Source organism: Microcaecilia unicolor, unplaced genomic scaffold (genome assembly GCF_901765095.1).
Source record: "Microcaecilia unicolor unplaced genomic scaffold, aMicUni1.1, whole genome shotgun sequence".
Taxonomy (NCBI): Eukaryota; Metazoa; Chordata; class Amphibia; order Gymnophiona; family Siphonopidae; genus Microcaecilia; species Microcaecilia unicolor.
The window spans coordinates 1-59,288 of NW_021963720.1; the positions used below are offsets into that span (position 1 = coordinate 1).

At 45.1% G+C, this 59,288-nt stretch overlaps 1 protein-coding gene across 1 annotated transcript; it reads right to left on the reverse strand.

The window, feature by feature from the left end:
* Positions 1-6,910: 6,910 nt before the first annotated feature.
* On the reverse strand, positions 6,911-53,372 carry LOC115459588 (E3 ubiquitin-protein ligase TRIM39-like; the record flags this gene model as incomplete). Its single annotated transcript, XM_030189396.1, has 7 exons — positions 53,042-53,372; positions 45,936-45,972; positions 27,578-27,995; positions 21,494-21,589; positions 14,320-14,550; positions 13,528-13,550; positions 6,911-7,020 (listed from the first exon to the last, which is right to left on the reverse strand). Coding segments are annotated over exons 1-7 (1,246 nt in total), but the record flags the coding sequence as incomplete, so codon positions are not given.
* Positions 53,373-59,288: the final 5,916 nt, after the last annotated feature.

Below are 59,288 nucleotides of genomic sequence, written 5' to 3' on the forward strand. Positions count from 1 at the left end.
GGATCGCCAGGGGCACCGACAGGGATGTCCCCTCTCGCCCCTTCTTTTTGTGTTGGTGCTTGACCCTCTTATAAGAGAAATCCAGAATATGAGGGAGGTGAGAGGGGTACATATACAGCAAACTTCCTTTAAGATCTCGGCCTTCGCGGATGACCTCTTGACTATAATACAGGACCCCCAGGGTCCTTACCGTCACTACTGGACATTTTTGCTGAATTGGGGATTACTCTGGTTTTCGTCTCAATCTAGACAAATCTGAGGTTATGACACTTCACATGAGAGAGGAGCAGTGGGAAAGTCTATGTTGTCCACTTAAAAGAGTGGGGGATGCGTTTAAATATCTAGGGATCCAGCTCACCAAGGACCCCAAGCTGCTATATAGTGCTAATGTAGAATACTTGCAGAAGACACCAAGAGAACACTGGGAAGATGGGCAGGGCTACCGATATCGTTGATGGGCCGCATCTCCTTGTTTAATATGGTGCTTTTCCCTAAATGGCTTTACTTTTACAGACAATCCCATTATATCTCACAGCACCAGGAAGTGAGAGCTTTACAAAAAACTGCTTTCAAAATTTTTGTGGGCTGGGAAACGACCCCATATACGATTTTCACAACTGGTGAGGCCTTGGAGGAACGGGGGATGGGAATGCCAGACATTAAACGCTATAATGTAGCATGTTTATTGCGTCACCTGGGAGACTGTATCTGCAAGAGGGAGGATTATACCCCATTGGAGATAGAGAAGCAAGGTGTAGCCCCTTAAACCTGATGTATGTCTGACATGGGGCATTGAAGGACCTACCTACAAGGTTGAGGACTAGTGTTGGTGTGCCCTTAAAAGGCCATATGGAAGGACTTGGCCAGGCTATGGTCCTTTGATCCTAGATGTAGTAGATTACTACCCCTCCTATGGAATGAGGCGTTCCGCCAGGGATGAAAATCCATAGTGAGATCCTGGGGAAAGGGGATAAAGTACTTATACATTATTGGTTGGAGCCCAGTGGTAATATTAAAACATGGCCGAATTAAACCTAGACGAAGCGGATTGGGGGGTATGTTTTGCATACGAACAGCTTAGACATTATATAGCTTCACTCCCCCGAGATGCACTTGGTGTTGATCTGACCACTAAGATGGGGGAATTATTTGAGATGATATCAGAGGATCCTATTTCGATATCCATATTACATAAAAGGCTGTTACTGGCAAGACCACAGGGAGACCTCACACGAGTGGCAGCAAAATGGGCAGCAGACACACAAAGAGGGATCACCCCGGGAGATTTGTTAAAGGGTTGGAGGGAGTTCTGAAATGGACGCAAAACGCAAACCTTCGAGAATGCCAGGTCAGAGTGATATACAGGGCATATACCTCTCAGTCTCGACTGAATCAGATGGGATACATAGAATCTGCCCAATGTAGACGCTGTGGGGCGCCGGACAATAACTTCTACCATGCTTTTGGAAGTGCTCAGCTATACCAGCCTTCGGACCAGGATAGTTAAATATTTAGAAAGAATAGGAGGAAAACGGTTAATCAGCAGCCTACGAGTATTCTCTTGGGTTGCCATGCTCCAGTGGAGGGGGGTACGAGATACCAGAATATAATGGCCCATAAGGCTTTTTTGGTTTGCATGAAGTGCATACTTGTTAACTGGACACAAGAACTGAACCCCTCCTTTTGGCAATGGAGGAATCGCTTACATGACTTACTTACGATGGAGCTCCAGGACTCTCTGCTTAACCCTCGGACACAAAGCAATTTTTTCCTTACTTGGGAAGGATATATTAACAACTTGTCCCATAGGGCGAGGGAGTCATATTATTAATAAACTTGGAGCTTTGTCCAAGCTTCCCTCGGCAACTAATGGAAATTAAATGGGAATAGAGTCCTTTTTCTACCACCTTTTAGGAATTGGGAAGACAGTAGAGCAGACCGAGGCGGGGGGGGGGGGGGGGGGGGGGGGGGGGGGGGGGGAGGGTTTAGGAGGGGGGGTAGTAGGGGGGGGAAATCTATTGGAGTTATATTAGCCCTTCCCCAGCATGATATGGACATCTTCCGGGGAGGGGTAGGAGGGCCATCAGACCACAGGCCCCCTGGCTCTCTTGCGGAGGGGAGTAAATTCACACATTATGGTTTGATCTTAATTCAAGGCTTTGTGAATGCACAGCTGACACTGAAGGTGGTTATATTTTTGGGGGTCAAGCATTTGAACATATGGTGTCAATTGGGTGAAGGGAAAGATGGGGGGGAAGGGTTGTTGGGAAATTGTTGTTAATAGATCTTGCTGATTATATGTTAGTTAATAGTACAAAGGGGGGGGGGATAAAGTTAAAAGATTAATGGAGACGAGTAATATCGTACAATTTCAGTACTTGTGTGTGTTGATTGATTGTAGAGACATTTACATTATGTAAACACCATTTTGTGCTTCATTAATAAAACTGTTGAAACCTAAAAAAAAATCAGGCAGCATTGAAAATATGGTATGTGTTAAAATAGTAATGCATTAATATTTTTGTTACATTTGTATCCCGCGCTTTCCCACTCATGGCAGGCTCAATGCGGCTTACATGGGGCAATGGAGGGTTAAGTGACTTGCCCAGAGTCACAAGGAGCTGCCTGTGCCGGGAATCAAACTCAGTTCCTCAGGACCAAAGTCCACCACCCTAACCACTAGGCCACTCCTCCACTGTTGCTACTATTTGAGATTCTACATGGAATGTTGCTATTCCACTAGCAACATTCCATGTAGAAGTCGGCCCTTGCAGATCACCAATGTGGCCGCGCAGGCTTCTGCTTCTGTGAGTCTGACGTCCTGCGTCAGACTCACAGAAACAGAAGCCTGCGCAGCCTTCTACATGAAATGTTGCTAGTGGAATAGCAACATTCCATGTAGAATCTCCAATAGTAGCAACATTCCATGTAGAAGTCAGCCCTTGCAGATCACCAATGTGGCCTCGCAAGCTTCTCCTTCTGTGAGTCTGACGTCCTGCACGTACGTGCAGGACGTCAGACTCACAGAAACAGAAGCCTGCGCAGCCTTCTACATGGAATGTTGCTAGTGGAATAGCAACATTCCATGTAGAATCTCCAATAGTATCTATTTTATTTTTGTTACATTTGTACCCTGCGCTTTCCCACTCATGGCAGGCTCAATGCGGCTTACATGGGGCAATGGAGGGTTAAGTGACTTACCCAGAGTTACAAGGAGCTGCCTGTGCCTGAAGTGGGAATTGAACTCAGTTCCTCAGAACCAAAGTCCACCACCTTAACCACTAGGCCACTCCTCGTTATTAACCTGTTAATTGCACACCCCTATGTTGCTAACTGACTAAAACTTACCAAATCCTGCAGGATGAGATTTTATTTTGTAAAAAAAAAAAAAAGCAATAAAGAGAGAGAGAAATGTTAGAGATTTTGAATTATAAAAATGTCCTTCAATGATCTTATAATTACGTTCATACATAAGCATTGTCATACAGGGAAAGACTGAAGGTCCATCAAGCCCAGTATCCTCTTTCCAACAGTGGTGAATCCAGGTCACAAATACCTGGCAAAATCCCAAAAGAGTAAAATAGATTTTCTGCCACTTATTCCAGTAATAAGCTTACGACATAGCAAAAACATGACTTCCAGGGTGCAATGCAACAAAATAAAACAAGCTTTGCCTTATCACCAGTGGTGTGCTGGAGCCGGCTCGCAAGAGCCGCTTGTTAAATTTTGAGAGCTCTTGCGAGCCAGTTGTTCTTCGGGGTGAGAAAAACGATCAGATCTCAGACAAGAGAAATAAGTACAATGATATAAAAATTATATTAGGGGTGGACAACGATTTTTTTAATTGTGATTAATCGTGTGATGAAAATTTTAATCATGCAATTAAGCGTCCTTAATCACAGCATTTTGGGCATTAAAGAATAAAGAATAAAGTTTCACCCAGTTTCTCTCATGCCCCAATGCCTAGCCTTCACCAAGTTTCTCTTCCCCACCACCCGCATTTACCTGTACAGCTCGTGCTCAGCATTGCCCCAAACTCCTTGTCTTCCCCTGCACAGGGGTCAGGCTCTGAAGATACTTGAGTCATACAGTGCAGGAATTTGGGGAAGTATTGCGGTTTCAAGTCTCACAAGACCTTCCCCACCTTCCTGAACCATGCAGCTCAAGTGTCTGCAGAGCCTGTCCATGCAGGGGGAGAGAAGGAGTTTGAGGCAGCTCCGAGGAGGAGAAAAAATCCTGAGCCCTGCTGTAGAGGTAAGCGTGGGGGAGGGGTGGATCAGAGTTAAAAAAAAAAAAAAACAGGCAGAATTAAAAAACATGGTATGCATTAAGGAACCCTTTTACCAAGCTGCGACCCAAGGGGGCCTGTGCTGCCTTCGCTGTATGTTTTTTTGCCACACGGCCATCTGGGGAGCAGCCCTTACCGCCACCCACTGAGATGCGACACTGCCCGATTACCGCCTGATACACCCTTAGTAAAAGGGGCCCAAATAGTGTTATTAACACATTAATTGCCCACCTCTAAAATACATATTTTACTAAATGAACAAACTTACCAAATACTGCATGATGTGATATGTAAAAAAACAAGAGAGAGAGAGAGAAATGTTAGAGATTTTAAATTATCAAAATGTCCCTCAATGATCTTATAAATACATTCATACATAAGAGTATAACACATTTTCTGCTGCGTATCCCTGTACAAGTCGTTGGTGAGGCCCCACCTGGAGTATTGTGTTCAGTTTTGGAGGCTGTATCTTGCTAAGGATGTAAAAAGAATTGAAGCGGTGCAAAGAAAAGCTACGAGGATGGTATGGGATTTGCGTTACAAGACGTATGAGGAGAGACTTGTGGACCTGAACACGTATACCCTGGAGGAAAGGAGAAACAGGGGTGATATGATACAGACGTTCAAATATTTGAAAGGTATTAATCTGCAAACGAACCTTTTCCGGAGACGGGAAGGCGGTAGAACGAGAGGACATGAAATGAGATTGAAGGGGGGCAGAATAAGGAAAAATGACAGGAAGCATTTTTTCACGGAGAGAGTGGTGGATGCTTGGAATGCCCTCCTGCGGGAGGTGGTGGAGATGAAAACGGTAACAGAATTCAAAAATGCGTGGGATAAACATAAAAGAATCCTGTTCAGAAGGAATGGATCCTCAGAAGCTTAGCCGAGATTGGGTGGCAGAGCCGGTGGGGGGAGGCGGGGCTGGTGGTTGGGAGGTGGGTCTTGTTCTGGCCAGACTTCTACGGTCTGTGCCCTGAAAATGGCAAACAAATCAAGATCAGGTAGTTCACATGAAGTAGCACATATGAGTTTAAATTGTGGGGCAGACTAGATGGACCATGCAGGTCTTTTTCTGCCGTCATCTACTATGTTACTATCCGGCTTATAATTGAAAAAGAAAGACGCCTATATTGTGACCCAAATCGGGAGATAGACGTTTATCTCACAAAAACGAATAAAGCGGTATAATCGAAAGCCGAATTTGGACGTTTTCAACTGCACTCCGTCGCGGATGCGGACAAAGTTGATGGGGGCGTGTCGAAGGCGTGGTGAAGCCGGAACTGGGGCGTGGTTATCGGGCGATCAGAGATGGGCGGCTTTCGCCGATAATGGAAGAAAAATATGCGTTTTTAGCGAGAATTTAGGGCAATTTTCCTGGACCCTGTTTTTCCACGAATAAGGCCACAAAATGTGCCCTAAATGACCAGATGGCCACTGGAGGGAATCGGGGATGACCTCCCCTGACTCCCCCAGTGGTCACAAACCCCCTCCCACCACAAAATATGCCGTTTCACAAATTTTTATGTTCACCCTCAAATGTCATACCCACCTCCCTGGCAGCAGTATGCAGGTCACTGGAGCAGTTATTAGGGGGTGCAGTGGACTTCAGGCAGGTGGACCCAGGCCCATCCCCCCCCACCTGTTACACTTGTGCTGGTAAATGGGAGCCCTCCAAACCGACCCCCAAACCCACTGTACCCACATGTAGGTGCCCCCCTTCACCCCTTAGGGCTATAGTAATGGTGTAGACTTGTGGGCAGTGGGTTTTGAGGGGGATTTGGGGGGCTCAACACCCAAGAGAAGGGTGCTATGCACCTGGGAGCTCTTTTACCTTTTTTTTTGTTTTTGTAAAAGTGCCCCCTAGGGTGCCCGGTTGGTGTCCTGGCATGTGAGGGGGACCAGTGCACTACGAATCCTGGCCCCTCCCACGAACAAATGCCTTGGATTTATTCGTTTTTGAGCTGGGCGCTTTCATTTTCCATTATCACTGAAAAACAAAAACGCCCAGCTCACAAATTGTCGAATAAAACATGGACGTCCATTTTTTTCGAAAATACGGTTCGGTCCGCCCCTTCACGAACCCGTTCTCGGAGATAAACGCCCATGGAGATAGACGTTTTTGTTCTATTACGCCCCTCCACAAAAACAACAATCATATTCCCACCCCAAACCATTCCCTTTTTCACTCCCCCCCCCCCCCTTAAGCAACCATAATAATGAGAAACAAAATGCATAATTAGTGTGATATTAACTGGATAGTATGCTAGCTGTGTTTTTTATATGGCCGGCCACCTCTAGATTACAAGACGGGTGCTCTAACCACTTGGCCACAGCTCCACTTACTTGGATGCCCCTCCCTTTTGATTATGCCCCTTCAGGTCTCTCTCAGCCAATCACAGCGCAGAAAATCGGCTTTCGATTATACCGATTTCGCGGGATTTAGGAGATGGGCGACCATCTCCCGATTTGTGTCGGAAGATAGCCGCTCTTCTCGTTCGAAAATAAGGTGTACTGTGTCCTACTGTGGGGTGAACAGTTATTTCTGCACATTTTTACTGGAATCATCTAGAGCATTTTTTAAAGAGGAAAAAACAAATTAAAAATAGACCAATTCCTCACCTCCAAATTTTGTAATCCATTTCTTCAGCTGTTGAGGGTAGCTCAGTTGGAAACCCATTTTCAGATCAGTAGAAACAACCTCCGGTTCCAGAAACTTCATTTTCTCACACCTGTGGGTTAGAGAGTCACTGGGATTATTCTGGGAGATGGTCACACCCAGGAATGAAATATACCACCAACAGTCAGTTTTTGTGATTATGGGACTCATTTTTTAAAAAGGAAAGCATTTAAAAAGTGGCACAAAATGCCCAAATCGCTAGTTTTGAAACCCATTTTTAAAAATTTTTGCTATGCAAGGGAGTGTGTAAGGGGTGGGATTTTGGGCATTCCTAACACTCGGATGTTTTTCTGCCACAATGGAACGGAACAAAAATATCCAGGGCTACAATTTAGATGTTTTGTTTTTATCACAACTAAGTCACAACAAGGTGCCTTAAATGACCAATCGACTACAAGAGGGATTAAGGCGTGACCCCCCCCCCCTTACTCCCCTAGTGGTCACTGACCCCTCCCACCCTCCAAAGATGTGAAAGAAATATTACATACCAGTTTCTATGAGAGCCTCAGATGTTATGGTCCAGGGCTATTGTAGTTGTGTACAGTAGTATTTTGGTGGGTTTTGGAGGACTCACCATACAAGATAACGGGGCAGCGGTGAGACGCGTACCTGGGACCTTTTAGGTGAAGTCCACTGCAGTGCCCCCCTAGGGTGCCCCACTGCTCTGCTGGGATGTCTGTGTGGCCAGTCTACTAAGAATACTGGCCCACATACGTCCTAATGGCTTGATTTTGTGCGTTTTTCACTTAGATGTTTTAGGTTTATAGAATCTAGATCTAAATGTCATCTGCCAGTTGGTGGATTCTGTCTCCCAGTCATGTAAAGTCCTCTTGCAATTTTTCACAATCCTCTTGTATTTTTTTTTCCCGTTCATTTTTATTAAAACAGAATTAGAACGTGCCCACCCACCCACCCCCCCCCAACTCAACCTATCACCCCCTACCCTCCCCCCTCATAAGTTCAGGATACGGCTTCGAGCAGTAGGGGTAAGCGTGTCCCAAAAGGGTGCCCAAGTGGCACAAAAAATGTCCCCTTTGTTGGACGCCAAGTCTTTTATTTTCCGTTTCTCCAATGAGCACATTTGAATCATTGCTATACGCCACTGTGCCAGGGAGGGGCTTTCTGCATTTCTCCACAGTTGTAGTATTGCTCTCTTACCCATCAGCACAGTGCGCTTTAAAAAAGCTTTCATTTTCGCTGGCATACACCCTGCACTGGCAAAAGACTCAAATAATTGTCCTGGAGCTATCTTCCATCTTGTGCGCCAACAGTTAGATACCTGCAGTCCCACGTCCCTCCAGAATTGTTGCACCCCGGGACACGTCCAAAACATGTGCCCCAGGTGTGCTCCGGAAGCCCCACACTTTGGACAGGAATCCACGTCTGCTATGGTTGCTCTCCAGGCCCTATACGGTGAGATATACAGCCTCAGTAAAATTTTAGCTGCAATTCTTGCCAGGCTACGTTCTCTGTAAACTTAGTCACCGATACCAACTGTCTGTGTAAGTGCTCCTCCTGGAGATTAAGTCCCAGTTCAGCATTCCATTGTTCAATTATTTTGGAAAAGTCAAAGTTCTGTAACGAGTCTCTTATAAAAGAGTGAAAGTATCTCAATGGTACTCTTTGTTGGGCCTCCAGACCCAACAGTTCAGTAAGTTGATCGTAAGAGAAAGAAACATGTGATGTGTCTTAGTGACAAAATAGGTGTGTTGGATATGCTCCATTCCGGCATGTCTGTTTCTGCCGTTGGCCACACATTAAAATTTAATGAGTCAGCTGATCCATCCAGCAAAAAAAGGAAGAGATTCAGTGGTCTGTTTGAGAAGCAGAACCAGAAAGTTCCAAAACTACATCTGTGCTTCGTGTGCTTCGTGGTGGATACTTGGAATGCCCTCCCGCGGGAGGTGGTGGAGATGAAAACGGTAACAGAATTCAAACATGCGTGGGATAAACATAAAGGAATCCTGTTCAGAAGGAATGGATCCTCAGGAGCTTAATTGAGATTGGGTGGCAGAGCCGATGGTGGGAGGTGGGGCTGGTGGTTGGGAGGCGGGGATAGTGCTGGGCAGAATTATACGGTCTGTGTAGTGCTGGTGGTGGGAGGCGGGGATAGAGCTGGGCAGACTTATACGGTCTGTGCCAGAGCTGGTGGTGGGAGGTGGGACTGGTGGTTGGGAGACGGGGATAGTGCTGGGCAGACTTATACGGTCTGTGCCAGAGCTGGTGGTGGGAGGCGGGGCTAGTGGTTGGGAGGCGGGGATAGTGCTGGCCAGACTTATATGGTCTGTGCCCTGAAGAGGACAGGTACAAATAAAAAGTAGCACATATGAATTTATCTTATTGGGCAGACTGGATGGACCGTGCAGGTCTTTTTCTGCCATCATCTACTATGTTACTATGTTATCCCCTATCTCCGCGGTCAAAGATTGTTTGGGCAGAGAGGCCACGTAATGTCTCAGCTGGTAATATGCGAAATCATCCAATTGGTCAATATGAAATTCTGTAAATCCTCTTGTATTTTAAGAACTTTGAATAACTTTGTCCTCAGCAAATTTAATCACCCCACTCATTATTCCCATTTCTAAATCATTTGTGATTAGGTTAAAAAGTAGAGGTCACAGCACAGACCCTGAGGAACCCCATTATTTATTCCATTGAGAATATTGACCATTTAACCCTACTCTGTTTTTTTTATCTTTTAACCAGTGTAGATTAGGAATTGGTTATTGGACAGAAAACAGAGGGTAGGGATAAATGGTCTTTTCTCTCAATAGAGGAGGGTGAACAGTGGAGTGTCGCTGGGGATCTGTACTGGGACCGGTACTATTTAACATATTTATAAATGATATGGAAATCGGAATGACAAGTGAGGTGATCAAATTTGCAGATGATACAAAACTATTCAAGGTTGTTAAAACACGTGTGGACTGTGAAATATTTTAGAAAGATCTTAGGAAATTGGAAGACTGGGCGTCCAAATAGCAGATAAAATTTAATTTGAATGAATGCACATTAGAAAGAATAATCCGAATTATAGTCACCTGAGGCTAGGATCCACCTTGGGAGTCAGCGCTCCAGAAAAAGTTCTGGGTGTCATTGTAGATAATACGCTGAAATCTTCTGCTCAGTGTGCGGTGGCAGCCAAAAAAAGCAAACAGGATGCTAAGAATTATTAGGAAAGGGATGGTGAATAAGAAGGAAAATACTATAATGCTTTTCTATCACTCCATGGTGAGAATTTCATTCAGTTCTGGTCACTGTATTTATTTTATTACATTGGTACCCTGCACTTTCCCACTCATGGCAGGCTCAATGCGGCTTACATGGGGCAATGGAGGGTTAAGTGACTTGCCCAGAGTCACAAGGAGCTGCCTGTGCCTGAAGTGGGAATCAAACTCAGTTCCACAGTTCCCCAGGACCAAAGTCCACCACCCTAACCACTAGGCCACTCCTCCACTGTATCTCAAAAAAGGTATAGAAGGGCATTTTCTAAATGATGTCAAAGTCTGAATAGGAAAAAAGGCCATTTTCAAAAAAGAAAAATGTCTATCTTTTTTTTTTTTTTTTAAATACCGTTTTGAACAAGGTTTTGTGATTTGAACATTTTGTTTTTTGGTCCATTCTCGAAAAAAAAAAAAAAGAAACGTCCAAGAGCAAAACACACAAAATCAAGGCATTGGGATGTAGGAGGAGCCGATACTTTTAATAGACTGGTCCCCATGACATCCCAGGAAAGCAGTAGGTCACACTAGGGGGCACTGCAGTGGACTTCATAAAATGCTTCCTTACCTTGTCTGCTGAGCCCTCCAAAACCCACTACCCCCAACTGTACACCACTACCACAGCCCTTACGGGTGAAGGGGGCACCTATATGTGGGTTTCTGGTGAGATTTGGAGGGCTTACAGTTTCCTCCACAAGTGTAACAGGTAGGGGGAGGTAGGAGCCTGGGTCCACCTGTCGGCAGTGCACTGCACCCACCACTAGACTACTCCAGGGACCTGCATGCTGTTCTAATGGACCTGAGTATAACATCTGAGGCTGGACTAGAGGCTGGCAAATAGTGCATTCAAGTGTGGAGGAGATATAAAGATAACATCATCGGCTTAATTTTCTGACAGAAAATGATACATTCAATTAATTTAAGGAGATGTTGCCTCAAGAAGCCCCCGGCTCGATTATATTACGAGCTCATGAGGGCTGGACCGCTTCATCATTGGCAACACTCCCACATTCTTAGAGCAGCCTGTCCCAAACATATGTGCTAATACTCTTTTTTTCTTTTTGTATACATTTTTTCTTTTTTCTCCGTGTTGAAAGAATGTAAGGTGAGGATACAAGCTGATTGGTTGAGCCAATCATTTTCGTCTGACGTAAGAGAACCTTTAAATTCGAGGAGCCATCTTTATTCTAAGCTGGTCCGTTTGAAATGTTTGATCCTTCAGCTGAGGTGTTTTTGTAAAGTATATCTTAAGAGAAACAAGTTATGTAGAGTTGTATGAAGGTTTCAATATCATAATATATACATTTTTCTGTTTTAGTTAGACGCAGACCACTTGACCCTGAAGCAGGCGACGAAACGGTGGCCATTGTTGGTCTTGGTCGCGTTCAGCATGTTACTAACTAAAGAAGGATTGGACCTTGCAAAAGCTAAGTAGCTGTTACGTTTAACTTTACGATTGCCCATCATATGTTAGAAAAAAGAAAAAATGTATACAAAAAGAAAAAAAGAGTATTAGCACATATGTTTGGGACAGGCTGCTCTAAGAATGTGGGGGTGTTGCCAATGATGAAGCGGTCCAGCCCTCATGAGCTCGTAATATAATCGAGCCGGGGGCTTCTTGAGGCAACATCTCCTTAAATTAATTGAATGTATCATTTTCTGTCAGAAAATTAAGCCGATGATGTTATCTTTATACCTCCTCCACACTTGAATGCACTATTTGTTAATAGAACCAGAAGGAGATTACCTTTATATTTATTTATTATAATTTGTCGATTATATCTAGAGGCTGGCAAGTCATGTTTTTCATCACATTTTGTGGGGGTGGGAGGGGGTTAGTGAGCACTAGGGGAATAAGGGGAGGTCATCCCTGATTCCCTCCAGTGGTCATCTGGGTATTTAGGGCACCTTTTTGTGCCTTATTCGTTATGAAAACAGGTCTAGCTCAAAAACGTCTAAATTTTAGTCCAGGAAGATTTTGTTTTGTTCCGTTATGGCTGAAAAACATCTAAGTCTTAGGAACACACAAGTCCCAGCCTGAACACGCCCCTGACACATCCCTTGAGATTTGGACACACTTCTGACGGACTTCATAGAAAAACGTCTAAAAATAGGTTTTGAAAATACTGATTTGGGTGTTTTTGTGAGAAAAAGAGCCAAATGCTACTTTATGCCACTTTTTAGATGTTTTTCTGTTTTGAAAATGAGCCCAATAGCGGAATTAGAAAAGGTTCAAAGAAGAGCGACCAAAATGATAAAGGGGATGGAACTCCTCTCGTATGAGGAAAGGCTAAAGAGGTTGGGGCTCTTCAGCTTGGAAAAGAGACGGCTGAGGGGAGATATGATTCAGGTGGTGTAGAATGAGTAGAAGTAAATCAGTTTTTTACTCATTCCAAAATTACAAAGACTAAGGGACACTTGAGGAAGTTACATGGAAATACTTTTAAGACAAATAGCAAGAAATATTATTTTACTCAACAAATAGTTATGCTCTGAAACTCTTTACCAGAGGATGTCATAACAGTGGTTAGCGTATCTGTGTTTAAAAAAGGTTTGGACAAATTCCTGGAGGAAAAGTCTATAGACTGCTATTGAAAGAGACAAGGGAAGCAACTGCTTGCCCTGGGATTTGTAGCATGGAGTGTTGCCACGATTTGGGTTTCTGCCAGGTACGTGTGACCTGGATTGGCCACTGTTGGAAGCAGGATACTGGGCTAGATGGACCATTGGTCTGACCCAGTATGGTTACTCTTATGTTCTTATAATCCACAATACGACACTGTATCCCATCCTATGACTTTTGAGTTTCCTCAGGAGAAATTCATGGGGAACTTTATCAAATGTCTTCTGAAAATCCAGATAAACAGTATCAACTGGCTCACCATTATCCACATGTTTATTCACCCTTCAAAGAAATATAAACATATTTTTATAGAATTACTTTGTTATGGACAGCGTCAGAGCAGAGACCATCCCCAGCAACTCCTTCTGCACTCAATCCCACCTCCTTCTCTCCCATTCTTAATTCCACATGCACTACTAATCATTTCTATAGCACTACTAGACATATGCAGCACTGTACACATTATATACAGGTACTTTCTCTGTCCCTAGGGGGCTCACAATCAGTTTTTTTGTTCCTAGGGCAATGGAGGGTTAAGTGATTTGCCCAAGGTCACAAAGAGCTGCTGTGGGACTTGAACCCAGGTTGCCAGGATCAAAGCCCACTGCACTAACCATTAGGCTACTCCTCTCCCTTTCTCCAATCAATTAATTCCCTTCTTTCTTACTCAAAATCCATCCAGCCGCATAGAAAATGACAGAAAACTAACTTGTACCTGCTCAGAGCATCCTTCACGTCCTAAAGGGAAATGAAACAGAGAATATTTCTAGTTAGATTTCACAGTTTACGAGAACACATTATACATTAGGATACTCTACTCAAAGCTCTGCTCAATCAAAAAACAGCTACAAAATTTTGATGCCATTTCTATGATCAGCATCCAAAAATCTATAAGAAACACCCAAACTCATTATGGAAACAAGTGTATCAGCCTATTTCAAAACTACCATTTATCTCCTAAGTTGTAGAGAAACTGATACTTGGGCAACTTTTCAAGTCCTTCATGCCCATCAATCAGACTTTTGGATGGGGCACAGTACTGAAACCTCCTTAGTGGCTCTGATCCGTGATCTGCATGTAGAGGCTCTCAAGTGCCTGGTTTGGGCAGAGGTGGAGTTGTGATGTCTGGGTGAAAAGGTATCAAAAGTGGGGTAAGTGACTTATTTCTAGCAGAGGGATATCAACTGTATAATCTTGCAAAATTTCAGCCTCAGGTATGGACTAACTACATCTTTAAAAAATATGAAATGTTTACCCACAGTTTTTAGGCTGTAGAACATGAAAAACATCAACGTTGTGAAAAAGTTGTATAGTCCCTCTCTACTGACCCTACAGTATACAAAACTTCCAAAAATGAAAGTTGCCCAATTTACCCCTCTGATTTGGTAAGTGCAGCTGCTGGCTGAAAAATCAGCCATTATGTAAGATATTTCGATCTGCTACTTGAATTCCCTGATTCCTCCTGGAAGATCTGTAACTTCCTTAGAAATATATTTGCTAATCTCACCTTCAGTAACTCGTTGGTCGGCTGTTGACTCTTCTCCTCTATCTCGGTGATCAGCTGCATGAGGGAGGAACTTTGCTCTTCTAGCTGGGTCTCATTTTCCATGATTCTCTGGAGAATCTTCTTCTCTTCCTTTTCCAGTCTCGAGAGAAGGATCTGCTTCTCCTTATTCAGAAACTGTTGTAACTCTTCAAACTCAGACTCCACTTTCTGTCGTTTGATCTGTGTCTCACTCTGGATTAAACACGGAAAGATAATTCTCAGTAACAGTACAGTGATTCTGGATTGAGGTCTTTCCATGAACAAGAAATTTCTGTTGTTGTCAGCAGGACAAGTACAAGTGTACTGAGCACCCTAGATTAATCAAGACGTACCTTCTCACACCCAAACCCATATTCCACACTTGCAGTGGCTCCATTACCTCCTCTCAGTGGTGGCTCTGGTACAGCACTTCCTCCTTTAACAGTCGTGACTCCAGCACAGCCTTCCTCCTCTCACCACCCACTCTTTTCCCAACCTTCCTCTCCTACCATACTCAGAAGCTTATCCCCCTTTCACAATCTCCTCCATCCCCTGCTCAGCAACTCCCTCTGCCTCTCTGCACTGTACCCATTCCAGTACCCATAGGAGCCAACTCTGTTAGTGCTGTGGGTGCTTGAGCACCCCCAATTTTGAGAAAATTCCTTGTATGTGTCCAGGGAGGGGTTATTTCCACTGGGTTTAGCACCCCCAATAATTTTGTAAAGTTGGGTCCTGTACCACTGTTGTCCCCATATTGTCTCTAAGTGAGCAGAAGAGGGGTCTCCCTCCTCTCCTGCTCTTACCCCTTACCACAAGCAGCCTCCACTTCATTCTTCCCAAGCATCTACCCCCTGCATCTCCCCATTCTCTCCCTTCCTCAGTATTCATTAGCATCTTGTTCTCCTCTCTCTTCTTCTGGTATCTAGCCCAAGCTTTTGTACATTTTGTTGAGTAGTGGTTCTCCACGGTTGTGGATAAGGGGGAGGAGGGAGGGGATGAAGGGGTGTTGATTCTTTAAGAATTAGTTTTCTGGCTACTGCTGTTAAATTTGGCTATATTTTCAATAAAGCTTTGAAAAATTCAAGAAAACAAACAAGCAAAAAAACCCAAAAACAACAACAACAAAGTAAGTGGTCACAGACCAGCAGATCCTGTGATTTAAATGTAGTTATAGTGCTGTCTCTAAAAAGAAGGTGGAATGGTAGGAAGCTAGGGTTAGGGTACCCTCACTTCACCCACTGGCTGTGCAGAACCTCCAGCTGAAAGAGCTTGAAAATCTCGTTTTCCTGAGGACCACTGAGTTCACCTAACACCAGCTCTGCTGAGCTTTGTGACACCAGAGGATCCAGAATCCGCAACTATATCCTGGAGCTCTCAAAACCAATCAACAGTTACAGGTTATAAATGGTTAAATTAGATGAAAATGAGCTTCCACATCACAGGAGTTATTTCAGATTGAAATCTGTATCCTGGAACTCAGTTAAAAGGCATCAGGACAGACCCATCCCTGAATGAGCAGAAATGTACATGTAACAGTCAGTGAATGTCACCAGATCAGTCCTTACTATAATGTCACAGTTCACCGAGCGGATGACCTCAGCAACGATGTGATGAAAGCACTGAGGGGCAATTCTATGAACTGGCACCAAGAGAGAGGTACAACTATGGGGTGCACTTAATGTCATTTATTTAACGATTTCAGGACATGCCTAAGCCTTATAGAATAAGAGCAGAAAACTAATAAGATGTTATCAGCCAAATCTGTTACGTCTGTGGCCGTGACAACCCTCAGACTTACCCTGTTTCTGGGAGTCGGTGGCTGTGCTGGCTTCTGCTTGTCTCTGTGTCTGTCTCTGTCTTAGTTTCTCTCTGGCTCTGTGTGCTGATTGCCCTACTGAACCTCACCTGTGTGGGCTATGCCTTTTCCAAGATGGCTGCCGCCGACTCCTGTATGCCAGGATCCAAGATGGCTCCCGCTGGGCTGACTTCTCTGTGTGTCAAGCCTCTGTTTGGATGCAAGGTGATTGCTGCAGCTGTGCCTCTGGTGTGGAAGGGCTTTATTAATCACTTAGAGACTACAGCCCTGGCCTTTGCATTGTTCATCTAGGGCCCTGGTGTATAGAGTGCTCTGTACACTGTTTCAGTGTTTGCTCTGTGTGAGTTTCTATGTTTAGACTTACCAGCTTAGGCACCGTGTGGCTTGTTAGCCTGTGTATAGCTTTGCTAGTGCTCTGTGTTTGTTTAGACTAGCCAGCTTAGGCTCCGTGTGGCTTGTTAGCCTGTGTATAGCTTTGCTAGTGCTCTGTGTTTGTTTAGACTAGCCAGCTTAGGCACCGTGTGGCTTGTTAGCCTGTGTATAGCTTTGCTAGTGCTCTGTGTTTGTTTCCAGTGCATGACTTGTTAGCTTGGGCACAGCTTTGTTGTTAGCTGGTGTATAGCTTTGCTAGTGCTCTGTGTTTGTTTCCAGTGCATGACTTGTTAGCTTGGGCACAGCTTTGTTGTTAGCTGGTGTATAGCTTTCAAGTCTCCTGAGTGTGCTCTGTGTATGTTTCTTGTGTATGACTGGTTTGCCTGGGTATAGCGTTTCTATTAGCCTAGGTACAGTTTACTAGTCATTGTGTTTAAACCTGCCGACTGCCAGAACCCGGACAGTCCCTGCCTGTCGGCCTTGCCTGCGCCTAGGTGCCAGGGGGCACTCCTGGATCTTCATTCCTGCTGTTCCTGCTTGCAAGTTCCAGTTCCGGGTTTTCCTGTAAGTCCTACCGGCTGCCAGAACCTGAGGGCTCAACCCTCGGGGAAAGGTGGTCAAGCGTAGGTGAAGCCTAGGTCCAGTGTGTTCCAGTCCAGCGGGTTTCACTCCTGTATGTTCCAGTCCTGTGGGGCCCTCCAGTGTGTTCCAGTCCAGCAGGCTCCACTCCAGTGCGCACCCGTCCGGTGCGTTCCAGTTCCGTGTATTCCGGTGTAGAACTCCAGTCCGGGGTTCCGGTCCAGTTTTGTCTCATCTCTACCTTGGAGGTGATCTTGCCTTCCACTGCCGCTCCACGGTAGTGGCCCATGGGCTCACGAACCCAGTGCTCCCGGGGAAGAAGCCTGACAGTATGCCAAGGTCCTCGAGCACGCGACAAAATCCCTCTAATTTTATCATATTCCTATGGGTGTCTTAGTTTTTTCATTATTCTTTGCTTGAACTTTCACTTAAATTGTTTTGAAATCAGTCTGGTATAAACAAGATACTTTACAAGTTTTTTTCTTTTACATTTTCTTCCACCAACAGATCTCATTACACTCAGGGTGTTTCCCAATTAAATATTAATGTATGTTAGGTTCTCAGATTTAAGTAAATTCTCTTTATGTCAAACTCTAGTGTCTGTATATTTTTCTCAATCATTTATCTCTTTTTATCTTTCAGTGTCTTCAAGGAAAATCCTTCTTGCATGGGTCAGTATTGAAAGATACCCCTCCTCTTCTTCAGGTAAGTATGAAAGGGTCTTCTTCTGTTATTCTCCCCCTACTAGCCTATCTACAACAAATAAAAAATCCAATCTTTCTATTATTTGTATGTTCTATTGTGCATCTTTTTTCTTCAATAATCTGTTATCTAACTCCTTTTATTTAAAAATATAAACAATAATTCCTAACTTTCCCACCGAAGAAATGAATCTTAATATTTTCAAGTTATCACTCAACCTTTTTAATCTCTCTGTTCAGTCTTTTTTTTTTTAAATTCTTGTCTCAGAAGATGCGATGATTAAATTGTTCAGGAATTAATTAAGATGCTGAATATTAACTATATAATTCCTTCTTGTCCTGCCTTATTTTTTCTTTGATATCTCAGCTGGTAAATTGCTGTCTAACAGGCATTTTCCAGCTTTTCATGCCTTCACAGAGATCTGAATGTATTTCCAGTGAAACATACTTCATTATGACTCAGGGTCCTGTTTACTAAAGTGCGTTTGTGTTTTTAGCGCGCCTACACTTAAAGCATGTGCTAACCATGTAGGCGCCTATAGGGATATTGCAGGCACGTACATGGTTAATGCACCTACATGGTTAATGCACGTACATGGTTAACTTGCATTAAAAATATTAACGCGCCTATAACACTGCTTAGTAAACAGGGCTCCCAGTGTTTATTTTGGTACATTTGTATTCCACATTTTTTCACATATTTGTAGACTCAATGTGGCTTACATAGTTCCGGAGGTGCGATTGCAAACTCCGGTGTAAACAAATACAAAGTGATGTAATGGTAAAGTTCATGTGGTACAGCCACATTAGGGAATAGTGCGACTGAAGAGTTGAGTTGTGTACATACTGTTATTAGTTGTGTTGTGTTGCAGTGAGGTGGCATTTATGTTGGATTTTATTTATTTATTTATTGCATTTGTATCCCACATTATCCCAACTTTTTTGCGGGCTCAATGTGGCTTACAATTCATCGTGGATATGGGAAGTAGAAGGGAACATACATTTGTTATTACAGAGAGTTTTGGGTTAAGTGATTAAAGTATTAAAGCAAAAGATAGTATAAAACTTTTCTGGATAAGTCAAAGATTATACAGTTACATGTGTTGATCTTTGTTGTATATCTTGTCGAAGAGAGAGGTTTTCAATAGCTTGCGGAAATTTGTCAGTTCATAGATCATTGGGGTATGTCTTTTTGAAGAGGTTTGTTTTCAGTTTTTTCCTGAAGTTTAGGAGGTCATTCGTCTCTTTCAAGGCTTTTGGTAGTGCATTCCACAGTTGGGTGCTTATATAAGAAAAGCTGGACGCATAGGTAGATTTGTATTTCAGTCCTTTGAAGCTAGGGTGGTGGAGACTTAGGTATGATCGTGTTGATTTGGATGTATTTCTAGTTGGCAGGTCGATCAGGTCAGCCATGTATCCCGGGGCTGCGCCGTGGATAATTTTGTGGACCATAGTGCAGATTTTGAAGGTGATACGTTCTTTGATTGGGAGCCAGTGTAGTTTGTTGCGAAGGGGTTTTGCATTGTCGTATCGCGTTTTCCCAAAGATAAGTCTCGCTGCCGTGTTTTGAGCAGTCTGGAGTTTCTTTAGGATTTGTTCTTTGCATCCTGCGTAAATTCCGTTGCAGTAGTCTGCATGGCTTAGTACCATTGATTGTATCAGGTTGGAAGACTATTTACATTTTGAGTGTTTATTTGAGTTGATATTCTTGAGACCCTAGCAGGCTTATTTTCGAAAGAGAAGGACGTCCATCTTTCGACACAAATTGCAAGATGGGCATCCTTCTCACAGGGTCGCCCAAATCGGGTGTATTGATGTTCTAATGCTCACTGCAATGTTTAAGATGCTGCCTTTTCCCAGGTACACCCTTGTTGTGTGACTCGTGGATTATTATTAAAAATAATTCTTTCATATAGAGGAGGGGGGGTGTTAAAAAATGATAGGCCCCGGGTGTCAAATACGCTACGTACGCCACTGGTCCCACCCGCCCTCTGTGGTCGACCGTCCGCCACCGGGCCGGGCCCCCTGCATTGAAATCACAGTGCCTCTCACCTCCGTGTGAAAGCGCTGCAGGCAGCAGATCATCTCCCTTCGGGCCTCCTTCCCTCCCTGTGTCCCGCCCTCGTCTGACGTAACTTCCGTGTAGGGGGTCGGGTTGAGGAGGAGTGGCAATGACTTCGGGGGAGGGGGGGAGCTTGTCCCGGGCCCGGCCCAGTCTCTCGGCGGCCCTGACTCCCACTTCTGACCTCCCCACTGAGTCCTGGTTCTGTTCCACACCAAGCTCCACTTTCTTTATGGGCCCTGCGTGGACCTGTGATCCTGAACATCATGCACACATTTCTGGGTTTGTCAGAGCTCCTGTTTTATTTATTTATTTATTGCATTTGTATCCCACATTTTCCCACCTCTTTGCGGGTTCAGTGTGGCTTACAATAAGATATGAAGAGTGGAAATACAATTGTACAGCTTGGTTATGGGTTACATTGTACAGGTTATGCGAGACCATCGAAGTATCGTTAGGAATATTACAATGGGACATCAACATTGAAACATTGGAAGGAGACAATGGGAAGCTTAAAGGGCAGTATTAAGACACACAGACATATGGTGTACATATTTCTGTGAGTACATGTATGGGTGATGTGGAATTAAGGGGGGTGAGGGTCAGAAGTGGTTGTGTGATGCATTGATGAATAGTGAGTGTGGACTCTATGTGTTTTGGCTCTTTCCGTAGATTGTTTCAAACAGGTGGGTCTTCAATGATTTGCGGAAGGAAGCTTGTTTGTGAGTCATTCTTAGGTTGCGCGGCAGTGTATTCCAAAGCTGTGTGCTCATGTGAGAAAAGGTTGACGCGTGTAGCGTCTTGTATTTCACGCCCTTGCAATTAGGGAATTTGGGCCCACTGGTGCTCAAGTTGGTTTCCCAGACTCACTCCAACATGGCCAGTCAGCTGCCACACTTTTGAGCCCAGCACGGCCCCAGATCGAGCCAATGTTTTCCCCAGTGGGCCTAGAACTTACTTCTTACTCTGCTTCCCCACACCAGAGACCCTTTCAAGCATGCACAGATTCCCAGGACCATGCTACTTCTCCAATTCCTGCCCCCTAACAGGCCCTGGTGCACTCAGCCCTGCAGCCATCCTTCCTGGCACCACAACAGCCCCAAAGACCCCCACTCTACACTGCTGGACTGGATCAAGCTTGAGCCCGATGCTCCTTTCCCATTTTGCAGCCCACACCACACTAACTCTCTGCAAGAAATACAATGTTAACCTTTTCCTTTGTTCCACTTACAGATTCAGAATCCGCCTGTTCTCAGCCAATAAGGAACCAAGAAATAGTTTCCATGCAGTAACAAGGCAGATTGAATTCCATTATCCAATTTAGTATTATTTATTATTATTCAATTGCCCTCCCCTTGTCCCTTCCTTCCTTCTCACCCATCACTTCCCTCACCCGTAACTGTCTTGTCTGTCTGTATTATTTAGATTGTAAGCTCTTTTGGGCAGGGACTGTCTCTTTGTGTCAGGTGTTCAGCGCTGCGTGCGTCTAGTAGCGCTATACAAATGCTAATAATAATAATAATGATGATGATATTATTCTCTTATTCAGGTGATTCAGGGGATTGATATAGTGAGAGGAACAAAAACCCTGCAGAAACTGGCTCAGAAGGAGACACAGACACCCACCTTCAGCTCTTCAGCTTTCTTCTCTTCAGTAGATTTAAACTTCAGAAGATCTTCCAGATTCTTTCTCAGAGGCTCCAGGTGCATTTTAAGTTTTTCCTGTGAACATTAAACATCATTGATTAGCATGTGATTATTTTTATAGCCACAATTTCAGATTTGACTGTAAATGTGAGATGTTCCTTCCAATTTAGATCGTTTCTTTGAAATAACAGAATTCTGATGGATCAATATTCAAAGTGATATAACCAGGATAGGCTCCTGCCTGGTTAAATCATACTGAACTGGCCATGAGCCAATATTAAACAGCACTTAACCCAACAGTGCCACTGAATATTGGCAAAAGTTCTGTCCAGGCAGAGGAGGGGTGAAACGGGGGCAGAGTCAGGGTGGAGCTGAGAGATAAGCGGGCACCAGTGATATTCAGTTCCAGTGCCCCATATCTAACCACATAAACTGAACCATGACCAAGGTGTCCTAATCAGGGATTGAGAGGCAGATGCATCAAGCAAATGTTAAAAAATCTAAATCGTTAAAGTCCCTAACGATTTTTAAAAAACAAAGAATGCACCCAAAAAACAAGTCACACATGCTCGGATCAGTATTGAAAAGTACAATGTATCAAAGAATCGTAATCCACGTCGGTAATCGGCCCCTAAAGCATGTGCAGAGCAGCCAAGCGTTATGTTAGCTGCTCTGCGCATGCCACAAACAGTCAAAACACAAGCACGTGGCTCCCAAATCAAAACAAAAATAAAAAGGGTCGGGAGGGGGCAAAGGCGCTCGTCAGGAGTGTCCTGTATGGCCGTCCTTGCCCCCCCCCCCGAGGTCGCCATTCCCCCCCCCCCCCCGCTTCCCTCTGCATTATAAATTAAAAAGCAAAACATACCTTTAGCAGCCCCAGCCCCCCTCCCTTCCTCACTACTCTGTCTCCCCTCAGCTCCGCCTCCTGACATCCTCCGCCCTGTGCCCCGCCCCCTCTTGGGGTCGTCGTCGCCGCCATTCCCCCCCATCCACTGGGCCCCTTCCCTCTTACCGGGCCCGTGCAGCCCCTCTCTCCTCTGTCCGAAGGCGCTGCACGGGCAAGTACAAAAACTGATGCCTGTCTTCGCCCAGCTTCGGTCGCGCGTCTGTCTCCTCCTGGGCCTGCCCCCGTCTTTAAGATAACTGAATTCTGATGGGTCAATATTCAAAGTGATATAACCAGGCAGGATAGGCTTCTGCCTGGTTAAATCGTGCTAAACTGGCCATGAGCCAATATTAAACAGCACTTAACCCAACAGTGCCACTGAATATTGGCAAAAGTTCTGTCCAAGCAGTGGAGGGGTGAAACGGAGGCAGAGTCAGGGTGGAACTGAGCGATATGCAGGCACCAGTAATATTCAGTTCCAGTGCCCCATATCTAACCAGGTAAACTGAACCATGAACAAGGTGTCCTAACCAGGGCTTTAGACTATCTCAGGAGTGGATAGGTGAGAGCATAATTAGGCAGGACTAGGTGGGAAACGAGATTAAGAAAAGAGTTCTTTGTATTCAGAAAGGCCAAACTGAAGAAATGTGTTTTTAGAAGACTTGTAAAAGTTAGGTAATCAGCTGTAAACTTGATTGATTTAGGAAGAGAATTTTGGTGCCTTGATAGGAGAAATTAGCAGAGTGAATTGTTTTATATATCACATTCCTACAGATAGGGAAATGTAAGACAAGATGAAACAGCATTACGAGGGGGTAATTCAATAAGATTATTCATTATTATCATCTGTTTAGGTTCTTGGGTACAGCATGGAGTATTGGCAATACCTGTATTCCTTCGGGGAGCCACAACTCACAGGCTGAATATTGACCCCTGAATGTATATGGAAGATGCCTGAATAGACAGCAGCCAGGGTTCAAGTTTTGATGATTGATCTTACTACTCATATGCTTCAAAATGCTGCTAATTCAACTCCATAAAAAACACACACCTTCATCTCTCAGCTTCCCAGGACACACTGTGATACTAAAGATACTGACACACTCCTTGGATTCCTGCACAGCCTCCACTATGGAGGAAAGGGAAATGGGACTTGATAGACCACTTTTCTATGGTTTTTGCAACTACATTCAAAGCAGTTCACATAGTATATTCACTCAGGTACTTATTTGTAGGTTAAGTGACTTGCCTAGAGTCACAAGGAGCTGAGACCCATTTAATCCCTACCCCTTTCAGTGTGAACAGAGGCACCAGTTGACTCAGGTAAAGCATTAACGTCCCTTCGGAGGGATTATAATACCAAACACTGTAAAAAAAAGCAAGTGATGTGTTAAAAATGTAGCGAGAGTGTTAACCCTCTATCAGAGAAAACATAATATCCATAGGGTTGTCAACCAGCCAATGCTAGTGTTGATTTTCTGCCAAATTCCGTCATCCACCTTCTTCAGCCACTGCTGATGCTGCCAAAGGTCTGCAGTCATAGAAGCATTTACTTCCACCATGACTTGTTGCATCTTCCATTCCCTACACCTATGGGAGGGTGGGAAGAGAGGATGAGGGGCTGGAGCACAGAAGAAGTGGTAACATAGTAAATGACGGCAGATAAAGACCTGTACTGTCCAACATCGATCAATAATTGTAACTGGAGTGGAGGAGTGGCCTAGTGGTTAGGGTGGTGGACTTTGGTCCTGAGGAACTGAGTTCGGTTCCTGGCACAGGCAGCTCCTTGTGACTCTGGGCAAGTCACTTAACCCTCCATTGCCCCATGTAAGCTGCATTGAGCCTGCCATGAGTGGGAAAGTGCAGGGTACAAATGTAACAAAAATAAATAAATAAACTGCAACACATCACCACTCTATTTTATATTCTAACTGGTTTCCTTCTATGCCTATTATCCTATTCTCCATGTAACTCCAACTATAACTTTTTACTCTGGAATGGTGAATGCCATAACGGAACATTGTAAGCCACACTGAGCCTGCAAAAAGGTAGGAAAATGTGGGATACAAATGCAACAAATAATAATAATAATCCAGTCTGCCCAACAAGATAAACTCATTTTACATGGTATGTGATACTGAGTTTGATTTCTCCTTGCCTTTCTCAGGGCACAGACCGTAAAAGTCTACCCAGCATTTGTCTTGTACTAAGTTCTGAAGCTAACCTCAAAGCCCCTTAAAATTTACACTCCAGCTCATCCCTATCTATTCAGTCACCATCAGGGCCTAGACCGTAGAAGTCTGCCCAGCTCCCGTTTTGTTTCCCAATTACCGGCGTCGCCACCCAAACTCCGCTAAGATTCCAGGAAACCATTCCTTCTAAACAGGATTCCTTTGTGTTTACCCCACGCAGGTTTGAATTCCATTACCGAAGCGGCAGCGGCGGCAAGGGGAGCAGGAGCAACGCGATGGCGCCCCGGTGTAAGGCGCCAAAGGATACAGAACAGGTCAGCAGCCGAAGACTGAGCCTGCAGCCCTCCTCCGATTCCTACCTCCATCCACTGGCACAGCCCCCAGGGTTGCGGAGTCTCTGCACCCCGGGCAAATGCTTCGGAGCACCAGACTGTCCTGATAACACCGCAAATAGAGCGATCAGGGCGGCTGTGGCGGTGTAAGGTGCTGGAACAACACACCGAAAGCAACCCGGAGACAGGCTCCGAGGACCTCAGAGCAGACCCACACCAGTAATCGAGACTACTACCTCTCCTCTAACTCCTACTTCCAATCACAAACACAGCCCCGGGCAGCGCTTTAAACATCAGGTTACTTACGTCAGACGAGGGTGGGCCCAGGAGGGACGTCCGAAGACTCGGTGAAGAGGCGATCAGCTGTTCTTCTTGCCCGTGCAGCACCTTCACACAGAGGTGAGAGGCGCTGCGCGGGCCCAGTAAGACGGAGGGGGGGCCTGGTGGATGGGGGGAGCGCCAGCAACGACCTCAGGGGGGGCGGCGGGGGTCGGGCACGGGGGCAGAAGATGGTAGGAGGCGGAGCTGGGGAGGAAGAGAGGAAGAGAAGGGGGCCGGGGCAGCTTAAAGTTGGATTTTTTATTAGTGCAGGATTTTTTATTAATGCAGGAGGAAGCGGGGAGCAGTGGCGACCTAAGAGGGGGGCAAGGCCATCCATAAAGGACGCTCCTGACGAGCGCCTTTGCTCCCTCCCGATCGTTAGCTTTCCCGTAGTTTTCCATCGTTAGGGCAAGCGGAAAACTTTAGTGTATCTCATTTCAATAGGGTTTCTACACAATTTGCTCATCTGCATTCCGTTTTCGTTTGCTGCTACCGTCGTTGTCGTCGGAAATTGGGCTTTAATGCATGCCAGGGTAGGTTAGTGCATCTTGCCCTGAATGATTACTGTGGGGCAGAGGACCCTTTCAGGGTGCCTGAAGGAGCCTTCTGCACTGCATATGATTAGGCCGGGGATGTTGGGTTTGTGAGGAGAGAGGACTTGTGTGGATTGGCCAAACTGAAAAGATAAATTGATCTTATGGCTTTGAGTGAATCAGTCTGACATTGAGTGGTCTGCACACAAGTGAGCATTTAGCTAGAGAAGCAATACTGCTGACCTGATTGCACATGACTCTGTGAAAACTCCAGTGAAGTCTAAAACCAATATTCAAGCACCAGAATCCCTGCCTAACACATTCCAAAGAGCAATTAAGCTAAATACCCTAGCATTGTCTCCCAACCTCTCCCTGTGCGCCAACTGGCCAGCAAGCAAAGACAGTCAGCCACACATGTGACATCCCCCTCCCCCCCCCAACAATTACCTGAAAGCGCCTTGCAGTCCCCCCCCCCCCTGCCTCCAGACAAACCCTAGAAGCGGGATTCTCTGGGCTAAGAAGGTGTGAAGCATTAACTGCTGGCCTGGGAGATAGATCAAAGAAAGACCCTGACTCAGAGCTACTGTCCTGCTCTTTAACTTATCACTGAAAGCAGACCCAATGCCATAACAGGGCTCTGTAAGCCACATTCAGCCTGCAAATAGGTGGGAAAATGTGGGATACAAATTCATTAAATAAGATTAGACCTGGGGCAATGGAGGGTTAAGTGACTTGCTCAGAGTCACAGAGCTGCAGTGGGAATCAAACCCAGAAGCAAAGTCTGCTGCACTAACCACTCGGCAACTCCTCCACTATGGGGATATCTGTGACTGTGACCCCAGGACATACTGTGATAATGCTTTGATGTACTTCCTACCCACCCCCCTCCTCCCACCCTGTCAGACTGTCATAGTAATGCTTGAATGTTTTCACTTATATACACTGTCAGCTAGCACATTTGCTTATTTCCGATCTGAGGAAGAAGGGCAACCTTCGAAAGCTAATCAAGAAATGTATTAAGTTATGTCCAATAAAAAAGGTATCATCTTATTTTCTTTTCCATGTTTTATTTTGTTTGATTTCTACTGATAACCTTAAGCGAGGACTAACACGGCTACCACACCTCTCTACATGTAGAACCCCAAAGAATAGCAAGATTCTGGAACCCTAAAGAGTAACAAGATTCCAGGCAGAATCTCAAAGAGTAGCAACGTTCCACGCAGAACCCCAAAGAACAGCAAGATTCCGGAATGCTAAAGAGTGACAAGATTCCACGCAGAATCTGAAAAAGTAGCAACATTCCATGTAGAACCCGATCTGGAAGAAGGGCAACCTTCGAAAGCTAATCAAGAAATGTATTAAGTTATGTCCAATAAAAAAGGTATCATCTTATTTTCTTTTCCATGTTTTATTTTGTTTGATTTCTATTGATAACCTTAAGAGTGGACTAACACGGCTACCACACTCCTCTACTTTGTGATAATAAAGAAACTGACACACACCTTGTATTCCTGCACAGCCTCCAAAAGAAAATGGGACTTGATAAAGCACTTTTCTATGGTTTTTGCAACTACATTCAAAGCAGTTTACATAGTATATACAGATACTTATTTGTACCTGGGGCAATAGAGGGTTAAGTGACTTGTCCAGGGTCACAGAGCTGCAGTGGGAATTGAACCCAGTTCACCAGAACCAAAGTCTGCTGCACTACCCACTAGGCTACTCCTCCACTAGGGGGATCAGAGTGTGATATCAGTGACCCCAGGACACACTGTTATACTAAAGCTACTGACACTCACCTTGTATTCCTGCACAGCCTCCTTTATGGGGCTCACGGTGTGAGATCTGTGATCTCTGGACTCTCTACAAATCAGGCAGATAATTTTCTGATCCTCTTCACAAAACAGCTTCAGTTTCTCTTCATGTTCCTCACACAGATTCTCCTCTTTGGGTCTCACTGAACACTGACTGAGCTTTTTCATCATTTCTGTCATATTTGCCAGGTGCCTGTTAGGTCTGAGGTTTCTCTGCTGAGATGTTTCCCTGCACTGAGGACAGGGGAAGTTTCTGTCTCTCCCCTCCCAGCTCTGAGTGATACAGGAGCGGCAGAAGTTGTGTCCACAGTCTATGGTCACTGGATCTGTGAAATAATCCAGACAGATAGAACAAGAAGCTTCATCTCGCAGACTCTCAGCAGGGTTTGCAGCAGCCATGATTCTTACAGGAAATGAGAGTAAAGAATTCAGTTTCTGTTTCACATCTTCAAAATAAAGGAGTGTCTGTGTGGAACAGGATCTTTGTCAGGGACTTTGTGTAATTTGAAGACACCAGGGCTGTCTGCCCTCCTTCCTGTCTCCTAGTTCCTCCCTTTTTTTCCCCAGTTACAGAGACCCAGGGGGGTCTGGGACTCATGAGGCTAAAGGTAACAAAGGGATACAGCGGGATTCATTTTTTTCTTTGCCCAGTCCTTTACATGTGGACATTTGACATATTATCCTCCAAAATAAATGTTTTATAGAAGAAGACAGCTGATGTACTTAACACTGAGGATTATTGTCCGGGATCCTCCTATTTCCTTATGATTATGTCACAGGGGCCATAACTTAGCGGCTCTGGCGTTCTTCTCAAGCTTAAAATAAGGTTTAATGACAGAAGGACCGCTACTACTACTTAACATTTCTAGAGCGCTACTAGGGTTACGCAGTGCTTTTCTATCTACACTTCTTCCCTTGGTTCATTAATCTCATCCCATGGCTTTTCCTACCATCTCTATGCTGATGACTCCCAAATCTACCTTTCTACCCCTGATATCTCACCTTGCATCCAAACCAAAGTTTCAGCGTGCTTGTCTGACATTACTGTCTGGATGTCTCAACGCCACCTGAAATTAAATATGACCAAAACCGAGCTTCTCATTTTCCCCCCCAAACCCACCTCCCCGCTCCCCCCGTTTTCTATTTCTGTTGATGGCTCTCTCATTCTCCCTGTCTCCTCAGCTCGAAACCTTGGGGTCATCTTTGACTCTTCTCTCTCCTTCTCTGCTCATATCCAGCAGACCGCCAAGACCTGTCGTTTCTTTCTTTACAACATCCGTAAAATCCACCCCTTTCTTTCCGAGCACTCTACCAAAACCCTCATCCATACCCTTGTCACCTCTCGTTCAGACTACTGCAATCTGCTTCTTGCTGGCCTCCCACTTAGTCACCTCTCCCCTCTCCAGTCGGTTCAAAACTCTGCTGCCCGTCTCATCTTCCGCCAGGGTCGCTTTACTCATACTACCCCTCTCCTCAAGACCCTTCACTGGCTCCCTATCTGTTTTCGCATCCTGTTCAAACTTCTTCTACTAACCTATAAATGTACTCACTCTGCTGCTCCCCAGTATCTCTCCACACTCGTCCTTCCCTACACCCCTTCCCGTGCACTCCGCTGCATGGATAAATCCTTCTTATCTGTTCCCTTCTCCACTACTGCCAACTCCAGACTTCGCGCCTTCTGTCTCGCTGCACCCTACGCCTGGAATAAACTTCCTGAGCCCCTACGTCTTGCCCCATCCTTGGCCACCTTTAAATCTAGACTGAAAGCCCACCTCTTTAACATTGCTTTTGACTCGTAACCACTCGCCTCCACCTACCCTCCTCTCTTCCTTCCCGTTCACATTAATTGATTTGATTTGCTTACTTTATTTATTTTTTGTCTATTAGATTGTAAGCTCTTTGAGCAGGGACTGTCTTTCTTCTATGTTTGTGCAGCGCTGCGTATGCCTTGTAGCGCTATAGAAATGCTAAATAGTAGTGGTAGTAGTAGTACAGTTTAACAATGAAGGACGTTGTTAAACTGTGAAAACTGCTTACAGTATGCAGCGATCACCAGCCATAACCCAGCGCTGCACAAATCTTTTTGAAGGTTAAACAAAGAGGTGCAATAGACTGGAGTGGAAGTGAGTCTAATCTCTGTTTCCAAAATAGGTGGGGAAATGTGGGATACAAGTGCAATAAAATAAATAAATAAATTTACTTATCTCTGTTTGCACTCCCCCACGCGGCCGTCATTGCCATACACTCGAAAAACAGCAAGCGAACCTATGAGCTGCTGCAAGGAGGTTTAATAGACAAGAGTGGAAGTGAACCTATCTAGTCCACTGTAAGCAAGGAAGCCAATTTGGTTAATCTCTGTTTCCACTCCCCCACGCGGCCGTCATTGCCATACACTCAAATCCCAGCAAGCGAACCTATGAGCTGCTGCTAGACAAGAGTGGAAGTGAACCTATCTAGTCCACTGTAAGCAAGGAAGCCAATTTGGTTAATCTCTGTTTCCACTCCCCCACGCGGCCGTCATTGCCATACACTCAAATCCCAGCAAGCGAACCTATGAGCTGCTGCAAGGAGGTTTAATAGACAAGAGTGGAAGTGAACCTATCTAGTCCACTGTAAGCAAGGAAGCCAATTTGGTTAATCTCTGTTTTCACTCCCCCACGCGGCCGTCATTGCCATACACTCGAAAAACAGCAAGCGAACCTATGAGCTGCTGCAAGGAGATTTAATAGACAAGAGTGGAAGTGAACCTATCCAGTCCACTGTAAGCAAGGAAGCCAATTTGGTTAATCTCTGTTTCCACTCCCCCGCGCGGCCGTCATTGCCAAACACTCAAATCACAGCAAGCAAACCTATGAGCTGCTGCAAGGAGGTTTAATTGACAAGAGAGGAAGTGAGCCTATCTAGTCCACTGTAAGCAAGGAAGCCAATTTGGTTAATCTCTGTTTCCACTCCCCCACGCGGCCGTCATTGCCATACACTCAAATCCCAGCAAGCGAATCTATGAGATGCTGCAAGGAGGTTTAATAGACAAGAGTGGAAGTGAACCTATCTAGTCCACTGTAAGCAAGGAAGCCAATTTGGTTAATCTCTGTTTCCACTCCCCCACGCGGCCGTCATTGCCATACACTCAAATCCCAGCAAGCGAACCTATGAGCTGCAGCAAGGAGGTTTAATAGACAATAGTGGAAGTGAACCTATCTAGTCCACTGTAAGCAAGGAAGCCAATTTGGTTAATCTCTGTTTCCACTCCCCCACGCGGCCGTCATTGCCATACACTCAAATCCCAGCAAGCGAACCTATGAGCTGCTGCAAGGAGATTTAATAGACAAGAGTGGAAGTGAACCTATCCAGTCCACTGTAAGCAAGGAAGCCAATTTGGTTAATCTCTGTTTCCACTCCCCCGCGCGGCCGTCATTGCCAAACACTCAAATCACAGCAAGCAAACCTATGAGCTGCTGCAAGGAGGTTTAATTGACAAGAGAGGAAGTGAGCCTATCTAGTCCACTGTAAGCAAGGAAGCCAATTTGGTTAATCTCTGTTTCCACTCCCCCACGCGGCCGTCATTGCCATACACTCAAATCCCAGCAAGCGAATCTATGAGATGCTGCAAGGAGGTTTAATAGACAAGAGTGGAAGTGAACCTATCTAGTCCACTGTAAGCAAGGAAGCCAATTTGGTTAATCTCTGTTTCCACTCCCCCACGCGGCCGTCATTGCCATACACTCAAATCCCAGCAAGCGAACCTATGAGCTGCAGCAAGGAGGTTTAATAGACAAGAGTGGAAGTGAACCTATCTAGTCCACTGTAAGCAAGGAAGCCAATTTGGTTAATCTCTGTTTCCACTCCCCCACGCGGCCGTCATTGCCATACACTCAAATCCCAGCAAGCGAACCTATGAGCTGCTGCAAGGAGATTTAATAGACAAGAGTGGAAGTGAACCTATCCAGTCCACTGTAAGCAAGGAAGCCAATTTGGTTAATCTCTGTTTCCACTCCCCCGCGCGGCCGTCGTTGCCAAACACTCAAATCACAGCAAGCAAACCTATGAGCTGCTGCAAGGAGGTTTAATTGACAAGAGAGGAAGTGAGCCTATCTAGTCCACTGTAAGCAAGGAAGCCAATTTGGTTAATCTCTGTTTCCACTCCCCCACGCGGCCGTCATTGCCATACACTCGAAAAACAGCAAGCGAACCTATGAGCTGCTGCAAGGAGGTTTAATAGACAAGAGTGGAAGTGAACCTATCTAGTCCACTGTAAGCAAGGAAGCCAATTTGGTTAATCTCTGTTTCCACTCCCCCACGCGGCCGTCATTGCCATACACTCGAAAAACAGCAAGCGAACCTATGAGCTGCTGCAAGGAGGTTTAATAGACAAGAGTGGAAGTGAACCTATCTAGTCCACTGTAAGCAAGGAAGCCAATTTGGTTAATCTCTGTTTCCACTCCCCCATGCGGCCGTCATTGCCATACACTCAAATCCCAGCAAGCGAACCTATGAGCTGCTGCAAGGAGGTTTAATAGACAAGAGTGGAAGTGAACCTATCTAGTCCACTGTAAGCAAGGAAGCCAATTTGGTTAATCTCTGTTTCCACTCCCCCACGCGGCCGTCATTGCCATACACTCAAATCCCAGCAAGCGAATCTATGAGATGCTGCAAGGAGGTTTAATAGACAAGAGTGGAAGTGAACCTATCTAGTCCACTGTAAGCAAGGAAGCCAATTTGGTTAATCTCTGTTTCCACTCCCCCACGTGGCCGTCATTGCCATACACTCGAAAAACAGCAAGCGAACCTATGAGCTGCTGCAAGGAGGTTTAATAGACAAGAGTGGAAGTGAACCTATCTAGTCCACTGTAAGCAAGGAAGCCAATTTGGTTAATCTCTGTTTCCACTCCCCCACGCGGTCGTCATTGCCATACACTCAAATCCCAGCAAGCGAACCTATGAGCTGCTGCAAGGAGGTTTAATAGACAAGAGTGGAAGTGAACCTATCTAGTCCACTGTAAGCAAGGAAGCCAATTTGGTTAATCTCTGTTTCCACTCCCCCACGCGGCCGTCATTGCCATACACTCAAATCCCAGCAAGCGAACCTATGAGCTGCTGCTAGACAAGAGTGGAAGTGAACCTATCTAGTCCACTGTAAGCAAGGAAGCCAATTTGGTTAATCTCTGTTTCCACTCCCCCACGCGGCCGTCATTGCCATACACTCAAATCCCAGCAAGCGAACCTATGAGCTGCTGCAAGGAGGTTTAATAGACAAGAGTGGAAGTGAACCTATCTAGTCCACTGTAAGCAAGGAAGCCAATTTGGTTAATCTCTGTTTTCACTCCCCCACGCGGCCGTCATTGCCATACACTCGAAAAACAGCAAGCGAACCTATGAGCTGCTGCAAGGAGATTTAATAGACAAGAGTGGAAGTGAACCTATCCAGTCCACTGTAAGCAAGGAAGCCAATTTGGTTAATCTCTGTTTCCACTCCCCCGCGCGGCCGTCATTGCCAAACACTCAAATCACAGCAAGCAAACCTATGAGCTGCTGCAAGGAGGTTTAATTGACAAGAGAGGAAGTGAGCCTATCTAGTCCACTGTAAGCAAGGAAGCCAATTTGGTTAATCTCTGTTTCCACTCCCCCACGCGGCCGTCATTGCCATACACTCAAATCCCAGCAAGCGAATCTATGAGATGCTGCAAGGAGGTTTAATAGACAAGAGTGGAAGTGAACCTATCTAGTCCACTGTAAGCAAGGAAGCCAATTTGGTTAATCTCTGTTTCCACTCCCCCACGCGGCCGTCATTGCCATACACTCAAATCCCAGCAAGCGAACCTATGAGCTGCAGCAAGGAGGTTTAATAGACAATAGTGGAAGTGAACCTATCTAGTCCACTGTAAGCAAGGAAGCCAATTTGGTTAATCTCTGTTTCCACTCCCCCACGCGGCCGTCATTGCCATACACTCAAATCCCAGCAAGCGAACCTATGAGCTGCTGCAAGGAGATTTAATAGACAAGAGTGGAAGTGAACCTATCCAGTCCACTGTAAGCAAGGAAGCCAATTTGGTTAATCTCTGTTTCCACTCCCCCGCGCGGCCGTCATTGCCAAACACTCAAATCACAGCAAGCAAACCTATGAGCTGCTGCAAGGAGGTTTAATTGACAAGAGAGGAAGTGAGCCTATCTAGTCCACTGTAAGCAAGGAAGCCAATTTGGTTAATCTCTGTTTCCACTCCCCCACGCGGCCGTCATTGCCATACACTCAAATCCCAGCAAGCGAATCTATGAGATGCTGCAAGGAGGTTTAATAGACAAGAGTGGAAGTGAACCTATCTAGTCCACTGTAAGCAAGGAAGCCAATTTGGTTAATCTCTGTTTCCACTCCCCCATGCGGCCGTCATTGCCATACACTCAAATCCCAGCAAGCGAACCTATGAGCTGCAGCAAGGAGGTTTAATAGACAAGAGTGGAAGTGAACCTATCTAGTCCACTGTAAGCAAGGAAGCCAATTTGGTTAATCTCTGTTTCCACTCCCCCACGCGGCCGTCATTGCCATACACTCAAATCCCAGCAAGCGAACCTATGAGCTGCTGCAAGGAGATTTAATAGACAAGAGTGGAAGTGAACCTATCCAGTCCACTGTAAGCAAGGAAGCCAATTTGGTTAATCTCTGTTTCCACTCCCCCGCGCGGCCGTCGTTGCCAAACACTCAAATCACAGCAAGCAAACCTATGAGCTGCTGCAAGGAGGTTTAATTGACAAGAGAGGAAGTGAGCCTATCTAGTCCACTGTAAGCAAGGAAGCCAATTTGGTTAATCTCTGTTTCCACTCCCCCACGCGGCCGTCATTGCCATACACTCGAAAAACAGCAAGCGAACCTATGAGCTGCTGCAAGGAGGTTTAATAGACAAGAGTGGAAGTGAACCTATCTAGTCCACTGTAAGCAAGGAAGCCAATTTGGTTAATCTCTGTTTCCACTCCCCCACGCGGCCGTCATTGCCATACACTCGAAAAACAGCAAGCGAACCTACAGTATGAGCTGCTGCAAGGAGGTTTAATAGACAAGAGTGGAAGTGAACCTATCTAGTCCACTGTAAGCAAGGAAGCCAATTTGGTTAATCTCTGTTTCCACTCCCCCATGCGGCCGTCACTGCCATACACTCAAATCCCAGCAAGCGAACCTATGAGCTGCTGCAAGGAGGTTAATAGACAAGAGTGGAAGTGAACCTATCTAGTCCACTGTAAGCAAGGAAGCCAATTTGGTTAATCTCTGTTTCCACTCCCCCACGCGGCCGTCATTGCCATACACTCAAATCCCAGCAAGCGAATCTATGAGATGCTGCAAGGAGGTTTAATAGACAAGAGTGGAAGTGAACCTATCTAGTCCACTGTAAGCAAGGAAGCCAATTTGGTTAATCTCTGTTTCCACTCCCCCACGTGGCCGTCATTGCCATACACTCGAAAAACAGCAAGCGAACCTATGAGCTGCTGCAAGGAGGTTTAATAGACAAGAGTGGAAGTGAACCTATCTAGTCCACTGTAAGCAAGGAAGCCAATTTGGTTAATCTCTGTTTCCACTCCCCCACGCGGTCGTCATTGCCATACACTCAAATCCCAGCAAGCGAACCTATGAGCTGCTGCAAGGAGGTTTAATAGACAAGAGTGGAAGTGAACCTATCTAGTCCACTGTAAGCAAGGAAGCCAATTTGGTTAATCTCTGTTTCCACTCCCCCACGCGGCCGTCATTGCCATACACTCGAAAAACAGCAAGCGAACCTATGAGCTGCTGCAAGGAGGTTTAATAGACAAGAGTGGAAGTGAACCTATCTAGTCCACTGTAAGCAAGGAAGCCAATTGGGTTAATCTCTGTTTCCACTCCCCCACGCGGCTGTCATTGCCATACACTCGAAAAACAGCAAGCGAACCTATGAGCTGCTGCAAGGAGGTTTAATAGACAAGAGTGGAAGTGAACCTATCTAGTCCACTGTAAGCAAGGAAGCCAATTTGGTTAATCTCTGTGTCCACTCCCCCACGCGGCCGTCATTGCCATACACTTGAAAAACAGCAAGCGAACCTATGAGCTGCTGCAAGGAGGTTTAATAGACAAGAGTGGAAGTGAACCTATCTAGTCCACTGTAAGCAAGGAAGCCAATTTGGTTAATCTCTGTTTCCACTCCCCCATGCGGCCGTCATTGCCATACACTCAAATCCCAGCAAGCGAACCTATGAGCTGCTGCAAGGAGGTTTAATAGACAAGAGTGGAAGTGAACCTATCTAGTCCACTGTAAGCAAGGAAGCCAATTTGGTTAATCTCTGTTTCCACTCCCCCACGTGGCCGTCATTGCCATACACTCAAATCCCAGCAAGCGAACCTATGAGCTGCTGCAAGGAGGTTTAATAGACAAGAGTGGAAGTGAACCTATCTAGTCCACTGTAAGCAAGGAAGCCAATTTGGTTAATCTCTGTTTCCACTCCCCCACGTGGCCGTCATTGCCATACACTCAAATCCCAGCAAGCGAACCTATGAGCTGCTGCAAGGAGGTTTAATAGACAAGAGTGGAAGTGAACCTATCTAGTCCACTGTAAGCAAGGAAGCCAATTTGCTTAATCTCTGTTTCTGTAGGAGTGGACAAGCAAACACTGTGCACGGCCTGCAGCCATCACTAGACTGGCAGGACAACCTCAAGCTCTGTGCATATTACCTATGGACTTTGCATTCACACTTGCACCTTTGCTTTGTACCAAAACCTCAGCTTTCATATAATGAGCCTAGACTAAAACCTAAACCTGTGCAGTTTGGACTTTTATTGTGCTTAGCTAAAAGAAGCTGTAACTTGTAGCATGGCAGCCATTAACTTTGTTTTTTCTGTGAAATACATTTTCTCTCCTTCTGTGCCTTTTCTGAAATATAAGGCTTGCAAGCTGACAGTTAGCTCAGAGGAAGCAGCTGTAACCAGATAGCAGAAACCAGCTGGAACTTGTGCTGCTTATCAGTATATTGCCTTATATGGTATATGCAATGCCAAATAACTGTGAATAGACTAGAGACCAGTGTTGGAAATAGAGGGTTGTGTGCAAAGCCAAAGATAAGTTTCGTTTCCTGGGTTCTGTGTAAGATCCTCTGTCTGTAACTGCGCATGACTACTGATAAGAGTGTATAAGAACGAGTGTCAGGTGACGCTCAGGGAGCAGTATCCTGAGAGAACTCAGTACTGTTCATTGCTAGCAATAAAAGCTGTCATGCCTTTGGAACCAAATTGGCCTTTCGTCTCCTGATTTCCGAGCCCGTTTCATTGGCGAGCCCAGCCAGGAGTACAAAAGGGAAATGGATTATATTCTTTCCCCTCCCCCACTGCACGGTTGTGCCAGGGAGGTCAGCTCCCCCGACCCGGTTGGTAAGTGGCCACCACTGAGTTCAGTGTCCACCCGGACGGAGGACTGACCGACACTGGCTGGCTGGCAGTGGGGCTGTGAGGTTCCGGCAAGACACCTTTTTTTCTTTCTCTCTGGAGAGACGCGTACGACGACGCGGCCTGCAACGACGACGGACAGGCGAGTATACTCTACGTAGTGACCGGCCCGGTAAAGGACCGAAGAAGAGGCTTGATCACCCTGTTAGCCAGTGACTAATACGGACTAGGTCCCGCAACGTCACTAGGCTTTGGGCGAAGAAACCGTACGGGAGGGTTTCTTGTGGCGTATGAAAGAAAGTTGAGTGATTGGGTGACCGCATTCCAGTCAGGCCGGTTGTTGACCCTTTCGTGTCTGGTGGAACGAGACCCCTTACTCCTCCACCACCCCTTTCCCCCTCTGTCTGTCTCCTATCCTTTGGCACTCAGGTTAGGATGGTGAACTAAATGTAGATTCTCAGGCGTCTCTGAACTGCAGATTCCATGACCTTGTGTACACGAGCTGCATGAGCTGTAGAATGGAATGTGTTTAGATAACGTGCTTGAGAACCAGATAAACTGTTCAGCAGCTGAGGAGTGCAGGTTTTTGTTGTCTTAGGCTGCTATAGAGTAAAAGCAGTCCGGGGTTTGGGACCCACTCATAAGACCACAGCCGGTGGTGGGAGTGGGCTCGAGGAAATAATTACTCCGGGTGCATGTTAACAGAGTGATATGAGCCTTTGAACTTAACTGTTGCATCATGTTAGAAGTTATTATAAGATACTAGGGAAAAAAAAAAAAAAATGCCCGTTTCTGAGTGCAATGAAACGGACGCTAGCAAGGGGCCCCCTCCCTCCGTCCCTCGGAGCTACTCGCGTTACTTGTTCGGGGTTCGCATTTGCCTCGCATTTCGGCCCTCGAGTGTTATAGCTCCGCCCTCGACGTCATGACGTTTTGACGTGTTGCCGTTTACATAGAGAGATAAGAGTTTGTTTCTCTGAAACAGGAGAACTATGTATTCTACAGCAGACGGTGCAAGCTTTGTATATGCAGCACCAGGATTTCGTTGCTGGGGATAATGTTGTTTATCTTTCTTGAATCTGGTTGTTAAAAAGGGTATGACAATTCAGGCTTTTCTTTAAGTCTTATGGGTATAGTATTACGGAGGTTAAATATAAAGCCTCCCTTCAGGAATGCAGCCTTGATTTTCCTCCAGCTGTTTTTGTCACGCTATGTTAAATTTCAACCTTGTGATTTACTGAAAGGTGCATGACGGCATTTTCTGAGGTTTAAAATAAATAAATAAATAGGAATTATTTAGCTGAGTTTTGGATTGTGTAGTTATTACAAATTTTATATACCTTGTATACCAGGATTTTGTGCTATCCCAGTGCCCTTCTAGGCAACTGCCTGGGTTGCCTCACTTTGTTTCTCTTTTATTACATTAGATTTAATATTTGTATTCTTATAGCTCCATGCTGCACTTGGGTTCAAAGCACGGTGCATCTGTTGTAATTTACTGTGAGATTTATGGTATCGTGTTCATTTACTGACCATAGTCCCTAAAGAATGTAAAGAAAACCACAGAAGGTATCCCACACCCCAAAAGCTAAAACATTGAATTTTAAAACTCAGATTTGTAGCTTATGTCAAAGTTACGGAGAGAGCTTGTTGCAGCTTGTTTCCTCCCCACTTCTGCACAGATACATTAAACAAACCCTGCATTCGGAGAAAAAAAAAAAAAAAAAAGGGTCCAGTTTGTGCTTTTCTTCAGGGACATATTAGCTGCCTGTAGCCATGATTCATTTGCCTTTTATGCAAACCTTATGAGTCTCGTAGGCAGTGCAAATCACAGCTGCTTAATTGTATTGCACTAAATTTGTTTTCCTCCACTGCAGAGGAGGGATGCAAATTCCTAAGTTATTCATGAGATTTGCAGACTATTTCTTGCCTATTCTCTGTACCTACCTCAGTAAGATCTGTACAATAAATGTTTGTCTAGTGAAATATCCCACGTGTATGTTCTGTACCCCAGGTAATTGAGATTTCAGAGAGATAAGTTTTAGGTTTCATGTGGATTCTCGTTGTTTCAGTGTTCAGTTGTTTGCTTATGATGTCACTCTTCTTTCTTTTATTGATGACTTGCTCCCTCTGCTGATCGTTGTGTGTATTACATGCACAAGTTGCTTTGGGAAAGAAAGAAGAAAAAAGAGACAGTCCCTGCCCAAAGGAGCTTGCGGTCTAAACCAGGGCAGACAGACAAGACTCACAATTACAGACTTTTGTTTTAATAATGTGATTTATGCAAAGAACCGTTTGTCTACTAAACTACTTAATGTGTTTAATTCATCATGCTTGTGATAAATATATATCTGTGTTACTTTACCTTGGGCAATTGGGACTCCAGAGATATTGCCCCCTCCAGGGTAAAGGAATTTAGCTGAATGTTCAGATTAAGAAGTTGTTAATGTACCTTGAATGAGAATGCTTTGTGCTGCTATAGAACATTTCTAGGCACCTGCCTACTTGCTGACATCATCCTTGTTCTAACTTTTCTCCATAAATCATATGTCTCATGATTTTAGCTGGACGCTTAAACCAGGTTGTCCAGAGAGGTGAGGTGTACCATGATAAAGATCTAAATGTAAGTTTTAAATCATAGGGAATCACATTATGAAGAAGATGGAAGCAAGTTCCCATTCATTGAAAGGTTACTGAGATGTTTGAAGCTTGTAAAAGATATACTGCCAATGTGCAAGTTGTGTGAATAGTGTGAATAACCACATGGCAGGAGTACATGATTATGTGCTACGAAAGTACACTTGTAAGTTAGATAGAAGGGTTGTGGAAGTGGACATATGTGGAAGTGTTTCAACAGGACTATACTGTTTGGGGATAGGCCAGAATAGCAATTCATTTTATTCTGTATTACCTATCAAAAGAAGCATGAAATTTGAGTATAGAATTAAGCTAATGGCATTTTATTAAGGGTTTGACCAGATATTGAGTGAATTATTATCATTTATGCCCTGAGGCCTACATAGAGGCCCTGTTCTGATTAATTGATTTAAAATAGATGCAGGAAAAACTAAAATGGATACACCCGAGTGGAAAGATATGTATTTCTACTTCTGAATTGATAAATAATTTTTATAATTGGCATGTGACATTACATTTACCAGCCTCTGACATGAGTAAAGCTATGGAAGTCTCATTTTGGCATCCTAATATGCTTTCTTATGCCATGAGAATTGTACTAAACTGTTTAGTTTGTTCTAAAAATATAGTACATCGAGGACCAGTTATTTCTTCTGGATCCATTCCTATTCCAACAGGACCTGGAGTAGAATGGCATGTGGATTTCACGGATATGGTAACACTGGTAAAAGGTAAAAGGTATCTTTTAGTGTGGGTTGACGTATTTACAAAATGGGTGGAAGCATTTCCGTGTTCAAAGGAAACTGCTCAGGTAGTAATAGACACTTTTCTGAAGTACATACTACCTGCACATGGGTGCCCACAGAAATTGGTGACAGATAATGGAAGTCATTTTGTTAATTCCTTGGTTAAGGATATGACTGACCTGTGTGGAATACTGCATAGACGGGTGGCAGTCTATCGCCCTACTTCTAATGGCCTAGTGGAACGCTATAATGGCCTCTTAAAAACAAGACTTAGAGTCTTACTAGCCTCATTAAATCGGGGCTCAGAAAAGAAATATACCTGGTTGGACTTATTGCCCATGGCTGTATTACAATTAAGATGTCATCCAAGTACAAAATTGCAGATCTCACCTTTTCAATTACATACAGGACGAGACCCTAGAGGGGTACCTGTAAAAGAAATTGATACCGGCTTTGACGGTATAACTAATTATTGGAAACAAATAAATCCAATAATAAATTTAACTAGAGATATGGCAATTTGTAAATCGAAGGAAGCTCCTAATCTGACTTTTTCTTCATCTTTTTCAGTAGGTCAAAAGGTCCTTCGAAAGAACTTCACACATAAGACCTGGAAGGACCCAATTTACGTGGGACCATTTGAAATAAAAGAGCTAACTCACACAGCAGCAAGATTGTCAGACCACATCACTTGGGTACATCTATCTGATTTACGCAAGGCTCCTGATCCGGGACCACCTGTGCACACTACTGTACCCCCAGAAGGCATTCCTTAGTAATATCATCAGAGCAAAAGAATTATGAAGGTTTTTGCAATCTGTTTGCTGGTAGGACTTACTTATGGACTCAATACATATGTTGAGAGAATTCAACATGCCTCAAAGACTCTTAATCTGACTAACTGTATTGTTTGCACTCCACTTGTTACTTCCGTACTTACCATTCCAGCACATGTTCATCCTTACTCTATGATTAAGTTGCAAGGTATTCATAATTGTTTCAGTAATGGTACCTGCTATTTGGGTCGGGGACATGAGCACAGACAATATTGGACCAATGTTACTACTCAACGCCTGCCTTCTTTGTTTGCTCATACTATTCCTGCACTAAACTATTGGTGTCTGATAAACTCTAGTTCACTTCAGGGTAAGATGCCTAATGTTTTATGTAATTATACTTATGACATACAATCCCGGAATTGGACTGTGTTACAGGGATCCTATGTCATAAATCAGACTGCAACATCTATAGCTTGTGCTAACAAAATGTTCTGTAACCGGACACTGACAACCTCTTATGTGACCTCTACTAACCTTACTCTCACAAATTTGACTTTCTTCTTTTCATTATGTCAATTTAATGCCTCTTCTATACAAGCCATTACTGCTATGCCTACTGCGTGTTCTTCACTTAAGGCACTAAATAATCCTATTTTTCCTTTCTCTCAAACCTATGCTTTATATCATAACCTAACTTCTCTACAGTCTTTACGGTTGGGAGATTATCTGTTATGTGATAATATCCTGTACACCTATCTTCCATCATGTTATAAGTTCTGCACTCTTGTTCAACTAAATTTATTTGATTTGATCATTCCATTAGATGCTAAACCACATAGTTCCAATAGTCAGAGACGACGTAAAAGACATGTTTCTAGTACCTCCTTTAGTGCTTTAACAGGAGATGATCAAGCTTTACAATTAGCATTGGATTATATTAACAGTACCTATCCCATGACTAAGAAACGTTTAGATGCCTTGTCAGCCACTGGATGGCTTCCATTTGCAGGATCTGCCATTGCAGCTGAAATGGGTATGTCAATCAGACGCTTACAATCACTATTACATGTTGTAACACATGAACTAGATATAGCTATAACAGCACTTCAAGAGGAAATTGATGATACAGCGAGATATGCAATGCACACCCGCATAGCGGTTGATTTCATGTTAGCCCAATCTGGAGGAGTGTGCGGCATAGTGAATGATACCTCCTGTTGTTCAGTTATTAGAAATAAATCAATAATTGTAAAAAATGCAATGAAGCGTATTGTTGACTTGGTAAAATTATCAAGTCAAGATTATGAAGGTATATTGGATACCTCATGGTGGGACTCAGTAAAAGGATGGTTTGGAGGACTAGGCCCATGGTTAAAAGGTCTTGTAACATTTGCAATTGTTTTTATAATAGTTTTATTGCTACTGGCTTGTCTAATTCCTTGCTTTATGAAAATATGTGGAAATATATTGACAAAAGTAACAGCCACAACCATGATCTCTCAAAAACAAAATGTAAACATAACCCAGATCAATCAGGAATTGATTGAGAAAAAAGAAATACACAATTTGTATGCTAGAGTATCTGCAATGAAAAAACAGCACTTGACAGAAACTGTATGCTAGCTATGACGGCCTCTAGAAAGGGAGTAATGGAAAATACTACATCCCTATAGAGCTCAAACATGCTAGACATACTATAGTGTTTGCCTAAATGTGTGAACACTGTACACAGTGTTCAAGGGAGGTATGTAAATAATTGGCAATACAAAATGGAGTCAAGCAGAAAGAAAATGGTTGCTTGCTGGACAAGCAGCAGTTGAAATATAATTGACCTTGTACAGAATGTGCAGAGGTCTGCAGAATGAACATGTGAGCATGATTCATAAGGAAAGAAATAACAGAGAACAACGATTGGCAAAAGATCTAAAACGAGTGGCTATAACTTTTGCAGATAAGATAAGAAAAAAAGAGGAGTGAAAGGAACCTAGAATGCCAGATGGCCTGTATGAGAATCATGATTCACATGAAAAGAATAGAGCAGTGTGTGATGAAAAGAAAAAAACTGTATATAAACTGAAGGTGAAATGTAGTAGCAGGCAACTATAACTGCAGCTTTGTAACTGATGAGATTGTACTTGCCTCCTAGGCAACCTAATGTTGCGTAGCTCTGTCATGGCATTGGCAGTTGAATAAAAATCTTTTTCTTGGTACCATTTGTTTCTACATATTATTTTATATACTATGAACTGAATGAACTGAGTTTTGGATTTAGTACAACTGTGGAATTTTGTACACTCTGGACAGTGCAGCTGTGCAATAGGCAGATATGCTGGGCCCTCACCTCCCCTAATACCCAGCTCCCCCTAAGTGAGTTCCCGCGGGCAGTGGGGAGTCTGCTAGACTATGAGGCAGGAAAGGTTTCGTTTTATGATGTAGATAATAAATCTCATCTCTTCACCTTCACTGACTCCTTCACAGGGAAACTCCGACCTTTCTTCTGGAGTACTTCAGAATTTCCTCTGAGAATCCATCAGGCACCAGCCTGGAATTAAACAGCAGGACTCAGGATTGACATTCCCAGACCAGGGGTGTAGCCAGACTTCGTCTACACCCCCCGCCATTACCGACCCTCCCCCACCATTGCCAACCCCCCTGCCGCCGCCGCCACCACCAACTTTGACGACCCCTGCTGATGACCCTCTCGACCCCCCCTCCCGCCGCCAACCGTCCCCTGCTGTCGTCTACCTTTGCTGGCGGGGGACCCCAATCCCTGTCAGCCGAGGAGGTTCTCTTCTTCCCGTGCAGGCTTTGTTTTTTTCTGTGAGTCTGACGTAGGGCAGGGACTGTCTTTTATGATCTGTCATAAATAGTACAATGACAATACAAATATTAGAAATAAATGGGGGGGGGGGGGGGGAGGAGCAGCCTAATGTTTAGTGCAACAGGTTGAAGACCTGGGGAGCCAGATTCAATTCCCTCTGCAGCTCCAGATATAGTATATAACTTAGATTGTGAACCCAATGGGGACAGTGGATGTAGACAGGGTCAGTTCAGCCCAACGCTTAGAGTGGTCAGGGATTCATTGTACTTATGGAGGTAACTTCTATGGGGCCTGTAGGCTAACTTTCAAAAGAAAACGTCTGAGAGACTTGCTATGTTCTTCAATAGGCCTCCCAGTGCCCAGGAGGTCCAGGAGAGGGGAGCAGGGTTGGCTTTGGTGGGAGCTGGGAACTAATCTGATGATGTAGCCAACCTGCCTGTCCCCCCTCCCCCAATGATACAGCCCCCTATATAGTGGAGGATTCAAGTGCTCATGGCCCAGCCCTCATGAGGCTCATTGAGGAAGGGAAGGGATTTTGCATTTAGCTCAAGGTGAGTTACATTTAGGTATTTTCCTGTCCCTGGAGGGGTTCTTACCATCTGAGGCAATGAACCCGGGATCACAAGAAGTTACACACTGGTGTCCTGGGCAGTGACCCCTAGAGAGAACCCTGAGCACCAGCAAACTTTACAGATACAAAGTGTCCATCACAAAAAATATGTTCCAGTGCATTTCACCTTTCCTCTGCCCATGGCAATGGTAGTGCGAGTTAAAATGATCCATATTGTCCTTTTTAGAGCATGGGAACCTTTACTCACAAGAAGGTCAATTTTTACCCGCTGATTTTATCCTGGTAAAATCTTTTGAAAACAGGGACTACAGACACCATACCCTACTGAGGACTGTGTCAAGCCTCTTCAGACTTAATATCTGTAAAGTCCCAATATCCTGAAATATAACCTTGGCACACCTGTAGCCTCTTTATTTTCTGAATTTTCCTTTATTGAATAAATATAGATAATTTATTCACAATCAGATGTTCAGAAGTGTTGCCCCCAGGGCAAGAGACTCCATAATTCTGAGATCTGTATGAGAGGTTGGATGTAGAAATCTGAAGAAAGGCAGCTTTATTGCAGAGGTGGGAAAATAAACAGAAGTAGCTTAGAGTTGGGTGGCTGGAAAGTGCAATATCTCATTAGGGAGATATGTATAAGGTAAAAACCGAGTTCATGCCAGGGAGCTTAGCAGGATAAGTGCTATCTGAAACAAGATGGAGAATGCCTCATGGAGAAAGAGAGGCCAAGAAGGGGCTCTCAGAGGCCCAGGGAGGAGGAGGTAAAGACACCAACAGGAACAGGGTCTGCCATCAGGTAGAAGGAGGTCTAAGAGGGCAGCCCTCAATTGGCTCCCGGTTTCCTGCTCCCATCCCTATGGTCTATCATCTGTCTCTCCTCCCCCTCCCACGATGCCCAGCATTTCTCACTCACCACTCAACTGCTTGCTTTTGTGGGTGGCTGTGATACACACTGCCTTTGCCTGCCAGCGGAAGGCCTTCCCTGTGCCACGTCGCATCTCCTCTGATGCAACTTAAGTCACAATCCTCATTGCCCCACACAAAACCTTAGGGGACCCTTTTACAAAAGGGTGTTAAGCCCTAATGTGCTTCTTAGTGCGTGTGAGAAGGTTTATCACAAAACACGTTAATTAACTGTCTTCATAATACATTTTAGAGGGATGGGCGTGTTCACTTTAACTAGTTAAATAGGAGGTGCTAAGCAACCTTGCATTATTTTTTTTCCAACTCCTACTCATTAATGGAAAAATTAGTGCAGGACCTGCAAATATATCTATCTATCTATATCTATATCTATATATACATATTTAAAAAGCCCTAAATAATATTGTGAAAGATTTAGCCTCAAAGCACAGGAAAGTCCTAGATTAAAAGACAATATTTCATATACCTACTGCATCTGGATGAAGTATCGATCTTGATGGCAGTATCCTGAAAGAGAGAAATCTTGGAAAATTTAACAGTTTTTATTCAGGATCAAACAAATCCAACATCTATCAATGAATCTATCTAGATAAAAAAAGCAAGTGATTACATAATAGTAATCAAACAGAACATAATAATAAGCAAAAACATCATACAGCAAAACGTTGGACAACACATGATCCCAGTTTTGTTTTGTGAAAAGACTCCCACACTCTCCCCCCTCACTACCCTAGTTTCCTTTCAAATTTGACGGTTATATATTATTATTTATTATTTATTGCATTTGTATCCCACATTTCCCCACCTCTTTGCAGGCTCAATGTGGCTTGCATTACATCATGAATAGTGGAAATACATAACAAAGATCACCTCCTCCCCCAACCCTACTTTAATCCATATCTTGAACATACACTGGACTCTTATGACCCCTGGCCATCTTTGAAAAGATAACATCCAGTATTCCCAATCCACCCTCCCCTACCCAAGCAGAAAACCCCAAAACAACCCCTAATATGACAGTATCAACTTAGGCAACGCTCTGAAACCTGTTCAATACAGCACTTCTTGCTTTATGGGAGATAGTTTGCAAGTACAGTAACAATTCCAGGTAGACATGAAAGCCCTTCTTCCCTTTGGGGAATTCCTAACCGTCCTTGCCTCCCATAACATAAAGGCATGCAAGCTATTCCTCCAGTACCAGGAAGAGGGAGGCTCCTCCTGAATCTCAATGACACAGTGAGAGTGGCAGAGATGGGATTAGAGCTCGTGAATGTGAGGAGAGATCGCAATGACAGTGAGAGTGACAGAGATGGGATTAGAGCTCGTGAATGTGAGGAGAGATCTCAATGACAGTGAGGGTGGCAGAGATGGGATTAGAGCTCGTGAATGTGAGGAGAGATCTCAATGACAGTGAGAGTGACAGAGATGGGATTAGAGCTCGTGAATGTGAGGAGAGATCTCAGTGGCACAGTGAGAATGGCAGAGATGGGATTAGAGCCTGTCAATTTGAGGAGGGGTCTTAGTAACAGAGTGACAGTGATAGAGATGGGATTAGAATTGAAGAATGTGAGGAGGGGTCTCACTGACAAAGTCAGTAACAGAATTGGGATTAGAGCTCTTGAATGCAAGGAGAAATCTCAATGGCCAAGTGAGAGTGACAGATACGGGTTTAGAGCCTATAAATGTAAAGAGGGGTTTCAATGACTGTCTGTCTCCCTGGTTGGAAGGAGCAAGTGCACAGCTCTGTCCTAATTAAGGAGTCACTATACTTTAGAAGCAGCCTGGGATTCCCACTCCTGCTTCACAAAAAATGGTCTCCTGTGATTTAGGAGGGGGAAATACCCGAATTTTGTACAATAATAAAGGATTAGAGGCAGAACGAACCCCCTGGAAAAACCACTTTAAGGGAGAAAAACCAGGCGGTTCTGAAAAACCACAATCCTCCTAATAAAGAAATCTGGAAAGTCCACTACATAGTGACCAAAAAACCTATACAGGTTACCAAAAAGATTGAAGAAGCGTAACTACTGCCCACAGCACTGAAAAAAACTGCAAAAAATGTCCCCAAAACGCCTAGGTGCAAACAGGCCAAAAACTACAGGCTGTACTAACATAAACCCTCCAGGAAAAATAAGTAATCACTTAGCTTGCTGGATGTCTTCAAATGGTGTCTCCAAATATGGTTTCAAAACAGATGCCACTGTAGGAGTGGACACTAGATATGGCCTGCAGCAACCACTGGACTGGCAGGACGGCCTCAAGCTTTGTGCATATTACCTATGGACTTTGCCTTCTTTGGGCCACATTCCATACTTGAATGTTTACTGGACATTTACATTTTCTTGCACTGTGCCTTAATACTGTGCCTAACTACAAACAATTGTCAACTCCTGCTTGCAAGCTAAATAACTGGTTGAGACAGGATGCAGGAGCAGTAGATAACAGCTTGTAACATTTAGTTGCCAAGGCTTGCACACTGAATCAGTACTACTACTACTATTTAGCATTTCTATAGCGCTACAAGGCATATGCAGCGCTGCACAAACATAGAAGAAAGACAGTCCCTGCTCAAAGAGCTTACAATCTAATAGACAAAAATAAAGTAAGCAAATCAAATCAATTAATGTGAACGGGAAGGAAGAGAGGAGGGTAGGTGGAGGCGAGTGGTTACAAGTGGTTACGAGTCAAAAGCAATGTTAAAGAGGTGGGCTTTCAGTCTAGATTTAAGGTGGCCAAGGATGGGGCAAGACGTAGGGGCTCAGGAAGTTTATTCCAGGCGTAGGGTGCAGCGAGACAGAAGGCGCGAAGTCTGGATTTGGCAGTAGTGGAGAAGGGAACGATAAGAAGGATTTATCCATGGAGCGGAGTGCACGGGAAGGGGTGTAGGGAAGGAAGAGTGTGGAGAGATACTGGGGAGCAGCAGATGTGAATACATTTATAGGTTAGTAGAAGAAGTTTGAACAGGATGCGGAAAACGGAATAGGGAGCCAGTGAAGGGTCTTGAGGAGAGGAGTAGTATGAGTAAAGCGACCCTGGCGGAAGATGAGACGGGCAGCAGAGTTTTGAACCGACTGGAGAGGGGAGAGGTGACTAAGTGGGAGGCCAGCAAGAAGGAGATTGCAGTAGTCTAAACGAGAGGTGACAAGGGTGTGGATGAGGGTTTGGGTAGAGTGCTCGGAAAGAAAGGGGCGGATTTTACGGATGTTGTAAAGAAAGAAACGACAGGTCTTGGCAGTCTGCTGGATATGAGCAGAGAAGGAGAAAAGATGACCCCAAGGTTTCGAGCTGAGGAGACAGGGAGAATGAGAGAGCCATCAACAGAAATAGAAACGGCCTGCACGTAGACGCCACATGAATAGAAGATAGCCTGCATCTCTGAGCCTTATGCTCCAGTGAGCCTTATCAGCTCTTGTGAAAGAAGCATTGTGTGATTATATGTGTGTGTGCTAAACAGGGAGATAAGTTTCGTTTCCCTTGCTAGTATCATTTCAGTATTATGACGTATGTATGTACTGTAAGAACTACAAATGTTTACTTGCGCATGCCAACTGTGACGTATAAGGGCCTAATGCGCAGGCCCAGAAGGGAGGTATAAATGTGAGTGTCAGGTGATTTCTGACACACAGTTATCCTGAGACGGAACTCAGTACTGTACATTGCTAGCAATAAAGCTGTCTTGCCTTTGGAACCAGTTGCCTCTTGTCTCCTGATTTACTAGCCGAGGGTCCTGTTACACCACAGCTTAAATCCACTTCGCTCAGTGAATTCGATCCCTACTACGACGGTACTTCTTAGGTTTTTCATAGACCAATTCTTGCAGTAATCACCACATAGGGGAAACGCTCTCAGGCCAGACAGCAGAAAATCTCCAATTCAATCTGCTGTAATCCGAAAATATAATGACATCCCGCTTGCTCAAAAAAGCTGCTTCAGGAAGGACCTTCATGCCAAACTATCATACTTCACATTAGCTGTAGACCCAAGGTTTTTACGGATCACATTCCATCAAAATGGCAGAAGTATTGCCATACTGGGACAGACCAAAGGTCCTTCAAGCCCAGCATCCTGTTTCCAACAGTGGCCAATCCAGGTCACAAATACCCGGCAAGATCTCAAAAACGTTCAATACATTTTACGCTGATTATCCCAGAAATAACCAGTGGATTTTCCCCAAGTCAATTTAATAATGGCCTATGGGCTTTTCCTTTAGGAAGCCGTCCAGACCTTTTTAAAACCCCACTAAGCTAACCGCCTTTACCACATTCTCTGGCAACAAATTCCAGAGTTTAATTACACGTTGAGTGAAGAAATATTTTCTCCAATTCATTTTAAATGTACTACTTTGTTAGTTACTTCTTCCATTAAAGGCCTGTTTGAAGAGCCAAGCTTTCACCTGCTTCCTGAAATAGAGATAGTCTTGTGTTAAGCACAGCCTTTCATGCAGTGCATTCCAGAGTGTGAGGGCTTATCATTTCTATAGCGCTACTAAACGTACACAGCACTGTACACTAAATATGTAAGAGACAGTCCCTGCTCAACGGAGCTTACAATCTATTCAAGACAGACAAACAAGGCAAATAAGGAACTAGGGAATAAAAACAGACCTGGGTACTGAACAGGTGAGTAGGAGTTAGGAGTTAAAAACAGCCTCAAAAACGTGGGCTTTTAGTCTAGATTTGAATGCGCCCAGAGGTGGCGCTTGACGTGCCAATGGTTCCCCCTCCTGCCCCTGTGATCACGATCCCCATCTGTTACTCCTCCCCCCCAACATGCAGAAGGGCCAGCCAAGCCTCCCCCCCCCTGACCCCCCCCCCCCCCCAACAGGGATTCCTGGTCTGAAGGCTGTGCACATCTGAATCTTTGTTCCGTCTTGCACAATGTTTATAATGATTATTAAAACAGAGGTGAGCTTGTACACACCAGTGTTATTTCTGCTGGCTGCCACTGACCTTGTATCTCAATGAGCAGACTTCCAAAATTGCTTAGCCTCTTTTGGTTCAATTCTTCTGAACTTGCTCCCGATACATGCTTTCTCCAGTTGTTCCTTATCCATGTCTTTTCTTGTGTAGAATCAGGAGTTCTACATTTCAAACAGCTGTGGAATGATTATGTATATACACATGAGAGCCAGCCTGGGACTAAGCAGGGGAGGAAAGATGGGGACAGTGATGGTTCTAGTAGTTACTGAGAGGCTGTGTGAGGCTCTATAGTTCAGATGAGGCAGGCTAATTCTCCAATTGGACACATTCTTGGTGACATAGAGGGGCATAATCGAACGCGAACGCCCATCTCCATGGGCGACTATTTCCAAAAACGGGTGCGATGAAACTACAGTGTAGTAAATTTAAAACAAATCGGAGAAAATATTTCTTCACCCAACGCGTAATTAAACTCTGGAATTCGTTGCCGGAGAATGTAGTGAAGACGGTTAGCTTGGCAGATTTTAAAAAGGGGTTGGACGGTTTCCTAAAGGACAAGTCCATAAACCGCTACTGAATGGACTTGGGAAAAATCCACAATTCCAGGAATAACATGTATAGAATGTTTGTACGTTTGGGAAGCTTGCCAGGTGCCCTTGGCCTGGATTGGCCGCTGTCGTGGACCGGATGCTGGGCTCGATGGACCCTTGGTCTTTTCCCAGTGTGGCATTACTTATGTACTTATGTACTTATGACCAGACTGTATTTTCGAAAAAAATGGGCGTACATCTTTCGGTTCGAAAATACGGTTTGTACGGACCAAATATGCCATGGATTTAGTCGTTTGTGAGCTGGGCGTTTGTTTTTTTTAGCGATAATGGAAACTAAAAACGCCTAGCTCACAAATGTCCTAATCCAAGCCATTTGGTCGTGGGAGGGGCTGGGATTAGTAGTACACTGGCCCCCCTGACATGCCACGACACCAACTGGGCACCCTAGAGGTCAGTGTGGTGGACTTCAGAAACTGCTCCCACACCACGGGTGCAGAGCCCCCAAGCCCCCTCCCCCAAAACCCACTACCCACAAATGTACAACACTACCATAGCTCTTAGGGGTGCAGGGGGCACCTACGTGTGGGTACAGTGGTTTTTGGAGGGCTCCCATTTGCCAGCACAAATGTTACAGGTGGGAGGGGGATGGGCCTGGGTCCGCCTGCCTGAAGTGCACTGCGGTACCCACTAAAAGTGCTCCGGGGACCTGCATACACGCAGGCCTCTAGGACTTGTTGCTGCTGTATAACCTTGGCACACACGTTGACACCTGAAGACTAATCTCTCCGAAAACGTCCTTTATTGGAATAAACATGTTTACTCACAGTTAACTGCAGATCAGAGGTTGTGCCCCACTGGCAAAGAGTCTCCCTGGTACTGAGATTAGCAGTAGGTCAGAGCTGGCAGAATGCTGTAAAGTGCCCTCTTTCAGCAACATTCAGCGTAAGAACTAGGTTCTGTAACGTGGCTAACACATGAAAGGGATCTAAAACTGGCTTACAAAAATGGCCACTACCTCATGGACTACCGGAAAGAAAACAGGGCACACTCTGACCCAGTAGGCAGGGGGAAAAGCACCATGGGAGTAGAACCTATCACCTACCAACATCGTGAGCATTTAACACAAGCTAGTGGAATCACGGAGCCCAATACCCTACACCCACCACAATGCATTGCTGATGTGACTCTGCAGTGCACCTAACAGAAAAGGTGTCACACTCACCCAAGACGCACATCAGAACCAGGGAAAGGCTGTCACAGGATAGAACACATTCTGCTGTCATGGAGGTGGGTACGGCATTTGAGGCTGGCATAGAGGTTGGCAAAAAAGGTTTTTAAAGTTCTTTTTTTTGGTTGGAGGGGGTTGGTGACCACTGGGGGAGTCCGGGGAGGTCATCCTCGATTCCCTCTGGTGGTCATCTGGGCAGTTGGGCCACTTTTTGGGGACTTGTTCGTGAATAAACAGGGTCCAAAAAAAGTGACCCAAATTTGCGCTAAAAAGGCATTTCTTTTTTCGATTATCGGCCGAGGACGCCCATATAAACTTTTAACGTTGAGCACCTGATTCTCAAAGGGGACATATTCCAAACAATATAATGAAAATAAAATGATTTTTTTTCTACCTTTGTTGTCTGGTGACTTTGTTTTTCTGATCATGCTGGCCTAGTATCTGATTCTGCTGCTATCTGTCTTCTTAACTCCGTTTCCAGGGATTCCTTTCCATTTATTTCTTTACTTTCCTTCTTTCTTCTTCATTTCTTGCCCTACATCCGTAAGTAAAAGCTGGGTCCTCTGCAGACTTGACTGTCCAGTGGATCCAGCTTCTGCCTATTTTCTCCATCCATGTGCAGTTTTTCTCCTCTCTTCCTTTTCCCTCATCTCATCACCTTCCTCCGTCTTCCCTCCCCTCCATCCATGTCCAGCATTTCTTCTCTCCCTTCCCTCTCCTCCATCCATGTCCAGCATTTTCCTCTCCCCCTTCCATCCATGTCCAGCATTTCTCCTCTCTCCCCTCCATTCATGTTCATCTCACTTCCTCTCTTCCCTCCCCTCCATCCATGTGCATCTCCTTCCTGTCATACCCTCCATCCACCCATGTCCAGCAACTCTCCTCCTGACACGCCTCAAGGGCTTTATGTGCCTGGAAGAGCGACTCCTCTGCCGCCTGCACTCGGGCCTCCAGCTCCCCTGTAAGCTGCTGCTGCTTTAAGAATTCACAAATCATGTCCTCTAATGGTCCCTGGACTTTTCTGAGTTGGTCTTCAAGAGGCTGCAAATGCTTGTCCAGCAAAGCCTCCACCAGCGCCGCTGCTTCCGCAGCTACCTTAAAGAGACCCATGCGGAGCTGGGAGAAGGACCTGTCAAATTCACAGGGCCGCCATCTTGTCATTGGGCGGTTGATTCCACTGCCAGTCTTACGAGCGGGTCTAGCTGCCATCTGCCGACACAGAACTATCTCTGAGAAAGTGGCAGGGGCGTAGCCACTTTCCCTCCAGGCCTGTCCGAGGTTTAAATCTTTTTTTACCTCCGTCGTAAGCGGCCACATCACTGAACGGCAAACCCTGCCCATCAAGCCTTCTCTTCGTGAGTTCGTTCCCTCTGAGTCCCGCCCTCGCGGAAAGAGGAAATTACTTCAGAAGGTGGGGCTCGGAGGGAATGAACTCACAAAGAGAAGGCTTGATGGGCAGGTCTTGCTGTTCAGTGATGCGGCCGCTTCCGACAGAGTTAAAAAAAGATTTAAACCCTGGGCAAGGGGATGTTGGCTGGGCAGGCCTGGAGGGAAGGTGGCTGGGCCTGGGGTCAACCAGGCCCGCCTGTGGCTATGCCCCTGGACAGAAGAGTGGGTTTTAAAACCTGTGATAATTGTTTTGATATTTTCCTGCAATGTATTTCTCTAGTTTGGCCAGCAGGTGGTGCATGTTTATGTTTAAAGCTGTTACAGAGAAAAGACCTGCAGTGATGTGGCCAGCTATTTTTTCAAACTTGTTGTTCTGGGCTGATTGGCCTGGAATTTGAAGCAGTGGCGTAGCTACGTGGGGCCTGAGGGGCCCTGGGCCCCCGTAGATTCAAGTCTGGACCCCCCTCCCGGCGAACCCGCCCCGCCTACCTTCACTTTTGCTGGCGGGGGACCCCACTCCCCGCCAGCCCACGTTCTCTCCGTCTTGCTCCTGCTCCTATTGCATGCATTGCTGACGTCCTGCACGTTGTACGTGCGACGTCAGACTCAGAGAACAGAACTCTGTTCTCTGAGTCTGACGTCCTGCACATACAACGTGTAGTACGTCAGCAATGCATGCAATAGGAGCAGGAGCAAGACGGAAAGAACATGGGCTGGCGGGGAGTGGGGACCCCTGCCAGCAAAAGTGAAGGTAGGCGGCGGCGGGGGAGGGTTCACGGCGGGAGGGGGGTCGGCAAAGACTTGGGGCGGCGGCAATGGCGGTGGGGGGGGCGGTGCTGGGGGGAGGGCTAAAATGTGCCCCCTCCCCTCGGGCTTTGGACCCCCCTCCCACGGAAGTCTGGCTATGCCCCTGGTTTGAAGTTACCCAGGAGCTACTGGCTTTTGCTCCAGTTTCAACCAGGGAGAAAAGAGAGAGACAGAACTCTGCGAACCCTACGAAAAGTTATATTTGATAACTTGTGAGTAGCTATATGTCCTGCTCTCCCCAGGTACTATTTAGACAGTAAACAAATGTTTAGTTAGTGTTATAATTGATCTATATTTCAGTTACTTGTTAATGTTTTGCAGATTGCAAAAACAATTGTTTTCCTGAATCATGGGAAGAAGGGTGCCCAGGGAAACCATCCTGAACTTCTCTCAGAGAAGGAATTTGTTCAGGCCCCTTAGGTCTAGGATGGGACGCATGCCCCCTGTTTTCTTTTGCACAAGGAAGTACCTGGAATAATAGAATCCCAGCCCTTCTTCCCCTGGTGGAACAGGTTCGACCGCATTGGCCTTCAGAAGGGCAGAGAGTTCCTCTGCAAGTACCTACTTGTGCTGGGAGCTGTAAGACTGAGCTCCCGGTGGGCAATTTGGAGGTTTTGAGACTAAATTGAGAGTGTATCCTAACCGGACTATTTGAAGAACCCACCGGTTGGAGGTTATAAGAGGCCACCTTTAGTGAAAAAATATCAACCTCCCTCCTACCTGCAAGTCGTCCGGAACAGACACCTTGCCTGGACAACTGCTTGTCTGGACTGATTGAGAATCCTGGTGATTTGTGTGTTGGGTCTGTGAGTGCTTTCTGGGAACTGTGGGACCACTGGGAGTGTGGCCTCCAGTAACCTAGAAATCACTGGGGATAATCACTGTGGGATTCTTAGAGCTGGTTTGGTTTGGTAGCCAGGGCCATGCCGACACGGTAAGCGAAGTAGGCATGGCAGGAGGGCGCCATCCTCTGGGGGGCGCCCCACCGCACCATGCTTACCTCGCCCTCTTCTCCCCAGATCCTTGTCCTTTTTTTTTTTTGTTTAAATTTACCTCTCCGGCGCGTGGCAGCGTAGCGTTAGTGAGGAGGCGGTGCTCCCCCGCCCCGACGTGTCAGTCTCTTCCCTTCGCTCGGTTCCGCCTTCTTCTGACGTCAGAAGAAGGCGGGACACTGAGCGAAGGGAAGAAGACACGTCGGGGCGGGGGAGCGCCGCCTCCTCACTAACGCTACGCTGCCACGCGCCGGAGAGGTAAATTTAAACAAAAAGGAAAAGGATCTGGGGAGAAGAGGGCGGGTAGTGTAGCGATTGTTTTCGGGGGGGGGGGGAACGCGCCGGCTGGGCCAACTGCAGGGGGGCGCCGGAGACCCTAGGCACGGCCCTGTTAGTAGCAGTCTGCCTGTGTTCTAAAACTTTTCTTACTAAACTATTTGAGGGACTGTGAGGCTGTTTAGAGTCCTAAAACATTTCTTCTATAACTGTTTGAGTATATATCTTATCTAAAACAAGCTTTAAAAGAAAACAAAAAAGAAAACCACTGTTCTTTCTTTTGCTGTGGGTCTATCCTATTCCTTAATCTAAAATTGCTAGTTTTTCTTTAAATTGTATTAACATTTCCCACTGTTCAATAGTTACCTCCACAGCCCCTCTGGTCTGTAGGTTGTGAAGAGAAGCACTTCAGACAGACTCATCCTGCCTGGCAGAGGTCCCCTGATGCAACTACACCTTTATGCAGTAACTGACTGGTGATTTGTCTCAATCATGTTACTCTCACAATCTGTGATCGTCCCTCCAGTCTAGCTGAAAGTGTCTCAACATTGCCTTAGCTTTTATAAGGTTAATGAATAGTTCAATATTAGCCCGCAGGACTTCCTCATGCACAAGCTGGCACTTTAGTCATTTAAAATGATCTCCTCCATTTGCCTACTTTGCTAGTTTTCCTTCAACTTATATCATTTTTACTTTCATCTCACATATTATTGCTATGGGTAATCAAGTTGGTGTAAACCCCCCCCCCCCTTTTTTTGTATAGGCACCTAGGCCTATGCCTAGTGCTAGAATGGAAAGCTGGGTGGGTGGAAGGTGCAGACATCAAATTTATTAGTTTAGGACCGGGGCGGGCCCGGGTATTATCTGGGGAGGCTCCAGCAGCTGCACCAGCCTTTTACTCCGTAATTCACTCCACACAGTCTTTCTCTCTGAACCAAACTTTACTTTCCTTTAAACGATTCAGGCACAGCACACTTTATCACGCCCCTTCTGCCTCGCCTCACCTTATGCCTGGAACAGACTTCCTGAGCCCATACGCCGTGCGCCCTCCCTGCCCATTTTCAAGTCCTTACTCAAGGCCCATCTCTTCTCCCTTGCTTTTGGCGCCTAACCACCTTCCCCATTCCAGATACATACACTGACTACATAGCTTATTACCTTTAGATTGTAAGCTCTCTTGAGCAGGGACTGTCCTTCCCCTTGTCTAAACTTGTACAGCGCTGCGTAACCCTGGCAGCGCTATAGAAATGCTAAGTAGTAGTAGTAGTAGTGGATAAGAAGTAACGATTTACAGGTCTTTCCTCCTCTCTCCAGACATGGACCAAAATACAGTTAATGGTTACTTTAATTCCCTTAGATGTTAAAATTGACTGGGTCTTTCAAGCATCAGTGTAGATTATCTATTCTTCATATTGACAGATGTTGAACATATATCGGTGCTTACTTACAGTATTATTCACTTACAGTTTCCCCAAACCTCCAGTTGTTGGCAGGTGGATCCAGTGGACTTCATGGCAGTAAATTTTACCAGGCTATTTACTTCCATTCAGTTAAGGGAAAGAAGCGATTAATGGCCTTTCAGGTAACTAGATTTTGCAAGGATTTTGTTGGATTGCATTCATTCTCTCAATTGTATCTTTCATTTAGAAAGAAGATTTAAGAAATTTGTATTACAGGATTGTTAGTAAATTATTCTTCCCTCATTACTCTATTTCAAGTTCTGATTTTTTTTTTTGTTATTAGATAATGTAATTACCAGAGGTTTTCTGGCTTCTCGATTTTTGTAACCCGCTTAGAACTGCAAGGTGGTAGTGAAATATAAGTCAGTAATGTAATGTAAGATTGTTATACCCTTCAGCCCTGTACAGATGGAAAAAAGGGTACCCTGGATGTTGTAGCAGAAACAGAAACGGACCTCCTGCCCTTTCTTTTAGGATTTCAAGAAAAATGTCAGGAAGTATTTTTTCACGGAGAGAGTAGTGGATGCTTGGAATGCCCTCCCGCGGGAGGTGGTGGAAACAAAAACGGTAACGGAATTCAAACATGCGTGGGATAAACATAAAGGAATTCTGCTCAGAAGGAATGGATCCTAAGGAGCTTAGACGAGATTGGGTGGCAAAGCCGGTGGCGGGAGACGGAGATGGTGCTGGGCAGACTTATATGGTCTGTGCCAGAGCCGATGGTGGGAGGCAGGACTGATGATTTGGAGGCGGGGATAGTGCTGGGCAGACTTATACGGTCTGTGCCAGAGCCGGTGGTGGGAGGCAGGGCTGGTGGTTGGGAGGCGGGGATAGTGCTGGGCAGACCTATACGGTCTGTGCCCTGAAAAGGACAGGTACAAATCAAGGTCAGGTATACACAAAAAGTAGCACATGTGAGTTTATCTTGTTGGGCAGACTGGATGGACCGCGCAGGTCTTTTTCTGCCATCATCTACTATGTTACTATGATTTAGTAGGGGTGGACAGGTTACCTATTCTTGTCCACTAAAACAAGGCAGCCACTGTTCTAGTTCTGTTTGTTGTCTCTCGTCCTTCTTGAATCCTCGCTTCTCTAGCAAGTGCCTTTAATGGCAGGTACCTCTCTCCTATTGGCTGGCTTATCTCTCCTTAGAACACTGACACCTAATGGACTTTTAGGGAACAGCAGTGACAATTCAGGCAGATTTACCTTGCTGAATATCTCATAGTATTACACCAGCAAAACTCGGGATTTAGAGGTTAAATATCCTCATAAAACCAAGTATTTCCACTTTATTTTTTTTTTTTTTTAGTTCCCTTTTCTAGAGATAAATCAAAACTGACAAGACTGCAAAATTGCCAGATTTTGGGGTCCTTTAACTGAAATGTGTTAGATTTTACAGTTACTCTTGCTTAATGGAGAAATTTAACCCAGGGTAGCTGCTAAACTAAGGCAGCATATTTTTGAAGACGACCTGGGTTAAAATGGGAATTAGAACATGGTCCCAAGGTTGCAGTTAGTGTGGAACCACTTAACACCTCCTATTTAACGGTCCTGAACTAAGAACAGAAGTGCTGGTTAGTACATGTTATGTGCAGAACGTTACCTGCAAAATGTCTTCCACGTCCATTCTCCACCGAACCCCTCCCCAACACAAAATGCATTTAACACCCAGATTAGGATGTAGAAACTATAAAAATAATGCAAAACCCGTTACTGCAGTTGTATGATAGCAATTACCATGTGCTAAATCGGATGCACCTTAGTGAAAGACCCTGTTTGAAGTGCACAAGAGGTGTCTAACATCAGCTAATGCCAATTATGATTTCTGTGGTCAGTGAATTTCAAAGCTTCCATTACGGGGGGGGTAGGGGCTTTGGTGATGCGCCGGGGGGAGGGGCTTGGGTGATGCGTCGAGGGGGGGTAGGGGCTTGGGTGCTGCGCCGGGGCGGAGGAGCTTGGGTGTTGCGCCGAGGGGGGGGCACTGAGAGCTGATTGGTAGGCAGGAGGCCCTATTCCTCCCCCTGCCTGGCTCGTGGTTTTGCAAGGCAGGGGCTTGGGTGTTGCGCTGAGGGAGGGGCACTGACAGCTGTTTCCCAGGCAGGGGGAGGAGTAGGGAAGGTAAAATTATGTATAATCATACCTGATAATTTTCTTTCCATTAATCATAGCTGATCAATCCGACTGGTGGTTGTGTCCAT